The sequence below is a fragment of the Nannospalax galili genome, unplaced genomic scaffold (genome assembly GCF_000622305.1).
Source record: "Nannospalax galili isolate Female #2095 unplaced genomic scaffold, S.galili_v1.0 scaffold161, whole genome shotgun sequence".
Lineage (NCBI taxonomy): Eukaryota > Metazoa > Chordata > Mammalia > Rodentia > Spalacidae > Nannospalax > Nannospalax galili.
In genome coordinates this window covers 368,114-440,202 of record NW_008348586.1, presented here as the reverse complement: position 1 = coordinate 440,202, position 72,089 = coordinate 368,114, and the positions used below count along the sequence as shown (strand labels likewise).

Genomic DNA, 72,089 nt, shown 5'->3' with positions numbered 1-72,089 from the left:
AGGAAAAAGCATTGGCTCAGTGCTACATTGTGGTGGAGCAGAGCCAAGGTCTCCTGCTGAGCCCCCCTGATGACCCTGATCTGCCCCAGCCTCAGAAAGGGCACCCAATCTCCCCTTCCTGTGGCCCAAAACTAAACCCAGCAACCTGCTGAGGAGAAGGTTCAACTGTCAAAGCACATCTGTGGAAGTCGGAGGACAGCCTGTGGAAGTCAATTCTCTCCTTCCATCATGTGAGTCTAGGGGAATCAAACTCAAGTTGTCTGGTTTAGCAACCAGTGTCTTTTTTTCTCTGAGCCATCTTGTGCCCACCTTCCCCATGTTTTAGATGTGGTCTTAGTCTGAAACCCAGGCTGGCCTAGAACTCAATATATAGCCCAGGCTAGCCTCAATTTTGCAGGAATCTTCCTGCCTCAGCCTCTCATATACTAAGATTTCTAGGCATGAACCACTATACCCAGCTTTGAGAAAAAGATCTTGCCATGTAGCCTAAGCTGGTCTAGAACTTGTGATTGTTTTGCTTAGCTTCCCAAGTGCTAGGATTATGGGTGTCACCACACCTAGCTAAAAAAATCCAGTTTAAAATACAAGGAAAATATTTGAGTGGACAACTCACTAAATAAGATACATTAATAGCAAACAAGCACACAAAAGGTGTACAATATTATTAGCCAATGAGTGAAACCCAAGCTCACTTATAGAACAGCAGTATTCCAAAAGACTCACCAGATCCATATCATGTGTTGGTAAAGATGCAAAGTGACTAGAGCTTTCACACACTGCTCATCAAGATGTAAAATGTTGGACTGGGGATGTAGGTCAGTTCCTAGAGTGCTGGCTTAACACGAAAAAGGCCCAGCAGCACAAAACCACGCATGGTTGTGCACATCTGTACCCTAGCACTTGAGAGGTGGAAGCAGAAGGAACAGAAGTTAAAGGCTGTCCTTGGCTAAACAGTGAGTTTGTAGCCGGGCTGGGATGGTGTTTAAGAAAGAAAGGAAGGAAGGAAGAAAAATGTTACACAAAAAAAAGTCCAGCAGCTTCTTACGATGCAAGCACACATACCCCACATGATTCAGCCAGTCATTTCTAAATATTTACCCAAATTAAACAGAGTACATATCATCCAAAGACATCAAATACTTATAGCAGCTTCATTTTTAATTGCTAAATAACTGGAAACAAGCCGGGTGTTGTGGCACACGCCTTTAGTCCCAGCACTCGGGAGGCAGGGCAGGGGGATCTCTGTGAGTTTGAGGCCAGCCTGGTCTCCACAGTGAATCCAGGCTAGACGGGACTACAGGGAGACCCTGTCTCAAAAACTAGAAATAGTCCAATAACCATCAGTAGATGATTGGAAAAGACAATGTGGTAAATTCACATAGCGGAACACTTTTCAGCAATTAAAAATAAAATAAAAAAAAAAAACAAAAGCCAAAACAAAACAAAAAAAAAACTAGTGATTAATGCAGCATGTGTACGAGTGTATTGCCTGTGTGTATATATGTGCACCTGTGTTGTGCAGTGCCCATGGAAGTCAGAAGAGGGTGTTGGATTCCCCTGGAACTGGAATTACAGATGGTTGTTAGCTGCCATGTGGATGCTGGGAATTGAACTCGAGTCCTCAGCAAGAGTAGCCAATGCTGTTAACCACTGAGTCATCTCTCCATCCCCTCAATATTAAGGTTTTTGTTTGTTTGTTTGTTTTGATAGCAAGAGAAAGAATCTAGGCAAAGAGCACAAACTGCAGGATTCCATTTATGTAAGATCATAAAAATTGAAATGTATTATATATTACCAGAAAGTTCATAGGGTACGGCAGTGCATGTTTGTAATCCCCAGCACCTGTAAGACTGAGGCAGGCAGATCACATTAGTTCGAGGTTGGCCTGGACTGTGTAGTGAGGACCCTTGCCCCCAAAGAAAGAAAAGGTAGAGGAAGATGGGGAGCAATACACAGGTGCTGTCTGATCATACCTCGAGGGAGTACACTGAGGAAGATTGGGTGGCAACTACCGGAAGAGGTGGGTGATACCTGAACAGCTCTAGCTCTAATAGCAAATAAAATGGGGAACGTTACAAAGCAGGAGAGAAAGTCCAGAGTCACCTGGACTAACTGCTGAGCCATCTCTCCAGCCAGTAATAAAATGTTTTTTAAAAAGAATATAGCAAATAAAAAATCTAATCAATGAAATAACTCTAGATGAGTAAGTCTTAACATGGTAATATAAAACACATGAAAAAATCCAGTTCCACCGTAATGACTCCCAGTGAGAATGAATCAGATGAAATCCCAGATAAGGATGTAAAAGAGTGACTGTAAGAATGTTTCATGACATCAAAGAGGATACAAATTAACCCCTAAATTAATTCAAACAATATAGGTAAATGACTAGTTGATATAAGGAAGTCAACAAAAAGTATAAAATAAGAATTAAGTAGATATAAAAATACTGAAAAACTCAAATTCAAATTTTAGATATGAAAAATTCAGTAACCTAAAATTTAAAAACTCAGTAGAAAGCCTCACCAGTAGAATGGACCAGGTGGAAGACAGAATATCAGGGGTGGAAGATGAGATCATTAGAACATCTAGACATCAGAAAACATAAAATAATAAGAAAATAAGAAAAATAAGCCAATTCATTGAGATATCATTAAAGGATCATGTTTATAAATCATGGGGATAGAACAAGGAGAACTTCAGACTAAAAGCGCAAGCAATATATTCAATAGATGCATAGCAGAAAACTTCCCAAACCTAGAGAAAGAGATGACCATCCAGACTCGGGAGGCACACAGAGCACCAAACAAACAATAAAGACCCCTCCACATCAACCTATAGTTAAAACACTAAACAGAGAGAACAAAGGAAAAATGATAAAATAGGCAAGAGAGAAGCGCCAAGTCACATATAAAGGCAAACACTTTAGGATTATGGCAGATTTTGCAGCAGAAACCCCAAACGTGAGGCGAACACAGATGATGCATTCTAAATTCCAAAAGATAACAACTGTCTATGCCGATTACTATATCCAGGAAAATCATCTGTCATAATTGAAAGAGAAAGAACTTTCCCTAAAAACAAGCTGAAGGACTTCACGACCACTAACTAGCACTACAGAAAATACTTGAAGGAATCCTTGGCCTGAACAGGAAGATAAGCACATCCAAGAGGCTGCGGGGAAAATATACCACACGAGAGTAGTCAAGGAAGAAGGAGACACCAAGCACCACAGAAGTCAGCACACAGTAAGAATGAACACACCTTTCAATTATGACTTTGATTATGAGTAGACTAAATCCCCCAATCGAATGTAACAGACTAGCAGGTTGGATTGAAAAATAGGATCCATCTATTTGTTGCCTCCAAGAGACATACTTTGCCACCAAAGACAAGTGCCACCTTAGGGTGGAAGGAGGGAAGAAGATATTCAAAACAAATGGGATGAGAAAGCAAAAGTTGTCATTCTAATATCTGAAAAGATATTGGACTTCAAACCAAAATCAGTCAGAAGAGATAAAATCAAACTTCTAAAGCCAGTTTTCTTTCTTTTTAAAACTTAAATTAAATTAATTAATTTATTTTTTTGGTCTTTTTGAGACTGGGTCTCCCTGCAGCCCCAGCTGGCCTGGAACTCATTATGTAGACCAGGCTGGCCTTGAACTCACAGAGACCCACCTGCCTCTGCCTTCCGAGTGCTGGGACTATGGAAGCCCAAGAAACCCCAGATAGTAAAAGCAATCTTATGCAAAAAGAACAATGCTAGAAGTGTCATTATACCTGATTTCAAATTGTACTACAGAGATACAATAAAAACCAAACAAAACAGCATGGCATTAGCACAAAAACAGACATGTAGATCAGTGAACAGAACAGAAGGTGCAGATGTAAACCCACACACTTACAGTCACTTGATTTTTGCAAAGATGCCGGAAATGCTCATTGGAGAAAGGATGGTTTCTTCAACAAATGGTGATGTCAATACTGAATACCGATGTAGAAGAATGAAACCAGACCCTCACGTCTCACCCTGCATGAAAATCAACTCCAAATGGATCAAAGCTTTTAACGTAAGACCTAATCTCTAAAACTGTTAGAGGAAAATGCATGAAAAACATTTCAAGATATAGGCATAGGTAAGAACTTTCTAGACATCAGTTGCTCAGGAAATAAGGCCAACAATTGACAAATAGGACCTTATAAAATTGAAAACTTGTATAGCAAAGAAAGCAATCAAGTCAAGAGACAGCCTAGAGAATGGAAGAATGTCTTTGCTAGCTGTACATCTGACAGGGCATTAATATTTAGAACTCAATCAATAAATAACTTAATGAGATGGACAGATAGTTCTCAGAAAATGAAATACAGATGGCCAATAAAACAAAGCTAACCTCACAAGCCATCACAGAAATGAAACTCAAATACTACATTGAGATTCCATTTTACCCTACTCAGAATAGTAATTAAAGAAACAAATAATGGGGCTGGAGAAATGCCTCAGCCGTTAAGAGCAGTGGCTGCTCTTGCAGAGGACCCAGGTTTAACACCCACATGGCAACTAACAACCACTTGTAACACTAGTCCCAAAGGATCTGATGCCCTCTTCTGGCCTCTTCTGGAACTGCATGCACATGGAGTACACATATGTAAGCAAAACACATATAATAAAGTAAATACAAATAAATAAAAAGAAGTGGGGCATGGTGGCACACACCTTTAATCCCAGCACTGGGGAGACAGAGGCAAGTGGTTCTCTGATATCGAGGCCAGCCTGATTTATATAACAAGTTCCAGGCCAACAGGGGTTATAGGGAGACCCTATCTCAAAATACCAAAAAAATAATTTTTTAAAATGTAAAGATCTCAATTGCACAACAGTGGGTAATCTGTTGCTTAAAGGGCATTCTTGTCACCTAATAGCTTAAAATTATACATACTGGGGATGGAGAGATGACTCAGTAGGTAAGAGCATGTACTACTCTTGCAGATGAGTTTGGTTCCTAGCACCACATTGGGTGGCTCACAACAACATGTAACTCTAGCTCCAAAGGATCTGACTTCCTCTTCTGACCTCCTCGGGCATCTGCATTCACATACACAAACCCCCCCAAACACACACACACACACACACACACACACACACACACACACACACATACACATACACATAATTTTAAATAATAAAAATAATTTTTTTCCTTTTGGTCCTCTGCAAGAGTAGCCAGTGCTCTTAACTGCTGAGCCATCTCTCTAGCCCCTAAGAAAATCTCTAAAAAGATAATATATACTAGAAATAAACCAACATTATCTTCAAATGGCTAATGCAGATGAAGTAATTATTCACTTTGTGTGCAGTATAATCTCTTTGCGTTTGTCTAAGAGCATCTACGGGGAAAAACATAGTCACTGTATTCCCAGTTTTGTATTCAAGGACCACAGTTTCTGTCTAAATGAGAGACCAGGGAACAACTGATGAGGAAGGAAGGGCCAAGAGTGATGGGAAACACACCAGTGAGACACCTCACAGAGGCACATTCAGGGAACGTGGCAGGTAAACAATGAAGTTAGGCCTCAGAGAGGAAGCCGTGTGCAGCCACAGCTGAGGAGTAAGTTTATGATCACTCTTCCCTAGCAGCCAGCAGAGGCACTAGTATTGGGTGGGGAAAAAAAAAAAAGTGAGCTACCACACCTGGCTTAAGGTAGTTTTTAAGAGTGGTCTGGAACTCTGAGGACACCGGTTCCTCAGACAGCTCTTGGAATTCTCTGTGCCCTGGAACTGTGTCTGACACTGTGTCTGGAACTATGTCTTGAACTATGTCCTCAAGTCAGGCATCGCTCACAAATTTATTCAAACCAGTTTCCCCAGCTTCAGTTGGGGAAATAAATGTTTGGATTCCCCTTTATCTTAACAGTGAGCATTCTTTCTCATCCTTGCTTTTCACTTCTAGTTTTAAAATACCTCAGACACCATGCCAAGCTTCCTTCCCAACCTTCACCGTGTTCAACGAAGATGGGCGCTGTATTTCATCACTTTGATTTGTTAATTCTCAAGCATACCAACATTCATTCATTATCTTTTTGGGGGGTGGGGCACAAATGAAGGTTCTCAGGAAACAAGATCAGGTTCCCAGATCACAAGACACAAGCCCACATGGTCAGTGAGTTTGCCAAGGTTAACTACAAATCAGTCCAGATTATGTCTATTTTATAAGTCATTTCTACAAACTCAGATTGTCTAAGTGTTAAGGAGGGAATTCTGAGATGCAGTGTGTGTGTGTGTGTGTGTGTGTGTGTGTGTGTGTGTGTGTCTGGTGTTTAGAGGATGATATGGCACAAAGGGGGATCTCTGTTTTGGGATAGTACATCAAGATAGAGAGGACATAAGAAAACAAAGGATTTTCATCCACACTCACTCCAGCATTGGAAGAGATTATTCTCTGTTCAAAGCAGTTCAGTGCTGCTCTTTATCAGTCCACGCTGTTATTTCTCAGGACAATGAAATCCTTCAGAAAGGCAGAGGCAGGTTCATGGGGCTTAGAGAGTAAGACCATGACAATTTTTCTTTAGGATGTATCTTTCTGGAAGCAGATTTTTCTTACCAAGTAAAGGATCAGTCTGCAGTCCCCATTGCCTCCCATTTAAAATATATCTAGACTCGGGCATCTTAAAACAAATGACCATCCACTGTAAAGACCTGCAGTCTCATTAGGAGCCAAATTTTCCGGTTGGTTTTTCTTAATCTTTTCTGCAAGCCCCTGGTATTGATCAAGTCATTCTTTTGTGTGCTCCTGATGCTAGAATTTTCTCCAGGCTAAGAGACGTTCAGACCATAAGAGTTCATCTAAACTCACCATTATCTGGTTAGTCCAAAGTCACTGTTTTGAATAAGACTGTAGTCCCACGTCTATCTTTCTGTCCAGCTCCAGGATGACATTGTTCTCCATGTTAAGTTTAAACCATTCTACATCAGAAGAGCTTCTCTCCTGTTCAGTGCTGGGTTACCTTCTGCTGCACAAATCCTTGGTCCTTTTCTTGCACTTAGATGCTTCTGGTTTACCCTCTCAGACTCTGAGGGTTTCGTTCCATTCCAACAGCCTGGGAAACAGCAAACCAAGGGATTGCTCACATCGTCCTGTCTAGAACTTCTTCAGCTTCATTCAATATGTCTGTGGAGTCCAGTCTCCATAGGATATTGCTTTCAGGAGCACTCTGGGGTTTTTTGTTGTTTAATATTTTATTATTTTTTATTATTTTATGTATATGTGTATTGCCTGCATGTATGTAATTACACCCATGTTGTGCAATGCCCATGGAAGTCAGAAGAGGGCATTGGTTCTCCTGGAACTGGAGTTACAGATGGTTGTTAGATGCCATGTGGATGCTAGGATTTGAACTCAGATCCTCTGCAAGAACAGCCCCAGGAACACTCTGTTTGATTTTAAATTTATATTGTGGAAAGTTTGTTTTCTTCCTTTTTTTTTTTGTTTTTGTTTTCCTGTCTTTTTTGAGACAGGGTCTCCTTGTAGCCCCAGCTGTCCTGGAACTCACTATGTAGACCAGGCTGACCTCGAACTCACAAAGATCCGCCTGCCTCTGTCTCCCAAGTGCTGGGATCAAAGGCATGCTTTTTATTTCTTTTTTTTTTTTTTTTAAGATACAGTGGAGAGACTGATAATGAGCCCCATTCATTTGACTTCATCTCTTATGAGTTGTTGCCAATCATGTGTCCCCTATGCTCTCTGTGGCATTTTCAAAGATTTATATTTCTCTTAGTCTAAATCTTCCAAACACTACCATGGTTCAAAAATGGGAAGAAAAAGAGGAAAAGAGATATCCTGTCCTGTCTGTGAGATCTAGAGCTAGAAAGTAGAAAGAATGTTGGAGAACAGTGTATAGATATGATTGCCTTTGGAGGAAATATAGAACACAGATTAACCACAGAAGGTCTGTTATTCAAATATAGGTTTGAGTTTATTTCTGCCTAGCAGTAACTGGTTAGTAAACACAACAGAAATGGGTGGTTGGAATAGCCTGAGGAGAGGAATAGCTTGCTAACCAATTTTAGTTCCATTAGGTAATGAAAATAGAACTGAAGTGCCAAAGCCTGTCAGTTTTGCTGTCCTGAATGTTTCATTGGCTGTAGTATAGACTAATTCCTAGGGTGGCCAGGTACACCTTCTATATGAATTTTTATTGTATCACCGTGACATTGACTGACAGAAACAACTGAGGGAAGAAATATTTCCTTGGCTCACAGTTTCAGAGAATTTCAGTCTGTCATGACAGGGAAATCATGGCAGAACAGCTTGGTTCATGGTGGTGGGATCGTGTGGCAGGGACACTTCCTACATCATGGTAGACCAGGAAGTGGAGAACAGCACAGGAAGTGAGTACTGGGTATAGTCTTTAAAGTCCTGCCCCAAGTGACCCAATGCTATCAGCCAAACTTCACCTCCAAAAACCTCCTAAAAATACTATCAAAAGCTGGGGAATAAGAAGTCCAAACTTGAGCCTGTGTGAGGCATTTCAGGCAAACTGTCACACCCACCTTGTGGGTTTGCATCTACCAGTGCGAAGGTGAGCATGAATATTCTCAAGCCTAGGCTACAGAGACCTCAGTGACTGTGCCAGGAAACAGAACAAAATTCTCTGCTTCCGCAGTGACTCTGCAAGAAGCTGCGGTGATATGAGGCTTCCGGGGACAGTGCCTGGGCTGCCCGTCAGCAACTTTCCCTTAGAGACCAGGGACAGGGCAGAGAGCTGCTGGCTCTCTTCTGTCCTCATTTAAGTGCCAAGTGCTTTTCTGCAGCTCAGCTTTCTCAGCAGAGCTTGCCACAACACACACAGAAGGGCGGAAATGGGGACAAGGAAAGAGCCTGCGCTCTGTAAAATCTCCTGGACTACACATGATATGTCCCTTATGGGAAAAAAATGACTGTCCCTTGCAAATGTCAGATTTTCTTGAGAAGGAATTTATCTGAACTTGCTTTGCAGGGATCCATGGTGCACAGGTGCCTCAGGGATGATTCCTTGGTCTTTCCAATAATAATTTAGCAAGGGTTAGATTTTTGATAATGTGTATTTAATATAAAGGCTATCACTAAAATGGACATTCTCTCTCTTGCTCTCTCATCCTCTCTGTTTGCAGTGCTGAGGATTGAACTAAGACCTCGTGAATCCTAGGCAAGCACTATACTACTGAGCTGAATCTCTGGCTCCCTAATTTAAAAAACTATCATCCATCCATCATCTATCTATCTATCTATCTATCTATCTATCTATCTATCTATTGATCTATCGTCTATCTATTTTCTGTGTATCTATCTTCTGTGTATGTATGTATGTATCTACTTACCTACTTACATACATATCTATCATCTATCTATCATCTGTATGAACATGTGTGTGAGAGTGCATGTGCTTCTGTGCATCGAGGACAGAAGGCATTAAATACTCTCCTCTAATCATGCTCTATCTATTTTTTTGAAACAGGGTCTCTCCCTAAACCTGGGGCTCACATTTTCTTGGCTAGGGAGCCCCAGTGATCCTCTTGTCTCTGTCTTCCTCAGAGGATAGCCTGGAAACTGCTTGTAGCTTTGCCTGAAAGATGCCATTGTTTCTTTCTATGGTGTTACTAAGGACACTTCCTAGGATAATTTTGTAAAGAGTACTACAATGCTTCTTTGTCCCACAGGCATTTCATTATCATCTGAGAGCTCTGATTTATAGGGGCCACACTGCTGGGTAGGTAAGAGGTCCTGAGCATACTCTCTGCTCTGATCCACACAGACATGAACAACAAAGCCTCTTTTGCTCAGTGGCTGGCTCACCCACACATCTGAGCATCTGGCTTTGCTGAGATTTATGAGTCAGAAAGCTCTTCTGAGCCAGTGATGTTTCTAGAGGGTTTGCCAAGCTTTTCTGGTCTGATGTGTCATGGAGGCAGAGGAAAAGTGAATCTTAGAGCCATGGGAATGTGGCAGCCAGCTTTACTTGCTAGAGTCTAAGAAAGTCTATGACTGTAAGCATTTGGTCTGGAGGACTGCCCGAGTATAAGCAAGAGGTCACCTGTTCAGGGAAAGGAGAAAGGTCAGGGAACAGAAAAATCAGCAGGAGAAAAGGGAAAGATGGGGGGGTGTCAAAAATCAAGAGTGAGGATAGGAGAGATATGATAGGAGATTACTATCCTTTTCTTAGGTAGAAGTAGGTATAGGGTGGATGGTTGCAGAGCAAGAATGTGTAAGATACAATGAGCCTAGTTATCACTCAAATTCCAGGAGGAATGAGACTAATGAATGGATCTCCTAGCATCAAACTAGTTTCGTTATGACACCCAATAACTTACTTAGTAACTTCCAAATCCCCCGGCAATGTGTCCTCAGAACCCTCTCTTTGAAAAGTTATTTTTTATGAGGTGTTTACAGACAGTGCCCATCAAAGTCTCCATCTCCTGTCTACCTGTGATGGGAAGAACAGGCAACCCAGGTAATTCTTCCTGTCCTTCAAGTTTCTGTAGCATATACTCAGGGAAATATTCTCTGTGAAATATCTTCAAGTTTCAAAGAAGGATTATATGTCTACATATTTTTATGTTTGACCTAACTTTCCCTCAAATTCTCCAGTTGTAGATGTTTGGAATTACCACAGCCATCTTATTACTATGAAAGGTGTAATAATTAATAACCTGAGGAAGACCAAGCAGTGTTAGGAGAGAAGGTAAATGAGTAGCTCAAGGAAACCTTAAAACACTATGAATTACTGTGCTTACAATTCTGGATGCATTTTGCCTGAAGACTTCTTGCTGTATGAAATAATGAGGCTCCTTATCATTAAAAAAATATTTCCTCAGTAGAGACCCCTTTCCTAGTCACTAAATGCATCTCTTTTATCTCTCCTCAGCCTGTGCTATACTGAGGCACGGAGACCTTCTGTTGTGTTCTAGCATGGCCATGCTCACTGACTATCACCTGCGTAGAGTCAGGGCTGAGTCTGATGTTGGCAAATGCTTCCTATTATTTCACTTCCAACCTTGACCCCTTCCCTGCTTGGGCACCATTGCCTGCGTGCTCTCTCACCTGAGGATTTACCAGCTTTAGAAGCTTTATGGAAAAAAAAATGTTTTTCTTTACCTTTAGCAAAATATGAGCTGAAGATAATTAAGGGACTTCCTAAAAGGTTTTGTTGTATCTCTAGCTTTGGGAAAATACTTTGAATCTCAGGATACGTAAAAGACAGAGAGTTATATGTGATAAAAGTCCCGACTTTTAGACAACAGCAAGGTTGTGAAGCCTTGGAAAGGTAGGCACAGATCAAAGGCTCACTGGCTGCTTCTCCAGGAAGCACTGAAGGAGAAAAGAAATACAGGTGATTGAAGAGCCAGAATGCTCTGACTCCATTTTGGCTAGTTCCTTTAGACAAGCCCAGACAAGCTCAGGCATATTGTACATGTAAAAGCCTTATAAGGTATGAATAAAAACTTCTGACTCTAAAAGACATTAGTCAGCACATTCCAATGCCCTGAAAACAGCCCCTACCAATCAAGATTTTCCCCGTACACAGGATATGGGGACATCCAATTATTTTTAAAAATGCTTGGTGCGTGTGGGTTTCTGTGGAGTGCCCCAATAAAAGCTCCTGCCTGCTATTGTTCAGGGCCAGACTCCATCTTTGGCTCGTGAAGTCTGTGCCAGGCTAGCCGCTATTTGGTTGTCATCCTTTTTTACTTTAAATTCTTAAACTTTTTGTATAATCTTTTTGGGTATCTGTGGGAATTATTCTCAATTCTCTAACCCTAACAGTGATAGGAAAAAAACATAGGAAAATGGAATAGAAGAGAGAGAAGTCTACAGCTTATCATCATGAAGGAGAATTGCTTTGCAACACTTAAGCATTTTACAAGACTACTGTTAAGGAGTGGGCTAAGGTCATCATCTTCAACACATTGGTAGCATTATCCAGTAGTTAGTCACAGAGCATTAAATCTTGGTCCAGCTAGTTTATGAAACAGGAACCCAGATAACCTAAAACTCAGCCACTCTTGTGGCTTCCATCCCCGGTTCTTTTAATCCTGGCTAAGACAGCAGCCTTGGATACTTCCTTCTGGTCATAAGCCAGGCCGAGCGCGGCCATGCAGTCGATGAAGAACGTGGTGAAGTTGATGTGCCAGCGGTACTCACTGGCTGTCAAAGGGGGAAGGTGTGGTGGTAGTTGTGGAAGCCCTCGCCTGGAACAGAAGCAAGGGGAGCAGTTAGGGAGCTGGGTGGATGGCTGCTTCCTCCTCTCTGCACACCTCTTACCTAGTGGTACCTTAATAAACTTTGAAGAACCTTGCTGCTGAATGAATAGATGAATCCATTGTCTTGTATTGTGAAGCAAATAGATGCCCCCAGAGGCATCTTAGGCAAGGAGTTGACAGGTTCTGCTCACTCCTGCCTATCTGGGAGGCTTTGTCAGAGGAGTTTTCTAACAGAGGATCAGAGAGAACTTGAATCTGTCAGAAACAGATTTTACATTGGAAAATACCAGAGCTTCAAGAAATCACAATTAGCACATTAAATCTTGGTCCAACTGGTTTATGGTTTATGACACGTGGCTTCTACACATTCCAAGGGCCCAAGGGCTCACAGAGTCCATGCATAGGCATATGTATTCAGGAGGGGGGAGGAGGGGATGGTACAGAGGGCAAACCATGGCTGTACTTCTTTCTTAGATGACTATGTAACACACCTTTCCCCATGTACTTCTGTTCTCTGTAAGGGTGAAAGGTTCCAACAGGATGGACAACAGCAGCCAAAATTCACCAGAGAGGAGGCTGAACCAGAGACAGAAGTTCATTTAGCCACTCCTGGCTTATAGGGGGCTGCTCTGGCTGCTAATTCTCTGAGAAGTTTTGACTTTGGGTGGGGGAGGTACTAATAAAACAGATTTGAAAAAGCTTTATTTATTTATTTATTTTTAATGTGTATGAGTGTTTTGTCTGCATGTATGTGAATGCACCCATGTATGCAATGCCAGTGGAGTCCAATAGAGGGCATTAAATCCCCTGGAACTGGAGTTAACAGATGGTTGCTAGCCACCATGTGGGTTCTAGGAACCTAACCCAGGTCCTCTGCAATAGCAGCAGGTGTGCTCTTAACCACTGAGCCGTCTCTCCAGGCCCTAAAACGGAATTCTGAAAGTACTTAGACATTACGTCTAACACTTGAGATTCTGAGAACTCCTAGGATGAGCATTTTCCTAGGTGGAGGAAAACAGAAATTCTGAATTCATGGCCATTTCTATAATAAGTTTAGTGTTTCCTTATTCTTGACATGGCTCTTCTTTTGGAATTGATTCTAATAATATTGACCTGTTTCAGGTTGGAGTAAGGAACAGTTCATAAGAGAAGTCATTGAACCCTTGAAGATAAAAACACCCCCAGAGAAAAAACATCAAAAGAAGAGGTGAAAGGAATGGAAGAGCCAGAGGAAGCACGGGAGCTTGTGCAAGCTGAGTTCCAAGAATGACAGCTGCTGCAATCTTGGACTCATAGCAGCTATACTTTACCTGCCTAAGATCTGCACAGGATTGAGCTGGTCAGCATCCTGTCATGGAAAGGGGACGGGCTCATGGGGCCCCATCATCCCCTGGGGGTTTTATACACAGTTAGTGGTTGATAGAGGAAGGAGAAAACTTTTCTTCAGTGGTGTAGCCACTGGTAAGGTGCCCATGCGCCTATGAACAAACCTTCAATCTATATTCCTGTAAGTCATCCTAATGACACTCATTGGGTCACAAAGATATGAAAGTAGAGGGAAGATTAGTTGGGAAGAGGAAGGGGATTGATGGAAATAGGAGGGGAGAAGGGCAATGGAATGAATACGATTGAAATACATTATGTACATGCACAAAAATGTCATAATGAAACGTGTTATTATGTATAATTAATAGTACTCATAAAAACATCTTTAAATTTAAAAAACACCCCCAGAGATAGGAGGATATGGAAAACAATCAAGTGAAGGAATCCCTGCCAACCAAACCACCCCTACCAGAATTCTGGAGGGATGTATACCCTCTGTCCACTGGGTTGTGAATGATGTGAACTGAGAAGCAGGTGACATAAGGCCTGTGCTAAGGATGTTAACACAAGACATGCAAAACTTCCACACATGCCTTCCCAGTGAGGCTCTGAATAAACACCAGGCTGATTTGTCTGATACTGATTTTTTATTACATTTACTTTTTTTTTTGTGGTGTGGGTGTGGTTGTGCACATTCCACAGCGATGTGAAGGTCAGAGGACAACTGACCTTCACATTGGGAATCTGCTCTCTCCTTCCACTGTGTGAATCGTAGGGGTTGAATTCAGGCCGAGTGTCCTTGGCAGAAAGTGTCCTTACCCGTTGAGCCATCTGATCTTTGTCTGACATTTAAAATGGACGCCCCCGCCCCCACACACACAGAACAAGGAGAGAGAAGGGGCGATAGAGATGAGGGTTTAGGGGTGGTGTGATAGTTACTCTTGGTTGTTAACTTGCCTAGATCTGGAATTAACTAAAAAGAGGGAGACTTTCTTGATCAGATTATTTGAAGTGGGAAGACCCACCCTAAATGTGGCAGTCCACATAAAATGTCATGGCAGAAGGAAGCTTTGCTTTTTGCCTTCTTGCCTTCTCTTTACTGGTGGTTTCATCTTGTTGCTGTAGCATTCCTTCACTGATAGTAGAAACAATGTTTTTGGATTCCAACATAGACTAAAGACTAGCAGACTTCCTCCAGACCTTCAGCGCCAGATTGGGACTGCTGAGCCATCCAGCCTTGTGGGCTGAACAGCTATCAGATTCTTAGCCTCTCCAGTGTAGCACAGCCATTGCTGGACTACTCTGACTCTATCCTGCAAGCCAATCTAATATATCCCCATATATATGTTCTGTTCCTTTAGAGAACCCTGTCTGATACAGGTGGCAACTTGGGACAGCAAGAGACGGCCTAAGAAAGCTCTGGGTGATGGTCAGCTTTGTCAAAAAGAACACAAGTATACAAGTGTGGGGAAGGTAATTTAAAAAAAAAATATGAGGACAGCAGGAAAGAGTTGAAGGGCAGCCAAGAATGGGGTGAGAGGGACAGAAAAGAGTCTCTGGAGGAGACTAACAGCAAAGACAAAGTAAGAGACTAGCAGCCGCTTTGAACTCATAAGGACACTGGCCCTGAGGAAAGTCGCTATGTAGAAATCCCAGTACAGGACACATCTCAGCCTGTATGAAAGTCTCTGAATTTTATAGCATAGGTGATTTTTTTTCCAAACTTGGGCCAAAGTAAGAATATACACAATGGTGGAAAGTTCCTGAAAGCTGGAGAAAGATTAATAAATCTACATGAGGGAGATTTTAAAAAAAGAAACCCCAAAAATTCAGAGTTTACCAAACTAGATAATAGTCATTTTTACCTACATTTATGCAGCATGGTTACATATAAAACACTAAGCTTATTAGCCTCCTCATGGATCGTCCTATTCTTCCTCTTTTTTTGGTCTTTTTTGAGACAGGGTTTCCCTGCAGCCCCAGCTTTCCTGGAACTCGCTATGTAGACCAGGCTGGCCTTGAAATTTTATTATGCATCTGCTGCCCCAAGGGTGTTTCTGGCTTAGCCTAATACTCTAATCAACAAACCACCACATGTAGTCCTGCTAAACTGATGACTTACCAAAAGATGCCATTGAAACAAGAGGGTTCTCTCGGCGACCAATGTTCTTGTCATAAGGGCACTATCCATAGAGGTGGGGAGCACTGTTCACCAGCCAGGTAAAATTGAGCATAATGGCATATCGCAGGAAAGTAGCAATGTGTAAACTGTGTTGAAAAGTTTCACCCCAACAATACCAGGGTACCAGTGTGGGCAGGATAATACAAATCATCAGGACAGCTGGCTTATAGTACCTACATAGAGAGATCACATACTGAATTTGTAGAGTGAACACAGGTGAGCCTGAACTATCCGTACTCACTGAGCTGTATTTTCTCCTACAGTATGAATAAAGGAGTGAAGGGGAAGGAAATCTTTTGAGCACATGGTGTTATCTCACTCCTGCAGTGCAGATGCAGTAAATGACTTTTCTAGTATCACCACAAGGCACCAATAGAGGCATAAATTAGAACATAGGTCTTTTTGTTGTTGTTTTGTTGTTTTTTTGTGTGTGTGTGTGAGACAGGGTCTCCCTGTAGCCCCAGCTGGCCTGGAACTCACTATGTAGACCAGGCTGGCCTTGAACTCACAGAGATCCACCTGCCTCTGCCTCCCAAGTGCTGGGATTAAAGGTGTGCGCCACCATGTCCAGCAGAATATAGTCTCTTGACTAGAAACCCATTGTTCCTTTTCTCAGGAACATAAGGCCCTGTTGGCCAAACAAATCAAACCACAAACTTACCAGTGAAGTTTTCTGCCTGGGCTGTTGGCTATCTGCCTTTGGGCTCTTTTCCTGAGCCCAACACCATCTTCAGCACAACTGAGTGTGTGATAAGTGCTACCATCCCATAGTTCTTTGTTCTGCTTCCCCCCAGGAGGCATACTGAGTGTCCTTGACCATCTGCAATCTTTGTCCCTTTGGAGGCTTTGTCTTACTCTTCACTCCCGTGTAGACCAGGCCATTGACATTCCAAGGGCATTGATTGGCATCCATCCAGCAGTCTCGTCTTCAACTTGTCACTGACATCCCCTGCACCCAGCTTCTTCCCATTCCACTCTTGGCCCTGCTTCCCTAGCCCGGGTGTTCCTCTAACTTCTTTCCCTGACCCTCATCTCTCGACCAATGGTGCTTTCACCTGTCCTGCTAGTGGCGTCTCCAAAGCATGTCTCTGACTGTCTCGTGGTGCTTGGGAATCTATTAGCAGTTCTCTGTTTCTGACTGCAAGAACCCTAAGTCTGTGTCTAAGACATTTCATGCATGATATCAGTCTGGCTTTTTGATCCCTTTTCCTGTCACATCCTGTACTTCAAGAAGGATCATACTTCTAGAACACGTATAGGGCTTTAGCTTATTTTGCCTATTGTATTTTTACTGCCTCTGTCCACACGCAAATATGAAAATCACTGTTGGCTGTTTCTGAGGCTGTTTTTTTCAACAACTCTTCCCTTGAGCTCCTACTAAGCAGTCTTTGCCCCTTTTAATCTTTCATGGTATAGACAATATTGTGCCTTGCTTCATGGTTATTTACCTATCTGTCTAGGCTACAGATCCTTTGAAGAAAAAGGCTCAGCTACTTTTATTATTGTGTCCGTGACTATTCAAGGTCAGTGAACATTTGCTGCATTTGATTAATTTCATGAAAATAGCTCGGAGACAAAGGAACAAAGCAATATCTATGGTGTGGGCTTATGAGACACTAAAAATTCACGTTTTAGTGATTGTGAGCATGCAAACCCAGCAAATCCCTCATCTTTTGTTTAATGTGTTCTGTGAGAAAAAGTGGGGCCCCTGAAGCCCTGGTGCCCAGGGCTACATCTTCAGCTCCATCCTCCCTTCACTCACCTCCTCTGGAACATCACCAGTTTCTCGGCTTCTAGGTCAGACATGTCCAGTTTACCGCCCTTCTCTTTGACAGCTGGATGTTTGCGTACAAGCAGCCAACCCACGTGAGAGAAGAAAAAGCCACGACGGGAATTGTGAGGATCAGCGTGGGTTTCTGTGAACTTGTGATGGGTGCGGTGATCTCGGGCCCATTCATACACATCATTCTGGAAGGACAGAAGAGAGAAACCCAGTATTGAGAAGAGATTCCCCCCTGGGAGACTTCAGTGCCCAGATGTCTATAGGGGCCTGGGACTCTCAGTCCAATTCACAAAGTTCCCAGGACTCTGCTCCCAAGGATGGGGGTGTGGGGCTGCCTTCTTCTGCACACTTGTCCCTTTAGCTTTTGTGGAAGAGCAACTTAAAAGTCCAGACCCAGGAATAGCACTGTTGCTTCCTGGGGTGTGTGTGGAGGTAATGGGGAGCTAGGGATAGGGTTTCACAAGCTGAGAGAGTTTCATAGGCAAAGAACACTACAGTTCTTTAGAAAGGAATGTGAGATAGGGTCCTCATGGAGTATCTAACCCTTGGTCACAGAGAGCACGAAGCAGTATCTAACCCTTGGTCACCTAGGGTGCTCCTTTGTTGTAAAAGTATAGGGATAACCATCCTGATGCTTTTACAAGCAACAGGTTACCCAACCCAGTATCAAGGCCAGTGTGTAATTCATGGACCTGAGCACATTTCCAAAGGATATCTGACTTGTCTGTGACTCTTTCCATCCCTTCAAAAATGTACCATCATGCCTCTTCCCAATTTCACGTTCCCAGAACAGGATTTTTCAAGGAATAAATTGCTAGGGTAGAAATGATCAGGCACATGAGGTGAGTACTTCAACACAGGGGAAACTAATTTGGTTTCCCCTTACTGCAAATTAAGCCCCATACCACTAGCTCTCCTGCGCCGACTGCTGAAGCCTAACAGCTACAAGAGTCTTTATTTATTTATTTATTTATTTATTTATTTATTTAATTATTTATTTATTTATTTATTTTTTTGTCTTTATGAGACAGGGTTTCCCTGTAGCCGCAGCTGGCCTGAAACTTGTTATGTAGGCCAGGATAGCCTTGAACTCACAGAGACTGGCCTGCCTCTGCATCTTGAACGCTGGGATTAAAGGAGTGTGCCACCATATCTGGCTTATCCCCCTTATTTTTTCTATTATAACTTTGTGCCTCAGTAAATTTTAATAGTTGGCTTACCTGGCATATCAGTCCCACATAGGACCACAGTGTTTATCTACCCAAAACTCTTTTGTTGTTGCTGTTTGTTTGCTTTGTTTTGAGACATGGTCTCACTATGTATCCCCAGGTGGCCTGAAGTTCATTATGTAGACCAGGCTTACCTCAAACTCAGAGATCCACCTGCCCCTGCCTCTGGAGTATTGGGATTAAAGATAAGTGCCACCACGTGTGGCCTACCCAAAAGTCTTTAAATTTTTTTAAATTATTTTTATTTTATGTATATGAGTATATTGCCTGCATGTATGTAAGTGTACCTGTGTCGAGCAATGCCTGCACAGGTCAGAAGACAGTGTCGGATCCCCTAGAACTGGAGTTACAGATGGTTGTCAGCCAGCATGTGGGTGTTAGGAATTGAACCCGAACCTGGCTCCTCTGCAAGAGCAACCAGTGCTCTTAAGTGCTGAGCCATCTCTCCAGCCTTACCCAAAACTTAATGTCTGGGGCTGGAGAGGTGGCCAGCAGTTAAGAGCACTGGTTGTTCTTCCAGAAGACCTGGGTTCGATTCCTAGCACCCACATCGTGACTAACAACCATCCATAACTCCAGTTCCAGGGGATCTAACACCCACTTCTGGCTTCTGCAGGGCATTGCATGCATGTGGTACACTTACATACATGCGGGCAAAATACTCATACACATAAAATTAAAATAGTAAATAAAATATTTTTTAAAACTTGGGACTGGAGAGATGGCTCAGTGGTTAAGAGCACTGACTGCTCTTGCAGAGGACCTGGGTTGATTCTCCCATCCACATGATGGCCAACAACCATCTATAATTCCAGCTCCAGGGAATTCGACATCTACTTCTGACTTCTGAGGGCATTGCACTACACAGGTGTACTTACACACATGCAGGCAATACAGTCATACACATAAAATTAAAATAATAAATAAAATAGTTCAAAATGTATTTTAAAAAACAACTCTTAACTACTGAGTTTTCTCATCTGAAAAATGAAGACCAAGCTCCTCAGATATTGTGAGAATTCAATGAGTTCATCAGTGTTACAAATGCTTAGGGTACTGGCTGGCACATGCTGCCACAAACATGTTTGCTCTTCTCTGCAGAGGCTCCCTGGGCCTGGAATCTCACTGAGGTAGAATCCTGAGACAGATACCTTAAAACATACGTTTATTGTCCACTGAATGTCCAGGAAATCAAGGTCAGTGTGTGGCTGATGTGCCATGGCCCTTTAAGCTGAATAGCCACAGCAGAGCAGCCCATGCAGTATGATAACACAGAGACCCTATAGCTGAGGAGTCTTTCCTATTTACCTTCCATTTCCCTTTCCAGGGATTCTGAGGTGTCCCATGCTGTGTGGGCCTCAATGCTGAGCATGCACGTGAGGTGACCACAGGAGACTGTAAAGGACAATGACTATCCTGTTGGCACCTCTTAGGGTACTGGTTCCTTCCACACTTCCCTGAGCATCCGTAGAGACATGGAGCTGAGCATCAACAGCCTCTTACCTGGAATGCCATGGTGTTGGCAATGATGAGGAAGGGCCTCAGTGGCAGCCGAGCTTTGTAAGTTCGGTGGCTCCATAGGCGATGTGCCCTAGCTGTGATGCCCTGGGCACTGATTACATTGTACACTAATCCTGTCAGGAGTAGACAGCAGGGGGAGTCACCAGCCATTGTGAGTTCAGGGGAAGGGGAAGAGAGTGAGAACACTTTCCTGACTCCATAGTATTTGTCTTCTTTAGACTTTAGTGAGGATCTTCTTTCCCCCTTAACTCTGGGATTCCTTGGTTTCTGAGAACTTGTGGCTTTGAACACTTTAATGGTCCCATTATGTCCCAGCCTCTCCCAGGGATGGAGAAAACCTCTGGAGCTCCGAGAACTAAGCATACAGGAATCAGTACAGGGAGTCACTATTATACCAATTGTCACGGTCAGTCTGCAGGAGCGGTATCCCTGGGCCCCTTATCTATTCTAAGGTGCTCAGAATTACTCCCTCAGAATTTAAGACCTATCATCAAAGATATTTGAAAAATAGCAACTAGGGCAATTTGAGTACTGACCCATTACAAGAGCCCCAAATTTTAAGGGATGCTGAGACCACAGATCTGTGCCAAACTACCAGCTGGAACAACAACATTGCATTATGATGGCAGGCAGCATGCCCCAATCAGGGCACATCAGTCCTGCGAAAAGTTGTATTTGTTCAGTGGTCCAAGTTTTACTGAGGATGCTAATAGTTTTATACCTACTGCACACCTTGAAGGAGTAGGTGTGATTACTTCTGCATGTTAAAGAAACAGATCATAGGCAATGTTAAGGGTTTATCCAGAATCACAAGGTAAAAAACTGTAACCATGGCTTGAAGCACAGTTTTCTGTTAGAAAGCCATTGATTCAGCTCTACCACCCATCCCCCAAGATCTGTGCCCAGATCCCATGGGACTGGGACTTTGCCATGTCCATCTGTCAATCCAGACTATCACCTCAAACACTAATTGTAGACAGTGCTGGGAGATGCTCAAAGCTGGCAGCTGCTGGTGTCTGTATTAGGGCAAGTCAGCTCTGCACTATATTATACTTGAACAGTGGCCTAAGCACCAGAGGACCATCAGGATGATCCCCCTCACTATCATACTGCTTACAGGTTCAGGAGTACCACCCACAATTTTTTTTATAGGGAAAGATACAGGGTGTATCCATGAGGTCTTGGGGAAGACTTTTAACAGTGTTTCACTCTTAGGGGCAGCTGGAAACAATGGATTCTCAGAGGTCACAGAACATAATTGAGATTGAAGATACCGCCATACATTGTACAAATTATCTTGTACCCTGTAGCCAGATATGACAGTTTCCCAAACAGCATCCTCCCCAATGTCTTGTACTCCATCCTTCTCCTTCTATAATATTCTCACAAAAGCCATAGAACCAGGGCAAGTTCTGGCCACATTCCCTCTGAGCTTGGATGAGATCCAAGGTGACTTGCTACTTCTGGCCATGTTTAGATTCAGATCTTCCCATAGACCTTATCAGACTCTAAACCACAGGGGAGCCAGGGGTCTATATCACAGGATGAAAGAAAAGGCTTTGGGAAAAGCAGAAGCACCCATGTTAGTTTCATGCTGCTGATGTCTATGGTATGTTGACTTTGCAAGCACATGCAGTACCACCTTGACAAGGGAATTGGGACAACAACCCAAGTACTATGGAGTCTGTTCTTCCCTTGACCCTTGATTGCCAAGTAGATGGCTCCGTTCAAATATATTAATTCTCTGTCCTCCAGGGATGAACTGTCTGTATCTACACTGATGGCTAAGCAACATCTTGAAACATTTCCCTAAGAAGTGGGCTGGAGGGATTTTGTTCTCAACCCCCAGCATTAGCAGAAATGTCTTTTCAGCCCTGGGGGCTCTTGTAGAGTCTGCAAAAGAAGAGAAGGCTCTCAAAACAGTCAAATCAGGAGAAAGGCTGGGAAGACACAAAACTACTCTAGGGAACATGACCTTACTAATCCTGATAAAACAGTGTTGTCCCCATCTGGTACCTGGAAAAACTCGTCCTGAGAAAGGGGATTTTTTTTTTTTAAAGATCTGAGGCACCTGGAGACCCTCCAACAACTTCCAAGATGAAGCCCCAAGGGCCAGATCTCACCATCTAGAGGTCCTCAGAGGCCCAGGGCATGGGGAGCTAACACCTGACCAACCAGCTCGTCTATACCACTACCTTCTAAGAGAGAGCTACCAGAAAGTTCAAACACCCGACACTGCTCTGGAAAGTCTTCTGACTTCCAGAGAGAGACCATAGCTCACCATCCCTCAGAGGGCAGTGAAGGGTCCCAGGTCTGCAGACTTCCTGGTCCCCCTTCCTGATTCAGGAATCAGGAGTCAGAGATGAAAACCCATGTAAAGCACATGTGTGTCCAGGGTCAGCCCTGCCATAAGCCCACACCCATAGAACCCTGAGGAACTGAGCCAGGGCAGGTCAGAGAGACAGTGGCAGCTGTCTCCCTCATTACAGCAGCCTGAAGGCCAGGGGTTCTCAGGGCTCTATTCTCCATGCCTGACTGTTCTTGGCAAGGAAGTAGGGGTAGGGGACAGGGAGGACTGATGTTAGAAGGTTCTTGGTCCTTGGCAATACATGGTCTCCAGGAGCTGGCTGTCTGGGGAACAGAATGTAAAACATTTCTGCCATCTTATCTCATTTTAAGAACATTTTGCTGACTGGCATGTACTGTGCCCTGGAGACCTACCTGAAGTAGCGGAGCCATACCTCGTGCACTTGGGTTATACAGGAGCCTGCTTCCTTTCCCTCCAGGTCAAGTCAGCCTGATCTGACCAGAATTATGTGTACATATTTTTGGGGCTAACTACCTCTATTCCTTCCTCTCTAATGACCTCTCCTGAGCAATCTCCCCTTGCTCTGTCCCCTGACTCAGCAAATAGCCTATAGCTGATTAGGGACCCATGCCTCCCAAGTAGGGTCTTGATTCTCTTGTGGCAGGTAGGGCTGGGACAGGAAGCAATGGGAGGGACTCAAACAGAAAATCTCTTTCAGAAACTGTCATTTCCCTGGCATGAATCTGTCCCTCCAAGGCCACTGCTCATGGGTTCAGCATCCATGTTAAGAAACTCCCAGAACTGACACTCTCGCATCTCAATCCTACTAGGCTCTGCTCCCAGTTGAGTAAATCCATCAAAAACCAAAGAGAAAGTCTACACAAAAACTGAACATGGGGCTGGAGAGATGGTTCAGGTATTGCATAACACAGGTGCACTTACATACATGCAGGCAATATTTTCATACACATAAAATAAAAAACAATAAATAAAATATTTTAAAAACTAGATAGAGGCTACTTCCCTGGGCCAGACCTCACCTGGTTAAAAAGTAAGGTGAAACCTGAAGTACTAGCTCAGGACAAGGGGAGCTGCTCACCAAAGAGGCAGGTGTAGAACTTGCAGCTGGGAATCAGCGTGATCCCATACAGGGCTCCCATGTGCAGCAGGGACATGAGGATGATGTTTCTCCACACGTACTCCAGCTTGGGCGGGGGGCCCTTCGCATCCTGGTAGCTGGGGTCATGTATGTCTTCTTTCATTTCAGGACGGATGTCCTCTGAGTGGAGGGCTGTCTTCTCCACCTTCTCTTCTCCATTCTGCTGATCCCTGGGGTGAGGCTCTGTGACAGTGGTAGAGGCAGAGTAGCTAGAAATCTGGGAAGAAAAGGAGTGGAGAGCCGGGAGAATTGATACATGAAGGCAGCAAGGGGCATTTCCCTCTATAAAGCAGTCAAGGCATTAGAGGAACGGATCCTGCCCCAGTGCCTGGGTTACGTGAGAATAGGGTACTTCCCTAGATAAAACTGGAAAGTTTTTGGAAACTGCACAAATGGGTTGACAATAAAACCTCAAGACAAGGGGGCAGAAGGAGAGGGAGAAACATATTTTCACCTTAAACAACACACAAAGGAAAATGCGCATGTATGCAGCTGGATGGGACTTTAAAGCTTCAGAAATGAAAGAGAGTCAGCTGCCAAAATACACTCCACATCCCTCACCACATGAAGGCCATACAAATCCAAAAAGATGTCCAAGTTGTCTGTATAGCTCTCAGCTCTGGCAGCTACCAACCACTCAGCAGAATCCCACCTGGCGCCAAAGACCCTGTACTGTGGAGGTTATCAGTGAAAAGCTGACCTCTTGGGGCAACTGGGCCTCATCTTCGCTCTAGGAAGCCAGGATCCTGTTCTGAAGGCCGAGAATGCAGTTCAGGGTTCAAGACTGCAAGCACTGAGGGTGGATGGAACTTGAAGTCCACTTGTGTGCTGTGGGCCTGGCTTGCTGGATGGGTGTCACAACTTGAATCTGCTTTGTATAGATCTCTCTGGGCTTGGGATTTAAAGGGTAGATAGAGCTGGCAGTTGGTGACTGTGTGTGGTATGTGCTCAGATGTTAACACTACCAACAAGAGATAAAGTGCTCAGAGCTGGCTAGTGAAGGCAGCCCCACGTAGAAATGATGGCAAGAGAGGGGAGGGGACCAACAAGTGAGTCTGTACTAACCCAAGTTGAGGCCGGGGGATTCTGCACACACTAAGAGTGCACCACCTTTGTTCCAGTTCCTAGAGAAATGTTAATGAGGCTTCAGTAAACTCTGGTGTGTCTTTGACCAGGTAAGTTGTTGCTACCTTGTCTTCTTAGCTATTGGCATCCAGGAATCTGCTGCCCCTTTGGCAGACGGCCCTTCTCTCCCCTCTCCCCTTCTTTCCTTGGTTTCTGTTCCGTAAACCCTGGGCCTCTGTGGGCATCTTGGCTCTACGAAGCTGGGATCCAGTTCTCAAGCTTCAGACAGTGCACCAAAGCATTCTCAAAATCAGAGAGGACCTAGTCAGGCAATGAGACTGGGTCCAAGCCCAGGCACAGGCACAGGACAAATGTGTGCACATGGGGCAGTTGCACGGTGGGACACCTGGGGGGGTGCCCATTCCAATTCCATCTTCTCTTTCCATTCACCCATTCAGAGTGTGTTGTGGGGGGAAGGGACTGACCTCTACCTCCAGGTCTTGGGACAAAGGCAGGGGTGTACCCGACCTTCTTACTTATCACCAAAAGCCAATATGGCTTGTTTCTGCCCACCTGCTCCAGATGTTCACCAGCGATCCAGGAACCTCTGACTACATCTGCAGTCATATGCACAGCTGAGCACCTGCACTCACATACCAGGCTCAGTCACAGGACATGCTTCACAGTGGACAACCACCCCCACACATTAGCACTCAATCCCTTCCATATGCCCACACCTCCGAAACATCTGCATCTTCAGAGAGTTTTGAAGATTCTTCTGTCAAGTTGGAATTTGGAAGTCTTCTACAAGGAAAAAATAAAGGAAAAGAAAGACTTGAAAATATTTGCATATGGATTAAGAACAGCAGGCAGGGATTTGAATGATCCATACAAGCTAATTCAAAAGGCTTTGTTGAAGCCCCACTGTGACCTATGATTTCATTTTAAGGAGGAGGAAACTGAGATACAGAGTGATCAAATAACTTGCCCATAGTCTCAGGAGCTAGTGACTCCTAGAGCTAGAAACTTAGTGCTGTAATGTGACGCCAGGGCCCAAGCTCTTGAACCCTGCTCAAAACACTGCTGTCCTAGAATTCAGAGACACACTGACCTCAGAGCCCAGCTTCTCTGGTTCTGTGGGAGTTACAGCAGGGAACACAGCCAGCCAGGCTTTGCTTCCCCGAGTCCCTAGTCTCTTGAGACAGATGCATTTTTTTTTCCAGGCAAAGGAAATTGCACAGCTGCAATCATGTCTAGCTTCTTTCTCTGTGAAGCGTCTCTGATCTCCCTTTTCCTTCCCTCTCTCCTCTGTCAAATGGTGGGGGACTCTCCTGCTCCCTCTGCCTTCTCACACACTGTGCTTTGTACACAATTTCATTTTAACAGTTACATTGTAAAACTGTTTACAAAGCCTGCCTCATTGGTAGACCAGAAGCTTTCTGTATAGCAGAAATGTTGTCCTTTCCTTTGTTTCCCTAACATTGCAGAGTTTCTTACAGGCATTAACTAGTCAACAAATACTTCCAAGAGAAGAGAGATAAGGAATATGATGAGGGACCAGTGAGTATTACAATTTGCATGAAATCTGACCCATAAATGAGAGCTATAGGAACTTATTATACTAGTAGTGTGAAAAGTCGGTGTGATGGTACCCAGTGTTACTGAGGCAGTAGAGTAATGGAAACTGGTACACGCTGCTGATGAGACTGCAGCGATTTTGAAGGACAATTTATTAGCACTTAATAAAGCCATGTATGCTCATACTCTGTCTTCTGGAAATTCTACCTCCTGAGAAACTATTCTCTTTAATTACATCAATTTTTGTGTCTTTTGTTTTGCTTTTTACTGTACTAGGGATCAAACCCTATAAGTGCTCTATTGCTGAGCTACATTTCTCAGTCCTTTTTAAAAATATTTTATCTTTTATTCATTTTATTTTATTTTTTGGTCTTTTTGAGACAGGGTCTCACTGTAGCCCCAGCTGTCCTGGAACTCACTATGTAGACCAGGCTGGCTTTGAACTCACAGAGATCTACCTTTCTCTGCCTCCTGAGTGCTGAAATTAAAGGTGTGTGCCACCATACCTGGCCTTATTTATTATTTTTATTTTATGTGTATGAGTTTATTGCCTGCATGTATGTAAGTGCACCCATGTTGTGCAATTCCTGCAGAAGTCAGAAGAGGGCATCGGATTCCCCTGAAACTGGAGTTACTGATGATCGTTAGCTACCTTGTAGGTTCTGGGAATCGAACCTGGGTCCTCTGCAAAAGCAGCCAGTGCTCTTAACCACTGAGCCATCTCTCCAGCACCCTGCTCCCAGTCCTTAGTTTTTGAGACAGATTCTCAGTATGTAGCTCATGCTGGCTTTGAATACCCAGTCTTCCTGTTTCAGTTAGAGTAACTGGGATTTCATCACACAGGACTTTCATAGTATTTTTTTGTTCTAAGGGAAAAACTAGAAAGAAACGGTTAGACACTATAACAATACACAGTTGGGAGAGATTGTCACCAACCAGGTCAAATGATTACATCTCACTTAGTCATCAGTCATGGCAGGTCATCTTTAATCCTGGCAGTCAGGAGGTTGAGGCGTGATCATGAGTTTCAGTCCAGCCTGGGCTCTAAAACTAGACCCTGTTTTAAAAACAAAAATAAAAATTCCATTCAGGCTGGGTATGGTGGTGCTTACCTTTAAAATCCAAGCACTTAGGAGGCAGAGGCAGGTGGATCTTTGTGAGACTGAGAGGTCAGCATGGTCTACATAGTAAATTTCAGGCCAGCTGGGGCTATAGGGAGACCCTATATCAAAAGAGACTACCCCTCCAAAATACCATTTAGTACATTTGGACAAAGATCTAAACCAAAAATCCCCATATACTCCAGGATGTTTATCAGCTAAAAGAACCCTTCCAAACCACTCAAGTCTAGATCAGTCTGCAAAACTTAGCTGGTGGACCTGGGATCTGGCTACATATATTTTGGAAGATCTCTACAATTGCCATCATTCCTGATCAAGGAGCACTGAACTAAAGTGAACCAGGGCTCTATAATAAAAACAACCAGAATCTCCTATCCTGTTTTGAGTGTGACCACTACTGTCTACAGCCTAATGCAGTGCAGGTGTCATCTATGGAACACATACTCTGTGAGAATCTGTGAGCTGCTCAAGTAAAGAAACAGCAGGTAGGAGGCTAGAGAGGTAGCTCAGCGGCTAAGAACACTTACTCTTCTTCCAGAGGGCCTGGGCTCGATTTCCAGCACCCACATGGTGACTAACAACTGTTTGTAACTTCAGTTCCAGGGGTCCAATGCCCTCTTCTGACCTTTGAAGGCATTGCATAACACAGGTGCACTTACATACATGCAGGCAATACAGTCATACACATAAAAATATTAATAAATATAAATCGTTAAAGTGAAATGGGGCTGGAGAGATGGCTCAGCAGGTAAGGGTGCTTGCTACCAAGCCTGACGACCTGAATTCAATTCTCAGAACCCATATGGTAGAAGGGGAGAACCCTACAAGTTGCCCTCTGACCTCTACACACATGCTGTGTGCTCTAGTTTGCTTCTCTGTTGCTGTGACAAAACACTGACTAAAACCAACTTGGGGAGTGTTCTGGTTTGTTCTCTCCATTGCTGTAACAAAATACTCTGACCAATACCAACTTGGGGAGGAAAGAGTTTATTCAGCTTACATCTCCCAGGTCGCAGTTCATCAGGGAGCCCAAGGTAGGAACTCAGGGCAGGAACCTGGAGGCAGGAGCTGGAGCACAGGCCATGGAGGAACGCTGCTTAGTGACTTGCTCCCCTGGTCCCTGCTCAGCCTGCTTTCTTATGCAACACAGGCCCACCTGCCCAGGGGTGGCACCACCCACAGTGGGCTGGGCCTGCCCACATCACTCATCAAGAAGATGCCCCTCAGACATGGCCACAGGCCAGTCCAATAGAGGCAATTCCCCAACTGGGGCTCCCTCAACCCAGGTGTGTCAAGTTGACACTAAAGCTATCCAGTATAGGGAGGAAAGGATTTATTTCATTTTATAGCTTACAGTTCATCATCTAGGGAGACCAGGGCAGGAGCTCAAGACAGGAACCTGAAGGTAGGAGTTGAAGCAGAAACTGCGGAGGAATGTTTGCTTACCGCCTAGCTTTCAGGCTCACAGTCAGCTAGTTTTTTATGCAGACACACCATCAGCTGCACTTCTTATGCAGCCCAGGCCCACCTGCCTAGGGATAGATAACACAGCCCATAGTGGGCAGGGCCCTCCTATATTAATTAACAACCAAATGCTTCACAGACATGGCCACAGGCCAAGAAATTCAATTTCTTAAATTGAAGAAGTTCCTCAATTGAAGTTCTCTCTTCCCAAGTGTCTCTAGTTTGTGCCAAGTTGATAAAAACTAATCAGCACACTGTGTGGCACACATGCTCACACACATACACACACAAAACAAATAAATGATTGTGATAATAAAAATGTTTTAAAAGAAGGAAGAAAATGATAAGAAAACCCATGGAATGGAAGAAAGTATTTGCAAATTATAAGTTTGACTATGGTTTAATGTCTAAAATATGTAAAGAACACTTATAATTCCACAAAAAAGATAACCAAATAGTTCAGTTTCAATGAGCAAAATGTTGGAAGACACATCTCTTAACAGGGTACACAAACAGCCAATAAGCATGCCAAAAGCTCAATATCACTAGTCATTAGGGGATTACTAATCAGAAGCATAATGAAATACTACTTTACATGTACTGCACTTGTAATGGAAAGGACAGATGATGGTGTTGGTGAGAATGTGGAGAAGCTGGAGCCCCCTGCACAGCTTTGTAGAACTGTGAGCAGTCCTCCAAGCTTAAGAATAGACTAACATAAGATCAGGTAATTCTTCAGATATGTCTAAGAGAACTGGAAACATGTTCACACAAACATGGATGTTCACAGCAGCATTGTTCACAGTGCAGACTTTACACTAAGGGGAAGAACCTAGACACAAATGGCCACAAGTTTCTGTTTACATATCTACAATATGGAGATGGAGAGATGGCTCAGGGGTTAAAAGCTCTGGCTGCTCTTGCAGAAGACCCAGATTTGGTTCCCAGGCCCCACATGGTGGTTAACAATTGTCTGTAACTCCAGTTCCAAAGTATCTAACACCCTCTTCTGGCCACTGTGGGCATTGCACATGCAGGTGCACTTACATGAATGTAGGCAAAACACTCATACACACAAAATAAAAATTTAAAAAATCAAGCTGGGCACCTGGCACAGTGGTGCATACCTTTAGTCTGAACACTCAGGAGGCAGAGGCAGGCAAATTTCTGTGAGTTCAAAACCAGTCTGGTCTACAAATTCCAGGCCAGCTGGGGCTATAGGGAGACCCTGTCTCAAAAAGACCAAAAAAAATTTTTTTTGAACGAAAAAAAAATTTTAAAGAAATATCCAAAACAGGAAAGTGTATAAAACAACAAGAATAGTGATTGACTAGGGTTAGGGTGGTGGATTGTAGGCAGAAGTCAAGGAGTGACTGGCTGATCATAGGATTCTACATGGGATTATGAAAATTTCTGAGATTGTTATAATTGTTGCACAACCTTGTGGATATAGTAAATCCATCTATCTGAGTTAGCTTTAACTGTAACTTGACACAGCCTAGAGTCACCTGGGAAGGAAGTCTCAATTAAGGGATTTTACAGGTCAGATTAGCCTGTGGGCATGTCTGTAGGAGATTGTCTTATTAATTGATGTAAAAGGGTCAAGCCCATTGTGGGCAGCACCATTCCTTGGGAAAGTGATCCTGGGCACGGATCTGTGAGAGAGCCAGGAAGCAGCATTCCTCCATGGTTTCTGCTTCAAGTTCCTGCCTTGAGTTCATGCCCTGATCAATGATGAACTATAACCTGTAAGCTGAGATAAATCCTTTCCTCCCCTAAGTTGCTTTTGGTCAGAGTGTTTTTATCACAGAAACAGAAATCAACCAGAACACCACTGAACTTCACATTTAAATTGAGTGAATTTTATGATACATGGGTTTTTTTTGTCATTTTCTTTTCTTTTTCTTTTTTTGGTCTTTTTGAGACAGGGTCTCCCTGAAGCCCCAGCTGTCCTGGAACTCACTATGTAGACCAGGCTGGCCTTGAACTCACAGAGATCCACCTGCCTCTGCTTCCCAAGTGCTGGGATTAAAGTCATGTGCCACCATGCCCAGCTTTTATGTTTAATGTGTATGAAGTTGGTAAAAATTCATGCTACAAAAGAATTAAAATTTATGAAAATAATGAGAAATCGGAGCATTCTAAGACTATGCTTATATATCATATTCAGTCTACAATATAGGTTACACATGTAAACTTATTCCTAATAAGTAATGGCTAAATCAAAACCAGTTTTAAAATTGGTTACATATATTCAAGTGATCAGCGAACTTTGGAAGAGCTGCATTACATACCAAGCACAATGTTAGACAAAGAGACAGACACCAGTGAGGCCAGGGTTATAGGGGGAGCAGAAGTGATGCTTGTGAATCTGCTAATCAGGAAAGTCTATTTAGCTGGGTACTTGAGGCTGGAACACAGAAGAAAGGTTTGACCCGTAGCCATAAAGCTGAAATAACTGGATGCTGACTTTTAAGAGAAAGACTAAAAAGGACAAAACTATAACGGTTTCTTGTCTTTTCTTAGAATGACCTATAGAGACCAGAGTCCAAATGAAATTCAGGGTAGAACTTACACATTTTCCTTGAAAATAACCATATATAGGTTCTTAGGTCAGTTGACAACAGTCGGTTTTAAACCCAATGCAATAGAGCACAGTGACAAAAAGGTTCCATGTAACTGTTTTGTAAATGTTACAATGAGAAAGCTCTTAAAAATGTTTTTTTAAATTTCATGTGCATGAGTGTAATGCCTGAATATAGGCATGTGCACCTGTGTCATGCAATTCCTGAGGTGGTGAGAGAGGGTGAAGGGTCCTCTGGAACTGGAGTTATAGACGGTTGTTAGTTACCATGTAAGTGCTGGGAATTGAATCTGGGTCCTCTGCAAGAGCAGCCAATGCTCTTAACTGCTGAGTCATCTCTCCAGCCCTGATACATGAGTTTTATTTCAATAAAGTTACAAGAAAATATTGAGGATGCATAATAATCGTTGCTTGTGTGAGTTATGCTATGACTACTCCATATCAGGAATGAAAATGTTTTAACTATGTATTTATCAATTTGTTTTAAGATAACAAACCTGTTATATATTAATAACAAATTTTTGTGGACATAACTCTATTTTACAAAACAAAAAGATTTAGTGGGTAGAGTGCTTTTTTCACTGTTTTAGTAATCTCTTTAACATCAGAACTGAAGATTAATGTGTTCTCATTATGTATTACCATATATAATTTGTTTAAAGTCTATGAAGAAAGTCTAATCTCATACAGATATGTAGTGTTATGGTTAATCTTGATTGTGAACTAGATTGCATGTATGTCATCTACAATGACACAGAGGCCATAAGAGGACATCAGATCCTCCTGGAGCTAGAGTTATGGATACCCACAGAGGCCATAAGAGGACATCAGATCCTCCTGGAGCTAGAGTTATGGATACCCACAGAGGCCATAAGAGGACATCAGATCCTCCTGGAGCTAGAGTTATGGATACCCACAGAGGCCATAAGAGGACATCAGATCCTCCTGGAACTGGAGTTATAGGTGGTTGTGAGCCACCATGTGAGTGCCAGGAACTGAACTCTGGTCCTCTACTAGAGCAGCCAGTGCTCTTAACCACTGAGCTATCTCTCCAGCCCATTACATCTTCCTGAGCATTGTTCTCTTTATCATGTGGTGGCCTTCTTTATCTTTTCTAACTAATTTTGGTTTGAATTCTTCTTTATCAGATATCAAACTAGCTACATGAGTTTATTTTGGGTTTCCATTCAATTGATAGATTAATTTTCATTCTTTAACCTACCAGTCTGTGGCTATTTTTACTAGTGAGATGTGTTTCTGGGAGGCAACAGGTAACTGAATCTAGTTTTTAATTTAGTCAGCCAGTCTGCATCTCTTTAAGGCTGAGTTGAGGTGATTTACATATACATTTATTAAAAGAGATGTTTATGGGGGCTGGATAGATGGCTCAACTGCTTGTCCCTCCAGTTCCAGGGAATCTGATGCCTTCTGGCCTCCAGCATCTGCACACACGTGGTGCCCATAAACTTATACAGGTAAACACACTCATACATAAATAAAAATAATATATAAATCTTTAAATTAAAAAAGAGAAAGAGTTTTATGGGTTGGAGAGATGGCATTTGCTGCTCTTCCAGAGGAACCAGGTTTGGTTCCTCACACCATATTGGATGGCTTGCAGCCATTCATAACTCCAGTTCCATGGACTCTGATGCCTTCTTCTGGTCTCCACGGGAACTGAATGCATGTGGTGCACATTCATATACTTGGGTACACACACATACACATAGATAGATGATATAGATACATGATAGATAGATAGATAGATAGATAGATAGATAGATAGATACAGAATATTTTTTAAAAATGGGTGTTTACTATAATTTTATTGGTATTTTCCTTTTGGTTGTATTATTATCTGTTCTTTCCTTTTTTGTCTTTATTTATGACAGGATCTCACTATGTAGCCCTGGAACTCACTGTCTAGACCAGGCTGGCCTTGAACTCACAAAGATCCACCTGCCTCAGCCTCCTGAGTGCTTAAAGGTATGTGCTACCATACCCTGGCTGTTCTTTCCTTTATCCCCTGTCAGTGTTAGAGTTTGCTGGTTTACTCTGTTGGACACGATGGATTCTTTCCTAGTTTGCCTTTGTTCATCTGGTCTTCTAATTAAATGTATTGTTTCTTGTGTTCTCATTATTGAGGCTGTATTTCTTCTTCCTGTGTATATAGTATTCCTTTAAGTATCTTCTGCAGTGCTGGCTTGGTTATCATGAGCTGTCTTTATTTGTGCTTATTTCTCCATAAATTTTGAGAGAGGTTTGCTATATATAGCAGTCTTGGTTGGTAGTTATTTGCTTTCAGGGTTTAAATATATTATTCCGTGCTTTCTTAGTTTTTCAAGTTGTTGATGAAAAATCTGATGTTATGTTGATGTGTCTGCCTTTGTGAGTGATTTTTTATAGCTTTTAAAAAACTTTAATCTATTTTTATTTTATGTGTCTGAGTGTCCTGCCTGCATGTATATAAGTTACCTATGCCATTGTTGGTCTACTCAGCCCTATCCAGTAAGCCAATAAATAAATATATATATGTATATACATATATAATTATATACAATAAATTCAAATATCTCTCTATATAATTAGTTCTGTTCCTTTAGAGAACACTAAGACAACTATTAATTGTAAAGGGACAAAAGGATAGGGAAAAGGAGGGAAAAAACATTACCCAATAATTAAAAATTGCATAAACAAAATTAGATGGAGAAATGGCTTAGTGGTTAAGAGCACTGGCTGCTCTTGCAGAGGACTGAGATTCAATTCCCAGCACCCACATGGTGGCTAACAACCATCTGTAACTTCAGGGGATCCTACGCCCTCTTCTGACCTCTGGAGACATTGCATGACACCAGTCACATACATGCAGGCAATACGCTCATACCCATAAAATAAAAAATAATAAATAAGATGTTTTTTTAAAAAATTAGACGAATGTATGAAGGGAAATACAAAACAAAGTTTTTAGTAAGATAAAGTAAAAATATCAAAAAAAGTGTAGTAAAAAATAAAACAGGAAAGCACAGAAGAAGGCAATGGAGGAGGTGTTGAAGCAACTTTTTTTTTTCTGGTTTCTTGAAAACTGGAGACTGCTTGGGGCAGGGGTGTTCATTTAATTTGCGGAGTCTTCTCTTTCCTATGGTTTATGCTAGCGTTGAGCCTATATTGCACAGGTGCCAAATGTCCACTAGATTTCACTTCAGTAGTTTTCCTTTTTGCTTGACAATGGCCTCTGCTGGCCACAATTAGCTTTGCAGTCCATGGGCCAGGTAGGCTCTGTCATCCTTTTGACACTTCCCAGATCATACTCCTTGGGGTAACTAATGTTTTAGCTGGAGGATAGGGGTAGCTCCTAAGTGTATTGGGAGGTTGGAAACAACCATAGCAGTGAGTGAGTCTGTACAGGCAGAGAACCTGTCGATGTTTTCAAGGAAACCTTTAAGCATTAGTTACTCTGCTGGAGCAATGTGGTTGTGGATGTCAATCTGGGGGCTCTACAGCCCTGAGTAATAGATGGGCACTCCAGAGACTGATACACTTGCTGACATCGAACTCCAGGGTTATTCTCAGTTGATGTCTACCCTCAAGACAAAACCATGGCCTGCATGAGCCTCACTCAAAATACAGTTGTAGCTTTGGTGAGACAGTCCTCAGCCAAGTGGGTCGGTGGTGAAGGCAAAGCCCACTTTGTCACACTATATAAACTAGAGGGCGGTGGCCAGATGCCATCTTTACAGATCATTTACTTGAAACTGAGCTACCCTAGAGTCTTGAGATCAGGAAACAGCCACAGGTCAGGGAACCTCAATTTGGCCTGCCACAGGGAAGGGAAAGTCCCAGAGAGGCAGTTGTGGACAGCAAGAGGGCCAATGCTGACAAGCAGAAAGGTGTAGGTGTCTGGAGGCTCAGCTCAGGTTGGGAAGCACATGGGGAAAGCTGGGTAACTGGGAGCAGTTCTCAACAATTGAGAATAATCCTGGAGTTTAACAGCTCTGAGGCTGAAGCCAGCAGGTGGGTAAATCTCTGGAGTTATTGACTGCTACAGAGCTTGAAAGGTCTGAAGTTCCAGGAGTGTAGGTGATACCCACAGCTGCATCTCTCTAGCAGGGGACTAATACTGAGATGGTCTTGAAAGCACAAAGGCAGGCACTGATCTCAGTGCTGTGGTTGTTACCCACACTCCCAAGGCAGCAGGGAGATACCTCCTGGCTAAAATATTACTCAACCCCAGGGTTATGATCTGAGGAGTCTCAGAAGGGTGAAAAAATCCACCTAGTCCACATGCTTAAAAGGTAAGTGTGGCCAGCAGAGTGCCATGAAGGTAAGCTACCAAGATAAGATACCTGTAACAGAAAACAGACACTGACTCAGCAACAACATAAATCATAGAAATGACACGAGTCCACAAGTTCAACCGACACTCCTTTCCCTCAATTCATACAATTGGCAATCTTCCATTTTTAAGGTAAGAGCCGTTTTAATACCTCTTTTGTTTTTTAATTCTTTTTTTTTTTTTTTAATGTTTATGTGTTTTGCCTACATGTAAGTAAGTGTATTATGCATATGCCTGATGCCTGTGGAGGCCAGAAGAGGGCATCAGATACCCTGGAACCAGAGCTACAAATGGCTTTTGACTATGAAGTGGGTCCTCTGCAAAAGCAGCAAATGCTCTTAACTGCTGAGCCATCTCTCCAGCCACCAATCACCCCCTCCCACTGCGTGCGCGCGCGCGCGCACACACACACACACACACACACACACACACACTTTTTAAGAAAAATTCATCACTCTTTTCATTTTTACAATTTTAGTAGTATTTTAGTCTATTGTATTTTTTTATTTAAAAATTATTTTGTTTTTTTCCCCTCATATCTTTACCTAATTTTGCTTACATATCTTTTCACTATTTGGCGATATTTTTTCTTTTACCTTAGCTTTGGTTTTGTCCTTGTTCCCTCCTTCTGCCTCTACATTGACAGCAGTTTGACCTACTCATTTTTAACTCCCTTTTCTTACATTTATCTGCTTTTAAAAAACTTTTTCATTATTGGGAACATCTTTGAAAACTAATTCCCCCAATCATTTCTTCTTTGTAATCCTCCCCCAGCATCTGCCCCCTTTGTTTTATTTAAATTTGCTTTTCCTCTACCCTTTCTCTTTCTCTGTCCCTTTCCTTCCTCTCATTTGCTTACTATTTCTACATGTTCCCTAAATAATGTTTAACTTCATAACACATTCTAAAACACTTTTTGTCATTTTCAGTTCTATGGTCATTGGTGATGCATTATTAGTTGGCTATTAAAACATGGATAAATTCCTAAACAGACATGACTTACCAAAATTAAACCAAAAGGATATAAAAACTCAAAACAGATGCATAACAATCAACAAGATTGAGGCAGTAAACCAAAAATCTCCCAACAAAGAAAAATCTAGGACTGCATGGAGTCATTGCCGAATTCTATCAAACTTTTAAAGATGAACTAATGCCAATGCTTTTCAAGTCATATACATTCTACACAGTCATCACTACCTTGATGCCCAAATTGAATAAGGACACAACAAAAAAAAAACTCTAAACCAATTTTTCTGATGAATGTGGGCACAAAAATTCTCAATGAAGTTCTTGCAAACCAAATTGTCTCCAATGGATCAAGGACTTTAATATAAAATCTGAAACTTTGAAATTGCTAAAGAAAAACAAACATAGGTATAAGAGTTCAAGATGTAGAAAGGCAAGTACTTTCTAAAGAAGACTTCAGTAGCACAGGAAATAATCCCAAGAATTGACAAATGGGATTGCATGGAATTAAAAGACTTCTACACAGCAAAGAAAACAACCACCAGAGTGCAGAGACAACCTATAGAATGGGGGTGAGGGAGGGAAAATGTTTGCTTACTAAAAATCAGGTAGGAGATTAATATAGAGAATATATAAAAACTGAAAAATTGAAAACCAATCCCTTCCCTGAAATCATCCAGCCAACAAATGGGCTAATTAACGAGTAGACAGTCCTCAAAAGAAGAAATGCAAATGGCCATAAATACATGAAAAAGTGTTCAACATTGTAGTCACCTGGGAAATACAAATTGAAGCTGGTTTAAGATTCCACCTTAGTCAGAATGGCTATCATGAAGGAAGCAAATAGCAACAAAGGCTGGCAAGGGTATGTGGAAAGAGGCCCTTATTCATTGCTGATGGATATGTAAACTTGCACAGGCACTGTGGAATTCAGTATGGAGATTTCTCAAAAAATTAAAAATAGAACACTGATATGGTCTGGGTCTACTCCTGAAGGACTGTAGGTCTACATACCACAGCAGTACTTGGATAGCCGTGTTTATTGTTCTTTATTCTCAATAGCTGTCATGGTTGGAATAAGAATGTCCCCCATAGGCTCCAAGTATTTGGAGATTTTTGTCCCCAGTTGGTGGCATTGTTTTAGGAAGTCTTAGAAAAATAGGTGGAGTTGGAAATCATTATGTTAAGCAAAATTAGACTCAGAAAGACAAATAATGCATGTTTTCTATCATATACAGAACCTAGGTTTAAAATTACACATATATTTATGTATGTGTGTGTGCTGGATACCTTTAGTTATGAACTTGATACACCTGAGTAGAGAGAGCCTTAATTGGGGAATTGCCTCCACTGGACTGGCCTGTGGCCAAGTCTGTATTTTCTTGATTGTTGAGTGATGTGGGAGGGCCCAGTCCACTGTGAGTGTTGGCCACCCTGGGAAGGTTGTTCTGTATTGTATAAGAAAGCAGGCTGAGCATAGGCCAGGGGACCAAGCCAGTAAGCAGCATTCCTCCATGGCCTGTGTTCCAGCTCCTGCCTCCAGGTTCCTGCCCTGAATTTCTACCTTGAGCTCCCTGATGAACTATGAGCCGGGAGATGTAAGCCAGATAAACTCTTTCCTTCCCAAGTTGGTAGTGGTCAGAGTATTTTGTCACAGCAATTGAAGGAAAACTAGAACAGAAATTGTTACCAGGATCATGGAGTATTGTTGTTGCTGTGACAGACTTGACCTCTGTGTTCCGGGGAGGACTATGGAAGCATTTGGAACTTTAGGCTGAAAAAGCCATTAAGTGCTTAGAGTTTGTTGCTGTGGAGCTTGGAACTGTTATGCTGAGTTGTGGACAATGGAGGCTTGAGCCTCCATCTCAAGCTGGAAGCAGGACTTGGCAATGTGTAAGAGTCTCCTGCATGGTTCTGGTGTTGAAAGTGTGACGAGATCACAGACAGCAACTGAGCTTGGCATCTGAGAGGCCAGGAATGGCCATTGGTGAAGGTGCAGCCTCAGTTGAAGTGGAGACCCCAGTTTTTTTGAGATGCCAGGACCATGGGCCAACCACCAAGGGCAACAGCAAGCAGGTGTGGAATGGAGCTGGCCTGGGTCTGCAAGAAAAGCTGTGTGTGTTGTGAAAGGCAGAGTCAGAGAAATAGAGCTGCCCAAACCCTTTGGAGCCCAGAAGGTCATAAGTGAATCCCAGATGTTCAGCCTTCAGCTACTTTGATGGACTTAGGTCTTTCTTAGGTATGCCCAATTTTGAAGTAAGACAGTACTTGTTTTGGATTTTACAAGAGCCCACAGTTAAGAGACTTTTAAGCTGGGTATGGTGACACACCCCTTTAATTCCAGCACTTTCGAGTTAGAGACAGGAGGATCTCTGTGAGCTCAAGGCCAGCCTGGTCTACATAGTGAGTTCCAGGCCAGCTGGGGGTGGGGGTTGCAGACCTTGTCTCAAAAAGACCAAAAAAAAAAAAAAAAAAAGAGAGAGAGAGAGCAAGAGAGCGAGCGAGAGAGAGACTATGGACTTTTAAGGTGTTACTATCTTATGGATATTAACATCGTATCTTGGGGACAAGAAATGGAAAGGTTGTGGTTTAATAGTGATGTGTTTGTGTGTCAAGTTGACAAGGGGTCAATTGTGCTGGAGAGCGTTATCAACTTGACACACCTGGGTAAAGGGAGCCTCAATTAGGGAATTGCCTCCATCCAACTGGCCTGTGGTGACGTCTGTGGGGTATTTCCATGATATTTTTAGTGATGTGGGAGTGGCCAGCTGAGCCCACTGTGAGTGGTGCCACCCCTGGGCAAGCTGTTCTGTACTGTTCCCAAAAGCAGACTGAGCATGGGCCCAGGGGTGCAAGCCAGTAAGTAGCTCTCCTCAATGGTCCGTGCTTCAGCTCCTGCCTCCAAGTTCCTGCCCTGAGCACCATCATTGATGAACTCTGACCTGGATAAACCCTTTCCTTCCCAAGTTGGTACTGACCAGCAATGAAGAAACAAACTAGAACAGTGTGTATATATGTGTGCATACGTGCGTGTGCATGTGTGATGAAACTAGAAGGAGGATCATGAGACAATCTTAAGGGGAAAAGAGAACCATAGAATATGTGGTACGTGAAAGCAGAAAGGGGACTATCTGGGAGAAGAAAGGGAAGCAGGAGGGAGCAGGGAGTGCAGGAGAGAGCAATGGGAAAAAGAGGTGGATCTAGCCTTCCAGCCCATCTGGTCCCCTCTGCTCTGCTGGTGCCACCACAGTAACTTTCTCAAATACCGAGATTTCCCTGTCTTGCTTGAACAGTGACTCATTATCACCAAGATGCAATCTAAACTCACAGCACTGGCCTTCACAGGTGCGCCTGCACTTTTCCTTCCCACTCTCCTCTCTACACCCCTTCGTGCCAGGTGACATCAGCCTGGAATGTTCCTGAACACTTAGTTGCTGTGCTTTCCAGCTGGCTCTACGCCACCACCCAATCTGTACTCCGTTTTTGCTGACTCCTGGAGCTTTGCCACCTGCGCGATAAGCATTTGTACTATGTAGACAAAAATAAAATGCGCCCTGCTTAGCCAGATCCTGTGCATCTAGACGGCAACTGGGGACCAGAGCCAACACCCAAGGTCACCCCAACCCCAGGGGGAAGGGCTGACCATGCGGAGCCCACAGCTCCGCGTTTCGCCCCCGCAGAAAGGGAGACTTGTGCAGGAGGAGCCCTGCACTGCTAGGAAGCTCTCCATCAGGCCCATCTGGATTGCAGGGTGCTCCCCACTGCAAGGTGCACGCGCACTTCGAGATACCTCACATCGAGGAGCAGTGCAGGACGCCTGGAGTCAGGCTGGGAAGAAGGGCTGCGGGGCGCGGAGACAGGCTGTAGTGACCGGGCCTCCTAATTGGAGCCAACGCGGGCAGACCCGCGGCGCGCCTGCTGATTGGTTGCACGAGGTCAGGCTGTGGGCCTAGTGAACTCGAGTAACCCTGGGCCTCCGTCCCTCTCTGCAGCGAGAGGGCGTAGGGCCAGGACCCGAGGAAACGGGGTTGCGGATGTGAGTCCAGCCCCCACAGCTGGTGAGCTGACTGGAGGCCTCCTGTGCCTAGCTGCTTCCTCCTATCTCAGGCCATCAGCTCCTCTGTGTAGTTTACTGGGATTCTGTGTGTAGGAAGTGTTGGAGGTCAGTGGGACAGTAGTTTAAGGTGTTACAAGAATGACTGTTGCGGGGGGGGGGGGGGGGCCTTGGGGGGGGGGGGGGGGGGGGGGGGCTGCCTTAGTGACCAGGGAGGTGGCCTCATCGCCCGTCTTCATGGAAAAGACCAGGCAGAGGCTTTGCCTGATTAGTATCCTGCTATTAGAGGTGCAACTTCTCCCACTGTCCCCAAGGGGGACTGGTTTTCCTGGAAAGGGGAAGAAAGGACAAATATTCCAGTGAAGGATCAGGGCTGCCGCTCAGTCGTTCCTGGGAGGAATGTAAAGAGAATCTGTCACTGTTAACAGACATTTGTTGACCGCCACAAAAAGTTAAACACAATTATATGAGAAAGAAATTCCACTCCTAGCCATGAACAGAAGTTAGTTGGAAGCAGGTACTAAAATATCTGTTCCCAAAGTGCACAACAGCACAGTCACACTAGACGAAAGGTTACCCTTCATCACTGGAAGAATCAGAATGCCACTTGTGGTATAAAAATGCAATAAGTAGTAAGTAATCAATAATAAAGAGGAATGAAATACTGATTTATGCCACAGTGTGAAGAAATACCCAAAACATGCTGAAAGAAGGAAACAAGGCACGGGTGATATATTGTATGATCTGTTTCTCAGAAACATGCAGAACAGGTAAATCATAGAGATGGCATGTTGGTTGTTACCACAGTGGAGAAGTGAGGAGTCATATTGAGTGGGTGTAGGTAGGGATTAGGGTTGGGGGAGAGGGGCTGATGAAATTTTTTGAAACTAAGAGATAATATGAATAAACTACCACAAATTTGTTTCTGTAACAGTACATTTGTTCTAGGCATAGTGGGTTATACCTTTAATCCCAACACTTGGGAGGCAGAGGCAGAGGCAGGCATATTGCTGTGAGTTCAAGGTCAGCCTGGTCTACATAGCAAGTTCCAGGTGAGCTAGGTCTACATAGTGAGAGCCTGTCTCAAAATAATAATAGAACAATATATTTATATTTATTCCTTTTTTTTTCAGAGTTGGGAATGCAATCCAGGACATCCTGTATTCGTGATAAGAAGTCTACTGAGCTACATCATCAGCTCTTGAAAGAAAAAGAAACTGGCTGTAGAGATGGCCTATAGTTAAGAGCACATGCTGCTCTTGTAGAGGACCCATGTTCGATTCCCAGCACCCACATGGTAGCAGACAACCATCTGCAACTCCAGTTCCAGGGAATCTGAGACCCTCTTCTGAAGAGGGGATCTGGCCGCCCTCGTCTGGCCTCCTCAGGCATTGCACAAATGTGATATACTTACATACATGCAGGCAAAACACTCATACACGTAAAATAAAAATAAAATCTTAAAACAAAAGAAACAAACCCCCCCAAATTTCTACATTGGTGGAATGCTACTTCAATTAACTTGTGTAAGTAATACAAATAGAGGGGAATTATCTACACCCCCCCCCCATTTTTCTTTTAAAAAATTAGCGGTAAGCAGCTCAGGGCTGGCCATGCCTTTCATAATCACTTTCCTCATTTCCTCCCCTTGTTCAGAGTCTTTTACGGCCTGGCCCTGCCTACTCTTTGTTCCCTGTGGGAAATGGCCAAGATGCAGATGGATTCTTGATGCCCCCAGCACCCAAATCACCATGAGTCAGCACAGTACACACTGCCCTTTTGTGTGCTTTCTGTTGTTGCCTGGGTAGAGCAAGCTGGGGTGGACAGTGTGGGAGGGGCTTCAGTCGCCATAGGAATAGGGCTTTCTGCCTCCAGCAACCCCAGGATAGAATCTCAGCCCCTTGGGGTTTATGGCATTTTCCCAACAGTTATTGTCAAAAGTCAGTGCTTGCTTTGTGCCATAGAACATTAAGTACAGGTCAAAGACTAGGAATCCCACTTCATAAGACATTTAGCAATGAGTGCCATTGTTGAAGTGCAGGAAGACATTTGCAATAGAGGAAGCTGCCCTTGAGGTACTGAGAACTTTACAAGAGGGTGGATTGTAGTTGAGAAAAGTAGTGAGGAAATGTCAGGTCTATTTATATGGTATTCGAGGTAGGCTTAAAACTCACTTGGGTATGGTTGAATGCTGAAGTGGGTCACGGGGAGTGAGCTGGGTTCTTGCAGAATAAAGGAAGTTTGTGTAGGGTGACTGCCTGAGTTCAGCTCCCCTTTCTATTGCCAGTCAAGAAGGGTCTTGGAGTGTAACTGGGCATCACTAGCAGATGCATGTGCATAAGGGAGATTGGGGTCTGTTTCCTTTGTCCTGTGTTCTACAGCTGGGATAGTCAGGAAGAAAAGCCACAGTCCTGGAGTCAGACCACTACACTCTCACTGCTTCTAAGTGAACTCAGCTCCTGCAGAAGTCAAGCTGAGGTTGTAACACCATCTGCTTCTGACAGTGAGATGAAGCATCCTCCAGCTCTTTAGTTCAGTGCCTGGCCCCAGGAATGTTGTTACTGGTATTATCGTTGCATCTTCTAGCTGGGTGGACTCAGAACTAGAACTCCCTGCTTCAAAGGATGTTGGATTTGTGTTTTTGTTGGCACAATCCCTTTTCACTAATGAGATGGTATCTGGCTTTCCTCTATCTCTGTAATTTGGTTTTGCAAGATCATCATCTTAGACTCTACATTATAGTCTCTGCCTTTTGTCATGTGGCTAGTCTTTCTCTCTTTGAAGTCTCAGATTAGAAACCACATCACTATAGAATTAAACAGAATGTAGAGGATGTCTTTTAACCAAAGACTTGAATTTTACCCATGCTTCCCTATAAATTTGCATTTGAATCTCAGCTATGTCTAGTGACAGAAACAATAAAACACAAAGCTTTTTTTCATATAAATTTTTCTTAAGATATAGTCCTTGTACCATAAAATCATACTTCCCAGGTATGGTGGCACATGGTTTTAGCCTCATGGAGGCAGAGGCAGGTGGATACTGTGAATGAGATCCAGGCCAGCCTGGGATGGTCTACATAGGGAGTTCCAGGCCAGCAAGGGCTACATAGTGAGACCCTGTCTCAAAAAAAAAAAAAAAACACACACACACACACACAAATAACAAAACTCCCCACACTTTAAAAATTTATGATTAGCATGCATCTCAAAGGCTAAGAGTCTTCAGAACATTCTGTTAGTCTGGTATACAAAGCAGCAGACAAAGACCTATTCAAACAAGCTGAAAGCAAGGGCTGGCAACCAAAATTGTCCTCTGGCCTCTACATGCATGCCATGGCACACATGCACACACTCATACACATGAGCATATACATGCAAATACATACACACATTATACACATAGACAAACAAGAAAATTTTAAAGAAATCAGTTGAAAGGAGGCCTATAATTAAAAGCACATAATTTTGGAAAATAGCATTGATTGTAGAAAAAATAGTACAGTATGAAAATAGAGTGTGAAAACATTATCATGAGCTAACTTCGTTATACAGTTAACATTTATGAAATAAAAGAAACAGCTCTAAATTTTATCTAAAGTAATACACAGTCTATAAAATGTGAATTAGAAAAATCATCCTTTTATATGAACAGGTATATTTGTATAGATATGTTAATTTATGAAATGAAACAACTTTTAATTTTATATAAAGTAATACAGATTCTGTAAAATGTGAATCAGAAAATCATTTTTATAGAAACATAATTTGTAGATGTATATACGTGTGCACATTTGTGTATATGGATGTATAACTGAACTGAAACTGGCTTTTTTCCCTTTGAGAATTTATCCTATGAAAATGTTAAAATCATGAAGAAATGTGCAATGGGAGACAGTCTTTGCATCGATGTTTAACATAGCAACGAAGAACCACTGAGGGAAGATTCTCTGTCAAAATTATGATTAGCTGTTTTCAACAGATTTGCTGAGTTGTGCAACCATCACCATAGTGTAATTTTTTCATTACTTTCCACAAAGTAGTACTTGTTACCGTCATACCTCATTCTTCACCTCCAGCCCCTGACAACTTTCAATCTACTTTCTGACTGTAGATTTGTCAATTCTGGGCATTTCATATAAATAGAATCATATAGGATATGGTTTCTTGTGTCTGATCTCAGAAAAATGTTTTCAAGTTCCCTTTTAAATTTTGTACTTCATTCCTATGGCTAAATAACATTGCATTGTATGAATATATCACATTGTGTTTACATGTCTGATGGACATTCGGATTGTTTCTGCTTTTTTACTATTATGTAATGTAGGTGAACATCCATGAACAAGTTTTTGTATGGATACATCTTTTCACATTTCTTGGGTGGATACCTAAAGTAGGTGGGATATGGTACCTGTATGTTTTTAACCAATTGGATGGCCAATCTATTTTCCAAAGGAGATGTACCATCTCAGATTTCCATCAGCAGTGTATGAGTGTAACAATTTTTCCACATCTTTGATACTTTTTTCATTATAGCTATCCTAGTGAAGATGAAGTGATTATTTGTGTTGATTGAGGGCTACTAATGTTAAGTACCTTTTCCTGTACTTATTGACCATTTGTGTATCTTTTCATAAATGTCTATTCTAGTTTGCTTTCTGTTGTGTTGTGATAAATACCGTGACTGTGATGGTTTGAATGAAAATGCCCCTCATAGGCGCCAAGTATTTGGGCATTTTGTCCCCAGGTGGTGGCACTGTTTTGGGAGGTCTTAGAAGGTGTGGCTATCCTGGAGGAAGCACATCACTGGGCGTGTGCTTAGAGCATTCTTAAGCCTTGCTGGGATCTCTAGTTGCTCTCTTGCTTCCTGGGCCAGCTTGATGATGTGAGAGCTTAACTTCTGCTTCTCCAGCCACCTCCAACCACCATGCCTCCCTGCCATGATGGACTGTAATTCCCCTGGAACCGCAAGCTCAAATAAACTCTTCCTTTTATAAACTCCTTTGGTCAGTGTTTCTATCACAGCAACAGAAAGGTGACTAATATAATGACCAAAAGCAAACTTGGGGAGGAAAGGGTTTATTTGGTGTGGAAGTCCGGTTCACAGTCCATCACTGAGGGAAACTAGAGCAGGAAATCAAGCAGGAGCAGCAGCAGGAGGGAAGCTTCCCATGGAGGAAGTAGCTGGCTTGCTCGGCTACTTTTCTTATATAGCCCATACCACCTGCCTAGGAATGGTACCGCCCACTGTGGGCTGTATCCTCCTACAGCAATTAGCAATCAAGAAAATGCCCCATAGACATGCCCACAGGCCAGTCTGGTGGAGGAAATTCTTCAGCTGAGGGACCCTCTTCTCAGGTGTCTCTGAGCTTGTGTCAGGTCGACAGCTAAACTTAACTATGACAGATACCTTATTTTTAATATCAGATATTTGTTTTGTTGTTGTTGACCTTTGATACAGGGCTGAGTTCTAGCTCCATGGCACAGCACTTGCTTTGCATGCAGGAGGATGGGGTTCAATCCTTGTAACAGCAAAATAATTAAGTCCTTGTTATACTCTCAAGTACTTACTAGGCCCTCATCAGACCTGATTTTCAAGCGTGTTCTCTTAATCTGTGGGTTGCCTTTTCAATTTCTTGACACTATCTTTTGAAGCACAAAAATTCCCAGTTTTAATGAAGTCTAAATTATATACTTAAAAGTTTTGCTATGTTTTCTTCTGTTTTATCCAAGAAATTATTGCACTGCCTGATTCCATGTGATGGGAGATACACATACATGGATTCTCCTAAGGCATTTTGACCCTCACCTGATACATTCTGTGTTAATAGTTGTATATGAGATGAGGTCATGGGCCAACATTCCTTTATATGTGAATGTCCACCTGTTTAGCTTTGTTGTAAGATTATCATTCCATATGGAATTATCTGGGCACTTGTCAAAACCAAATGATCTTAAATGTATGGTTTATTGCTGAATTCTCCATTCTACTCCACTCAATTTATGGTTGATTTTATGCCAGTGCTGCCCTACATTTTAATTAATGACCTTTTGAAGTTTGAAATAAGGAAGAAAATTTCCTTTGTGGGTTTTCTCCCCCTTCCCCTCCTCCCCAATTCTGGGTCTTTTGAATTTCCTTATGAATGTTATGATCAATTTATTCATTTGCCTAAAAAAAGTTGGAACTTGGTGGGGATTACTTTGAATTTGTAGGCCAATTCTGGGAGCATTACCATCTTAACAATATTAAGGTGTTCAATCCATAACCATGGCAATTCTGATTTTCCTTGTTGAGGTTGCCTCTAATTTTTCAATAGTATTTTGTACTTTTCCATATAGCACTCATGAGCACTTCTTGACCTTGGTATTAATCCTTTTTGATCTTGTAATAAACAGAATTAATTTCAATGTCACTTTTAGAGATCTTATTACTAGCTTATGGAGGTAAAATTGCTTTGCGCATATTATTTCTGGCATGTTAATACCCTCCAGTGCTTACATGTGTGCTTTTTTTTAGGACACTGTGTATAGTCATGTCACCTACAAATCATTTTATCTCTTCCTTCCTTTTCCTGGCCTGGTAGGCATTTGAGGATATTCCTTGTGTTTCCTATACAGAAGAAAACTGGTGGCTACTGGGCATTAAGTATTTCATTTTTACACTCTTATTAACTATTTCTTCTATTTCTGTGACATGGTTTAATGGTGATAGGACCTTAACCTCCTTACAGCTTCTCATGCAAAAGACAGAATTTATTATTCTGCCTTGTGGGTATGCTTAGTCTACAAAACTCCATGTAAGGAGAAGGTGGCAACAATTAACCAAGTTCTTAAGGACTTGGAAAGTTTTAGTTTTTGATTGTGACTATTCAGAACTATTGAATCTAATCATTGAGGTGCTGAGGATTGAACCTTCATGCTATATCATACCCAGGCCTCTTTACTTTTTTTGCATTTTGAGGCAGGGTCTCACTAAATTGCCCAGGCAGGCCTTAAACTTTGAGATCCTCTTAAGTACCCTCCTAAGTAGCTGGGATTATAGGCCTTTGCCAAGGCCCTCTGAAGGTCATGCTTACCTAAGGTGAAAGTAAACTTAAAAAGTGAGGTGAACTGGAGCAATGATTCTGGGAGTTCTTGGAAGCCCATTTGGTTGGGAAGCTTCTGCTGGAAAACAGCTTCCACAATCTGTAAAGTCTCCAGTCCTTTTGTTCTACAACAGTAGTCGCAGATAAAGTAGAATGAGCTAAAGGAAAAAACAAAACACAGGAAAACAAACCCTCCCTTTTCCATCTTGTGATCGTGAAGCCCTCTCTACTCCAAGAACCACAAACCTCCCTGGGAGGGTTCTTTCCTTCCAGCTGTTATTGTGCATCAGCACGCCCAGGAAGCCATTTGTCCCCTGCAGACAGGACATTCCTGAGACAAAAAAGAATGAGCTGGATGGACTGCCAGCCTGGGCTGCAAGGTAAGATCTGCTTGCTCTATGTTGGGCCCATTTGGCCATAAGACACTCAGAGACTTGGTTCTTTCAAGTCAAGGTGCCATCTTGGTACTGTTTTTTATTTGATACCAGCTGACTACTGGTTTCCTATTGCCAGAATTTAACCTCAAATTACCTTTGGAAGGGCAGGGCAGGTACTAGATATGACTTAAACCTTGCAGTTTCCACATGGGTAGGGTGTCAACCAGAGAAACCAGGAAACTATATCACAACCAAAACACTATGAGACATATTGCAGTCAGATTCATTTCATTTTATTATGAACAAACACAATCTCAGATGAGTAGAAATACTTTCTGAGTTGATATTAATGAAAATTATTTCAAAATTATTAGATTACAAATAACTACCGTTGCACATAACAAAGGAAAAATCCCACCCAAGGAAGGAAACGGAGTCCTGCATGTTTTCATAGCAATGAGTATACATTAAGGAATGCATCCATTCAATCTGAAAAGAACAATGTAGGTCAACAATGTCTTCTGGGACACAGGCACATGTCAAGTCCATGGTGGACACAGCTACTATAAAAATGTGCAGGACTTGAGAATTCCTCTGCTGAAGATGCCAAAATGTTTTATAAAGAGCATTAGCCATACTCCAACCTACCCAACCGAGGTACGTTAGGATTATTATCCCATTTTCACAGAAGTAATACTGAGTCACATTGTTAAGTGACATGTCCAGTGCTTCAGTGCTATGGTTTGAATCTGTCCCACAATTTATGGGTTAGGAACTTAACCCCCCAATGCAACAGAGTTGACAGTTGGGACCCTTAAGAGCTGATTAGATTAGGAGGGCTCTACCCTCATTAACATCCTTATTTGAGGAGTAGCGTTACTGTCAAAGTGGGACTGTTACAAAAGCGAGAGTGGTGGGTGGCCCAGGCCTTCGCCACCAGCACATGACCATCCTGCTTTCTTACATTCCTACTAACCTATTTCAACTAAAGAGAAGACATTCAGGATACTAGCAAACCATGAAGAAAAGCTTTCACTTAAAATGCTAACTATCTTTTAATCTTAAAACAAAAACTATAAATCACACACGTTCAGATTACTTCCACCATCCACCAAATATGGGCACTTCATTAAAACAGCCCTAAGTTTCCAAAACTAGGCCCCAAAGGGAATACTGCAAATTGATGTAGTTAATCCTCCAGCCAGTCAGTTTTTATTATACCTGCCACATTTACCGATTCTCGGGTTCTAAGGAACTCCTCAGAGGAAGTGAGTACAGGCCCACATGCAACACTGATTAGAAGAGGTAAGGCACCCAAATAAGGTCTTAGCATGCCCACAAGGCAAGGACTGTTAGGAATTCACTCAACCGGATCTTAGTTTCTTATTAATGTGTCACTTGTACTGAACTTTAAAATCTTTAAAGTACTATTCTTTAGTGAGCTGGTACGCTTTCATCTACAGACATATATACTGGGGTCCTCAGCCATGGCGTGGTTCCGATCCGTGAAACAGGATTAGAAGTTTATTGTTCATATATAGAACAGGCATCTGATGACCTGTGGAACTAATATAATTCGAAAGGCATTTCTAAGGACTAGGACACAGGCCAGCAAATATACTGTAATCTTAAGATTTCTGTTTTCATTAACAGTTCAAAGATAAGGCTGCTTTCATGTGGGCTGGTCTCTGTAGCCTCTATTCTTCTGCATTTCTGACTGAGCTACAGGGACAGATGTTCATTGTCTTCAAAACTCTAACATTGTATCTTTCTGAACTTCTGTTGTCTACACTAGGCTGTGTGATATGGAATGCCAATTAGTTTGCTGAACAAAATCTTTTATGCAAAGTCCATGGCATCTCTGATCTCCTATCTTAGCCAAGGCTTTCAGCAGACCCTCCATCAAACTGAGGCACTTGGGAACATGCCCTTGCTTCTTGTGCTTCCCAGTTAGGCAACATGTCCTCCCTTCTATAAGCATTGCAGTGCCACCCAGGAGTACTGATCAGCCCAAGTTGCTCTGCTAAACATTCAGTGAGCACTGAGCATGCCCTCTGCCCTGACTCATACTGGAGGTTAAAAAGGAACTGTTTTGCTCTGTGGCTGGTTCATGGGCACAATAGGAGCATCTGTCTTGGAATGACTCATGAGACAAAGAGCCTCTCTGAGTCAGGGATGTTGAATGGTTTGCCAAACTTTTTCTTTATAAAGTTTTCAGAATGTCAGAAACCAAGAGATGGAGGTGGAGAGAATCTGAAAGCCACAGGAAAAGGATAGTCAGCTCTACTTGCTAAAGAAACACATCAGTACAGTGCTCCCAAGCGTTATCTGTGTGAAGCTACTGAGACTGCCCATCTTTACTGCCCTGTAAACACACAGGAAGTTGCTGTCTAGAGCAAGACTAAACGTCAAAAAAAGGGGGGGAGGGGAGAGAAGAGGCAGATGTGGTACAGCTTAAGAGATTCCCACCACCTATCCCAGGCAGTCCTGTATGTAGGCTAAATGGTCACAGAGCCAGGCGTGAGCTCATGGGTGTAACACTTTAGGGAAAAGCCTTAATGTAAAGAGAATTAGAATGAAGAGAGCTCATATCTAACCTGTTTCACTAGAATGCCCCAAAATGTATTCAGTAACTTCAAAATCCCCTGACAGTGTTTTCTTAGAAGACTTCTTTTGGAAAGTTATTAGGAGCTGCCTACAGTGTCCCTCAACTTCTCCATCTGCTTCCCAACAGTGGGAGGAACAGACCACTCATGTTCTAGTTCAAATTTTATGTCTATATTTCTAATTGTGATCCAAGTTCATCTTTTAAAAAAAAATCTTCCCATGGTTAGATATTTGGAAACGCCACTGCCATTCTTTATGGGAGCAATTAGTATCTTGACAGAAGAGCAAGAAAATGGACTTGCAGCTCACACAATGTTCAAAACCACCCATGAGTGACTGAACTTACCAATTCCAAACTTGCCTCACTTTGAAGATTTTTATTCTATTCATCCTTGTTATTAAAAGAAGATCAAATCCTGTTTTAATAGAGCCTGCCTTTCCTATCAACTGCTTCTTAAAGAAAATCCTCAGCCTAAACTATACCGAGATGTGTTATTGGATTCTAGCACCACCAAGCCCCATGGCCATCGAACCAGGAGGCAGATGCTATATGCAGAAGCTCCACACCCCTGCTAGACAAGCAGCTGAGCCCGGTCACAAGCATTTTTCCTTTCCTACTTTTGCATCTTCGATGAATCACAGCCTACATGCTGAATCTGGCTCTTATTAATTTATCTGCTTTACAAGCTCTCTGTCAAATAAAAGTATTTTTCCATTCCATCTGGTAAAGCCTGTGTTAAAAAATAATTAACAGGAGAAATCTTGGGGGATTTTCTTGTATCTCTAGCTCAGAACAGCTCAAGAAAAGAGAGTTGTTTGGGGGTAAACACCTTTACTTTTAGACCCTTGGAAGGTTGGTAAGCTTTAGAAGGTGAACACTGACCTATAGCTGATCAGCTGCTAGCTTGGGAGGCAGTGAGAAATGAAGGTGACAAGGACAAAGCAAAGCAAGGGACAATGGGAATAGAAAAGAAAAATTTCAGCTTAGTGTCAAAAGAGAGTTGTCTTTCAATACTTGTCCGTTTTACAATACTGTACCAGAATGGGTTAACTTCGTCATTTTTAGCTTCCAGGTAGCAATACTCAGTAGTTAATTAACAGAACATTAAACCTCTGCCAAGCTGGCTTTTGGAATAGGAACCCAGATGACCCAAAACTCAGCCACTCTTGTAGCTTCCATCCCCGGTTCTTTTAATCCTGGCTAAGACAGCGGCCTTGGATACTTTCTTCCGGTCATAAGCCAGACCGAGCGCGGCCATGCAGTCGATGAAGAACGTGGTGAAGTTGATGTGCCAGCGGTACTCACTGGCTGAGTAGTCAAAGGGGAAGGAGTGGTGGTAGTTGTGGAAGCCCTCGCCTGGAACAGAAGCAAGGGGAGCAGTTAGGGAGTTCGGTGCACACCTCTTACCTGATGGGTACCTTGAACTTTGGAGAACCCTGCTGCTGGTGAATGAGTGGGTGAACCCAGTATCTACTACTCTGAGCAAACAGGGACCCTGAAAGGCATCATAGTTCCACATACAATGTAGAATTCACTCATTTCAGTCCAAATGATTCCATTTCTTTGAAAAATCTCAGTACTGTACAGTACAGGCAATTTATTTCAAACACAAAAAACCATGAACAATGGTAGGTCTTTCAAAAGAGGACTATATGTATCATAAAGAGGAAAACATTTTTTAGATGTTTAATATTTATTAGTGTTTGTATGGGCATGTGCACACGTGTGCTACAGCATGCATGTGGAGATCAGAGGACAACTTGCAGGAGTCCATTTTCTCCTATCATGTGGGTTCTATGGATCAAACTCAGGTTGTTAGGCTTGAATAGAAGTGCCTAACACTGAGCCATCTTGCTGATCCAGAAAATCTTTCTAATAATGGTCAGCACAGCCTGAATTAATCAAAGTCATACAAAGATGAGCATCCATCTGAATGGTGTCATTGGATGATCAATAGCTCTGATCACTGATGAAAGAAGCTATAGGTCCTCTTTTCACAGAGAAAACAACTTGAGAACTTAAAAGTCAGTTCTTGGGAAGAATAGGAAAATGTGGGTACAGATAATGGAACCATGTTTTCATTGTCTGACAACCGGGACTGGGTTTGTATATTAGATCAGCAATTACAATCAAATGACCTGGAAGATTCGCAAAGGCTGTGGGAAGGGGAGTTCCTAGCATAAAACAGAAGAAGCTAGAAAAATAAAGGACAAGTGGAAAGAGGGCAGTAGGGAGTGAGGAAGGGCTGCCAATGGGTACTGCTGGCCTCCTTACAGGCATCACTAATGGTAAGCCATGTCCAAATAACAGTGTAGAGATAAAAATATCAGTGTGGCATACTCAAAGTTTACTGAACTAGATTATCATTTTTTTAATATATAGCATGATTAAATAGAAAACACAAGGCTTACAGTCATGCAGATGACCAGACTTACGACTCTCCTGCCCTGAGTTAGACTACAGTAACCTGCCAGAGGTGACAAAACTTGTTTACAAACTTAAGCATAATTGTTTTTCATCCTTTCTGTTTCACACAGAAGTTATGGCCTCGCAAAGGTCTCCTCCTTAAATTGCTCCCTAGTTTAGGTGCTCCTGCTGGGGACTACTGACTTACCTACAGCTCCCATTGAAACCAGGATATTCTCCCGAGAGCTAATGTTCTTGTCGTATGGACGATATCCGTAGAGGTGGGCGGCACTGTTCACCAGCCAGGTGGCATTGAGCACCACAGCGTATCGCAGGAAAGTGCTAACACACAAGCTGTTTAGAAAAGTTTCACCCCAGCAATACCAGGGCACAAGTGTGGGCAGAATAAAGCACATCAACAGGAGACCGGGCTTGTAGTACCTATGGTGAGAGATGACACATAGGGCCCATGGAGAGAGGACTCTCACACCTACCTGGACTGTCTACTCACAGTGAGTGGGCTAAGCCATTTTTCTTCCTACACTATGAGTAAAGGATAGCAGGAACCAGCACTAGGAAATGTAGAAAACTTTAGAGCATATATGGGTATCTCGGTGTTTACATGAGGCAATGTGGCTTTATTAGGATCCAGCCAATGGGAAGTCTTTGGGAAGGCTCTTAACTAGAAATCTACTGTTCTTTTTCATGAAACCATAGGACATGTTGGTCCAAAAGGTCAAATCAAATCAGAGTTGTTTCCTGGGTTGTTGTCCACCTGCCTTTGTATTCCTTTTTCCTTATTCTTAGCTCTAATAGCTCACCCCTGACCAATTGTGGGCCTCTGACCCTATGGTGCCAGAGACTCCAAGGGACCGAATGTCTACATCCCTTCAGCAGCCACATCTTCCACTTTCACATCACTGAAAGTCTCTGCATTCAACTCCTTTCTGTTCCTTAGCTTGGGTCCTTTACTATCTAACTTGTACATCTCACCTCTCCTAAGAGTAGCCTACCTGAAGCACACTTCTGACCCTGCCTTGTGCTGCTAGAGAATCCTTTAGTAATTCCCCATTACCAATTTAACTAATCCCTAGTCTGCATCTAGTTTCCACAGAAACATTATCAGCAATCTATCTTGCAGTCTTTTTCCTCCTTTTTCCTGTCATACCTTGTATTTCTAACTAAAGGGCTTCATATCTGGAATATTCTTGAGGCTTGAGCTCACCCTGCTCTGTTTGCATAGTCCCTCTCCACAGCACTCATGAAAGTCTTTACCCAGCTATGGATTCCAATGCTACTTTATCTAAAGCCCTTCCCCACACTTCTTTAATGATCAATCTTCCTACTCTATATCTGTAAGGCATAGAAAATATTCTGGCTTGTGTGATGGTAATCAGGGTACTTACCCTTCCCTCCCCCAGCAGGGTCCCTACTCCTTCAAGGTAAGCTCTCCATTACACTCATCTTTCTGGCTTTGATTTTTCTAGGGCAATAAACAAATTTTTTTGCAACTGGTGCCAGTCAGATAAATCATACAAAGAAAGTATTAGTTTACCTCTGTGCCCTATGGGACATTAAATCACAGTGTTTATAATTCCTAAGAGAACAGGTAGGGAACCTAAACCCCAGCCCCAATTCCATTTCTTTCACTTACTTCCTCTGGAACATCACCAGTTTCTCGGCTTTTAAGTCAGACATGTCCAGTTTACCACCCTTCTCTTTGACAGCTGGGTGTTTGCGCACAAGCAGCCAACCCACGTGAGAGAAGAAAAAGCCACGACGGGAATTATGAGGATCAGCGTGGGTTTCTGAGAACTTATGATGGGCGCGGTGATCTCGGGCCCATTCATATACATCATTCTGGAAGGACAGAAGAGAGAAACCCAGTATTGAGAAGAGATGCCCTCCTGGGAGACTTTAGTGCAAGGGTGTCTGCAGGGGCCCAGGACTCTCAGCCCAACCTCACAAAGTCCCCAGGACTCTGACTCAAGAAGATGTCAGGTTTGCACAGTATGCACCTTTGATGGCCCACATGGTAGTTTTTCAAACAATGTAAATGGGATACTTATGGAGTGTCTTCTGACTCATGGAATATGATGCCAGTGGTCTTAGGTCCTAGGGTGCTGCTCTGTGGTGTCAGAGTGAGGAGCTCCATCCTAACATTACTTCACAAGTGACCAGTCTCCCTGTCCAGTATCAAGGCTGATAAGTAACTGATGAACATGAGCACATCTCTGAAGGATCTCTGGGCTTGCCTGGGTCCTGTCAGACTTTCAAAAAGGCACCAACGCATTCCTTCCTTCCTTTTGTCCTCCAAGAACACAAGGAGCCTTTGGAGACAAAGTTGCTTACTTTCTCTGACCAGAGACAGTTATGCAAATGTGGTGAGCACTTCAAATCTTGACAAGACAGAGGAGACTAATTTGGTTTTGTTTTCCTCTTGCTGCAAATTAAACCCACATTCCTTGCTATCCTGTTTCCACTGATAAAGCTTAGTACCCATGAAAGTCCCCTTCCGAATTCCCTTTATTCTTTCTCTGCTATAAACGTTGCTTTAACAGTCCTTAAGATTTTTGGTTTGTTACCATAGCCTATTATATAGGCCTGGAATGTCGGGCAACCTCTTGGTGCTTCCTTTTCTGTAAAAGAATGATAATAACAATATCTACTACCTCAAATGGCTGTGAGGATTTAAGAAATTAATCTAGGGTTTGGAGAAATAGCTCAGTGGTTAAAGAGCATTGGCTGCTCTTGCAGAAGACGTGGGTTCAATTCCCGGCACCCATATGAGAGCTACCAACCGTCTGTAACTCCAGTTCCAGGGGAATCTATGGCCTCTTCTGACCTCTGCACAACACGGGTGGACTTACAAAGATGCAGGCAATACACTCAAACACACACAGAAATAAAAATAATAAAGTATTAAAAAAGAATTACTCTATGGCAAGTGCTTAGTATTCACTTTATCTAAAACAACAGGGTTCCAGACACATCACCTTCAATTCCATTGTGGTGTAGTCTAAGAAAGTTACCTTCTTGTATGAGTTTAATGTTAACTTGCAGTCTAGGAAACAAGGCTCTTGTGCCACCACCAGACTGAAGGCCTATAACAGCCATGTTATGTGATACCACAGGGACCTTGAAATGAAAACTGACCCCATAGCTGGGGAGCTTTTCTTGTTTGGCTCCCCTTTCTCTTCCCAGTGACTCTGAGGTATCTTACACTATGTGGACCTCAGCACCAAACCTGCATTTAAAGTGACGCAAGAGACCAGAAAAGGCAATGGCTGTTCTGACAACTGCTCTTTGGGCACTGATCCCCCTGTACTCCACCATGGATCATTGATGAGGTGGAGACAAAAGAGCTGAGAAGCACCAGGTTCTTACCTGGAAAGCCATAGTGTTGGCAATGATGAGGAAGAGCCTCAGAGGCAGCCTCGCCTTGTAAGTTCGGTGACTCCACAGGCGATGAGCCCCAGCTGTGATGCCCAGAGCACTGATTAAATAGTACAAATATGCTGCAAGACAAGAACATGGGGGAGTCACCAACAGGCCAGCTCTATCAGGGGAAACATGTCAAAGACATTCTCCTAATACCTATCTGCTGCTTGTTTAGCCTTTGGACAAGGAACTGGTTTCCTCTGAAAGCCTTGGATGCCTTAGTCTGTGAAACCTCTACTATCACCATCTAGCCTCCCCACCTAGGAATGGAAATAAACTGAGTCCCAGGAACTAAGGAGGCAGAAAAGGAGGTCAAGAAATAGGCTCACACAGCACTGTGCCACTGGTCATTGTGAGTTCACAGGGTCATTATCTTTTGACCTCTAGCTGACATTTTCTACGATATTCTAGTCAGCAAACCACCTTCCAACCTAGAATCTCTAACTGAGGGTATTATCAAAGCAGAAACCAAAACAATCTGGGCAATGGCCAGTTAGAGGAACCCCAAGTGGTGAGACATTGATGGCTCTAGACACGTGGCTTTCACTAGCAGGTACCAATGCATCTCAGCTGCTATTAATACCATATACTTCTGTGGAAGAAGAAATCCTGAAAAGGTTATTTATTCCATGAGAACCATGGTTTGAAGGAAGGGTTTCTGTCAACAAAGCCTCCAAGATCTGAGTGCCTAGTTCCAATGTCTCTCCTTGGCCATGCTCCTGGCAATTCAAATTCACTCTCACCCTCAATTACTCTAGACAATGCAGGAAGATGCTCAATGTTGGCAGATGAGTGCTGCCTCACTATCTTTGAGGCATGCAGGCTCAGGAAGTGCCAGTCATGATCCTTAACAGGGAAGGAGGGGAGCAGTACACCATCTGTTCCTTTGATTAGCAGCACTAGAAGGCCTTGGTAGGAATGGTTAGCAATGCTTCACTCTGAGGGAATAGCAGGAAACAATGGAACCTCAGAGGCTACAGAACTTAGTTGCTACTGGAGATACCATACATTGTAAAAACTGCCCTATGTCCTTCTACAGCCAGATAACAAGTTTCCTAAGGACCCTCTCTCCTTCTCTCTCTCCCTCCTGCACCCCATCCTGTTCCTCCTATGGGATTCCCCAGGAGAGAAATAGCACACCAAGGAAAGTTCTGGCTGTGGGATAAAAGACCTTTATCCCAGTATCTAACCATACCCACTACACCTGGAAAAATCCCAGAAGAATGATAGCTCTGCAATCACCAGAGGAAAGAAATGGCTTTGAGCAAAGCAGAAGCTGTTAGCTGAATCCCAAGGAAGCACCTGGACTTGGTTCATGAGGCAGATAGATGGTTCCTGACACTGCTCCAGAAAACCTCCTACTGTCTTCTAAAAAACCCCCTTGCTCACAGCCCTTCAGAGTAGCATGTAGCCCTGGTCTGCATGGTTCTGGCACACTTCCCTCTTCAGGTCTCACAGGTGAAACCACCTGCAAAGCACATGTGTGTGTCCAGGGGGCAGCACAGCCTTCAACCCATACCCATGGATCCCTGCGGAGATGAGCTAGGGCAGGTCAGGGACACAGAAGCAACTTATTTCCAACAATACAACAGCCTGAAGGCTGGGCTGCTCAAAGGCTCTATTCCCTGCCAAGTAGGTATGTGTTAGGGCCAGAGAAGACTGGTTTTAGAACGTGCAAGTTCCATAGCAGTACAGGGCCACAGGAGATGAACAGCAGCCTGCAGGCAATGGAATGTGAAACACTCTGCAACTTTATTTTAAGAACATCTCGTTGACTGGCATGTGCTGCATCCTGGAGATCTGCCTCCAGTAGTAAAGCTTTTGCACTCGGTTCTACAGAAGCCTGCTTATCTTCTTCCAGAGCAAACTAGTAGAAAGGCCGAACACTTGTGCTGATTGATAACCCCTTCTGTTCTCTCCTGTGCACTTTCCCTTGGTTAAGCAAGTGATTCATACAGAAAAGCTTGTGCAGGGCCAGCAGACTCTCTGCCTTGGGTCCCTCCTTCCAAGGCCCCTCATGGGCTCAGCATCCATGTTGGAGATTTTCAGAGCTGACACTCCTGCACCTTAATCCCACTAGGCTATGTTTCCAGTCAGTTCACCAGGAACCAAAGTGAAAAGGCTGGGGAAACCTGGACAGAACTGTCTGGTGCCGTGGGTCAGAGCCCACCTCATTAAAGATCGGGGAGAAACCTGGGGAGCTGCTCACCAAAGAGGCAGGTGTAGAACTTGCAGCTGGGAACCAGTGTGATCCCATACAGGGCTCCCACGTGCAGCAGGGCCATGAGGATGATGTTTCTCCACACGTACTCCAGTTTGGGCGGGGGGCCCTCCGCATCCTGGTAGGTGGGGTCATATAGATCATCTTTTATTTCAGGGCGAACCTCTGCTCCCCAGTGGTGGGAATTCTTTTCAAACCTCTCGCCTCCATTTTGCTGCCCCCCAGCGGGAGGCGTTGTGATTGTGGTGGTGGTTGAGTAAGAGCTGGAGATCTGCAAGGAGAGGTCGAGAATTAGGACAGCAGACGCGTGGGGGCAGCAGGGGGGCACTTCTCCCTCTAATGTAACTGGGGAGGGGGAGGGGGTGTGCAATACAGGCTATACCCTAGTGCCCAAGTTATAAGCGGGTGGAGTGCACCGTGAGACGGAATAAGGGGAAGTTTCCTGACCCTGTGAGGATCACAGTGATAAACCTCATGTCGAAGCGGAGGGAGAGATATGTTTCACTTGTACCCTTACCAACTCACAAAGAAAACCCGCAAGTATTGGAATTTAAAGATTAAGAAACACAAGTTGAGGGGTCGACTGCCCTGGTTAAAAAAGAAAAAAAAAAAATTCACTCATCACCTGATAAAGGACCAATCAACCAAGGGCAGAGCAACTCGGAAATGATGGTCCCAGCTGCTCTGAACCCTCTCCAACCCCCTACCAACCACCCACCTAGAAACCCAATTCGCACCCGCCACCCGCCAACCTGCGAGGGAGGGGCCATTTCTGGGGAGCTCACCTCTTGCAGTATGTGGGCCGGCATCTTGGCTTTCGAATGCTGGGATCACGTTCCCAGAAATGAAAATGTGCAGCGAATTTCAGACCAGGGATTAAGTTTCCGCAGCCGGAGGGCGTGCAGCACTCGGAATCCTGCGTGCCCTGCACTAGCCCTGGGCTAGAGCTGGCAGCGGGGTGTCCTATATTTCCTTAGATGTGTTTTCTCAATCAACAAAATCAAAAGCTTGCTGGCCAAGGCAGCCACGCGCGCGGGTAGAGATCGGAAATGAGAGGACGCTACAATTCCAGCTTGCAGTCTCCAGCGTCCAGAAGTCAGAATACTGCAGACACCGACACTGCATTGTCCCACTGCCAGCCAGGCGGAGGTGGGGGGGGGGTGCTAATGAGGCCTTCGTAAACTCTGGTTATTCATTGGCCAACGGGAATTTGGTACCACCTCGTTCTGCTGCTCCCATTGGCTCTGCACAATCTGCTGTTCCCTCTGCCTCCAGCTCCTCCCCCACTCTTTTTCTGTTTCTTGACTTCTCACCCATCCCCCGCTGGTCCTCCACCCAGCTCCCCCAACCCTCCTCCATCCTGCAACCGGGGCGCTGGAGAGCTCTCCCAGGAGAGAAGACCCAATCCAGCAGTGGGGGTTGGGTCCCAGGCCTGGAAGGCCCCGGGAGGCACTGAGAGGTTGCGCAGTTGGGGAAGTCACATTATCCTAGACCACTCACAACTCCATCCCATTTTTGCATTTCCACAGGAGGGTGGGAGGGGGGAAATGGCTACCACCGACAGAGAGAAACGCTGTAAGGACGCCTGCAGCCCGCTGTAAGGACGCCTGCAGCCCGCCTCCGTCCCAGACTAGAACCATCAGAGACCCGGTTGGAACAATGGTTCAGCTCTGCCCGCCGGCTCCTGGATGCTAAGGGGAGACCAAGCTGAGCTCTGGTGCCATAACCAGGAGTTTTCACAGATCTGTGGCGTGCCCTTGCACACTAGGTTCGGTCACTGCGCACACTCTAGGGAACAGCCATGGTCAGTACTCAAGCTCATCCCATGCTCAGGCCTTCAGAATGCACTCGCCTTCTGGAGATTTCTTCTGTCAGGTTGGACTTTTGCAGTGTTCTACATGGAAAAGGCCAGGAAGCAGCAGGCCAGAGGACTTGTATGTGGAATAAAAATAGAGAGCAGGAATTGACTGATTGCTGCAAGTCTCACTGTGACTGAGCAGTGGGTATTCCATCCTTCCACTTTAAAGAGGAAAATGGAGAGATCAGCTTGCCCATGGCCACACCAGCTAGTAAGAGGTAGAGCTCAGAGTTGAGCACAGACATGTGCCCAAACTCTCAACCTCCTCAGAGCCCTATGGCCTTGGACCCTGATGTGCTCTGTCCTCACAGACCTTTCTCCCCCATGACCCCATCTTCTCTGTTTTGACTCTACCAAGTGAGCTTGGGGCCAGGCAGACTATGCACTCACCAGGTCGGCTTCCCATTATTGCCCATCTCCTCTGGGAAGAGGAGATAATAGAGATTGGAGCAGTGACTAGCTTCTCAGGAAGACAGGTACCTGGCATTTCCCCAGGACCAAGCAGAATTCTCCCTTCTGATCTTAGGGGCTTGTCAACTCTCTAGCAGGTGACTAGACCCCTCCATTCCAGGCCAGGCTCCCTGGACAGTGCCAAGAATGCTGAAGGAAACCAGGTGGCCTCAGCAAAGGGCAGTTGAGCTGGTGTGGCTCAGAAGGGCTGTACGTAGAAGACAGGTCTACAAGTCTCCTGTGTGATGTCTAATTTGCTTAGTTCTTTTACCAATTGTGGGTTTATTCTTTGTCCTGGTCCATTCAGGCTGCTAACACATACTGCCTTAGACTGTGAGACTTTTAAAACAGAAATAGATATCTCAACAGTTCCAGAATCTGGATGTCTACATCAAAGCTCTGGTGTCGGCTGAGAATGGGGCCTCTGGTTCTTAGGTGGCTGTCATCTTTTCTCTGTCTTCACATGGGGAAGCCGTGAGCTTTGGCTTGGCTTTTGCAAGGGTACTGATGTCATTCATGAGGGCAAAGTCTCACCTTCAGAAACCCTACTCCAAATACTATCACATAAGAGATTAGGTTTTACCATATGAATTCAGAATTCAAGGTATTGCACTCTTTCAGGAAGAAGAGTCAGGATTTCTTTTGGTATACCCTTAATTGTGAACAAAGACAGTTCTTCATTTGAGATAAACCTGCCCTTGCTCTTAGTCTCCAGACCACAGTGCTGCTGCTATCATCACCTAGGGCTGGCGGGCCATGCTGCTTAAGCCAGCTGCCATGGCTTTCCATTTGCTAACAGTAAAAGCAAGGGAAAGCCTGCCAAGACAACAATGTAGAACAGGACTCCTATATTCCTCTCCAAAGATAGGCTGCAGCCCTGGGGAGAAAGTTTTGACAGCCCAGAAATGGACTGGACTAAGGAGAGTGAGTTCCAGGAAGAAGGCCAGAGACATCATTGTTGATAAGATAGGCAGAGGCCTGGTTCATCTCATGCATGGCAAACTTGAGGAGCTCCCAAAAGTGCATAAAATAAGGCTGCATGGTAGGAATAATATTATAGGAAAAGCATGAGACAGTATCAATACGTATTAGGTGACTGATAAATTAGAAGTTGTAAGTAAATATATGATCATATTTGTTTACAGTAGAATTTACAGTGAAGCAGGTCTTAGCCATTTTAGTATAGCAAATTACAATGCATGCTTGAATGATGGAGATTGGAACTATAAGTATTCCTGTATGAAAAAGGACACAAGTTATTATGGCAGTTCTTCATTTTTTAATATATTTTATTTATTATTTTTATTTTATGTGTATGAGTGTATTGCTTACATGTAGGTAAGTGCACCCACATCGTGCAATGCCTGGGGAGGACAGAAGAGGCCGACGGATCCTCTAGAACTGGAGTTAAGGACAGTTGTTAGCTGCCATGTGGGTGCTGGGATTCGAACCCCAATCTTCTGTAAGAACAACCAGTGTTCTTAACCGCTGAGCCATCTCTCCAGCCCCAAGCAATTCTTAATTTTGATCTGATGACTCGAGAGAGTAAGAATAAAATAGGCCCCACTTAACCATCTTAAGTGAATAAGAAGTCAGCTGAAAGATGTTTCTGTTGACCTTGGAATGAAGCCTGTGCTTCTTTGACTTTGGAGGCCCTCTGGAACCTGGCCTTCCCTGCTATCTCTGGCCTTCTTTCCTTATCTCTGGCTACTTCTCCTCGTTTCCCTTTATTCCCTTCAGTTTTATATGCTTCAGCCTGCAAATATTTTTTCTTCTGCCTAGAGCAATCTGATGCCTCCAACCTTTTCCCACTAGTGACTTAGCCTGGTAGTGGTTGTTGTTTGTTTTAAATCCCTAAAAGTTTTACTAGGCTTGCTCCCCATGTCATATCCTTCCCAAGTTCCTTGTGATTTCTGCTTTTGTGATGTTCATCCTATTTGTACTGGGATTTACCAAGAGGCTAGGGCCATGTCTACCTAGTTCACTGCTACTTCCTCTGGTAGTACCTGTAGCAAGATGGGTGTTATAAAGGTATTTGCACACTGAACTTGTTACATAAATCATAAATAGAAGACACATAAATCACAAATAGGAGATATTTGAAAACTGATCTCTTTAAGGACCATAGTCTTTTAAGCAATAGATGTGCATTATAATAAATGCTTTTGGAAAGCTGTACCCTTGACTTATGTGCATTGTTTCTTTACTCCCCAACCTGAGTGAAAAGTCATAGGAATTTCAATGTATGCAGAAGTGAGGGAGTTAAGATCAGGCAGACTAATGGAGCATATTTTGTCTAGCAGGTATTTAGGACCTTGAAGCCTCAAATGACACTGTGGAGATCTATTTCTGCCTCTTATTTCCAAGCCAAACACAGGAGCTAGCCAGGCAAAGCGAGTAGAAAGGAGACCGCCACATACCTGACCCTGCACTTGCTTCATCCCAACTCAGCATATCACTCACTATATGACCTAGAGAAATGCCTTTCTCAGTTTTTCCATGTTAAATAAATATTACAGTGTTAGGGTTAGAGAGATGGTTCGGTGGTTAAGAGCCCTGGCTGTTCTTGCAGAGGATCCAGGTTCTGTTCCCGGCACCCACATGATGGCTAACAACTGTCCATAATTCCAGTTCCAGGGGATCTGACGCTCTTCTGACATCCAAGGGCATTGCATAACATGGGTGCACTTACATACACGTAGGCAATACACTCATACACATAAAGATATTTTTAAAACACCACAGTATAAACTTACCTTCCCAATGAGGAAAATGGAAAAAAAAATTACTGCAAGCAGTTATTCCTTGTCATATTCAAATACAAAATAAGTATTTTTGATGTGGAATTAGGTCAGACTATTCCCATATCGTTCATAAGGAAAGTAAGTTAATATTGTTCTTTTTGTTTCCCTCCTCTACCTGTTTCACGCCTCCTTCCTTTCCTTCTTCCCTCTCCCCTTTATTTCCCTTGTCTCCCTTTCCTTCAAGAACAAATCCAATCTGAATGACACCTAGCAAACAAGGTGCTCTTACTCACAACTATCTCAGTACGCAAGAGGCTGATGAAGGAAGAATTTGAATTCAAAACCAGCCTAAGCTACATAGTGAAACTCTACCTAAAATAAATAAATAGCCCTCTGTTTCACCACATCATTATAAACTGCTGTTATGTATTTCATAAACCCATTTGGCACAGGGATAATTCAGCTATAGGAATAACAACATGTGCCAAGCAGTCATTTTAGAGCCACATATCATGAGTGGAGACAGCCAGACCTGGTTACTGTGACAAGTCCCTTTCACATTTTGGGGCAGACATGTGGCTGTTTCAGCCTTTCCATGGGACTCACTTTGTGCTACTAAAAAATAAAAAATAAAAAAAAAATTCAGGTATCAAATTTACAAGTTCATATTTTCTTTTTTAAAATTTCATTTATTTTTATTTTATGTGTATGTGTGTATCGCCTGCATATAGGTAAGTGCACCTGTGTTGTGCAGTGCCCTCGGAGGACAGAAGGGGCTGTCAAATCCCTTGGAACTGAAGTTATGGACAGTTGTTAGCTGCCATGTAGATGCTGGGATTCGAACCTGGGTCTTCTGCAAGAACAGCCAGTGTTCTTAACCGCTGAGCCATCTCTCCAGATCCCAAGTTCATATTTTCAAACTGTCCAAAGTTTATATTTTTCAGAAGCCACTCTGATTCTCTTTCTTCCCTTCCTCTCTTCCTCCTTCTCTCCTTCCATTTTTTTGATATTTTATTTATTATTTTTATGGGTATGAGTGTATTGCCTGCATGTATGTGAGTGCACCAGTGTCATGCAATGCCACAGAGGTCCGAAGAGGGCTTCAGATAGGGCACATAAACAGCTGTTCTCAGATAAAGGAAGTTAGTGAGAATTTGGTTTTGGCAAATAAAGAAATGTGTTATAGGGAAAAGTTGACTAACACATGCGCTCAGAATCCAACACTTTTGCTTGTCAAATCTATCTCTAAGAGGACCTTGGGACATGTTCTTCAACAAGTTTAAATTAAAAAAAAAATCAAAATAAGAGAGGAAAGAATTTTTATTTTACTTTTTGAAGCAAAGTTGGAGTTTATTAAGAGAAAGTTTTAGTAGATTTAAGCACGAGGTGGGGGGTGGCAGATAGGAAGCTGGAAATGCCACTTTCAACATCACCATTGTGATGACCACCATACACTCAGCCATTCACACAGGAAGCTCCACACTTCATTTCCCCCATCTTGGCAATACATGTGTGTCACAATTTTAGTTTTATTAGTAGTTAGTGTTTGTACTACTATGACTATGTAAATATTGCTCACATGGTGGCCATGCTAGTCACTTATCATTTCACTCTTGCACAATCTTCTTTGTTCTGGACCAGATAACTGCTTTTTTTTTTCCCTGCTGTTTTTCTATGAGTTCATCACTAACATCACTCCATCACTCACTCGCCCCCTGTTGTCTACATCTCTTCAAGATACATTGGCCACATCAGGGATTCTGTCAGTTGCAGTGTCCTGGCCTCTATGTAGCCTCTCTGTAGCCCAGCTCTGGCCTAGACAGGTCCTTTCTGAACCTACTGCATAGAGCTTGTCACCTGGACATGCAGCCAGTGTCCTTCTAGTGTGATTCTATTTTTCTTTCTTCTGCTGGATCTCTATTCCAGGGTTTTTTGTATTCTTCCTAATTCATTTATTCCACTGTTTTGGAGAAGCATATTTCCTATTAGTTACATGAGTCTTTTTAAGATACTCTGTTTTCAGTTTTTGCAAATTTCATGATGTATTATCAGCAGCACTCATTTGACTCTTCTTATCCAGAAAGGCTTGTTCTATAGTTCTGAGGATTTTAAAAATTGAATCATTGATTTCCTCCTCATCTGTTATTTATTTTTTTAACATTCAGAGGTGGTATTTTCTTTTTTAAATATTTATTTATGCCGAGCATGGTGGCACACACCTTTAATCCCAGCACTGGGGAGGCAGAGACACAGGGATCACAGTGAGTTCAAGGCCAGCCTGGTCTACATAGTGAGTTCCAGGCCAGCTGGGGCTACAGGGAGACATTGTCTCAAAAAGACCAAAAGGAAAAAAAAAAAAAAACCACTAAAAACCAATTATTTATTTATTTATTTATTTACTTAGTGTGCAGAGAGGAGACAGAACTCTTCCTACCCAGAAAGGCTTGTTCTGCAATTAACATTTATTTATTTATTAATTTATTTTGTGTGTGTGTGTGTGTGTGTGTGTGTGTGTGTGTGTGTGTGTATACAAGCCTATACAAGTCCATGCTACAGCTCAGTGTGAAGTTAAAGGACAACTTGTGGGAGTTGCTTGTCTCCTTCTATCATATAGATTCTGGGCATCAAACTCAAGCTTGGCAGCAAGTGCCTTTACCTGCTGAACCATCTGACCAGACTGTGTTTTTTAAAATTCTGGAGGCTCTCTTGAGATGCCCACTTACACTCATTATCTTGGGTGTGTATTAATGTTCTTTTTGCCTATCTCTCCCTCTTTTTTTTTCTGTTTCTCTTTGCTCTCTTGCCTTCTTCCTCTACGGTGGGATTCACAGTTGCCAAGTCTAACACTTGGGTAACAGGCTCCTATCCTTTCACCTCACCATGCTTTCTTCCTGGGGATACCAGGAACAACTGGTTATTCTCATAATAGAATCTTACCATTTCTCTACCAGATTTTTGAAAAGTTTCCTTTTTTTCTTCACCAGCTACTCTACTGACTTTGTCAAGCTGACTCATGACATAAATGTAGAGGAAAAAAAGGTGAAAGGTGAAAGCAAAAATCCTCTCACTTTTAACAATCAGACCCTGACTACTTGGAACGTGACTCAGTGACTTATGCTATCTTATTTTTGTTTGTTTTATTTTTATGTGTATGAGTGTTTTGCTGCATGAATGTAAGTGTACCAGAAAAAGGTGTCAGATCCCCTTGAACTGGGAGTTAAGGAAGGTTATTAGCTGCCATGAGGGTGTTGGGAACCAAACTCAAATTCTCTGCAAGAGCAGGCACTGCTCTTAACTACTGAGCCATCTCTCTAGCCCTGACTTATATCTTTAAATTTTTTAAATTTTATGTGTATGAGCGTATTGCCTGTATGCATATAAGTCCACCTGCGTTGTGCAATGACCCAGGTCAGAGGAGGTCAGAAGAGGTCATTGGAAGAGGACATCAGATCCTCTGAAACTGGAGTTATGGACGGTTGTTAGAGGCCATGTGGATGCTGGAACTAGAACCTGGGTCCTCTGCAAGAGCCGCCAGTGCTCTTAACTGCTGAACCATCTCTCCAGCCCAATTTATGGTATCTTAACAAACGTTTACACTACAGCCTAACTTCTAATGACCCACAAAGCCTAACCCCAAATGACTAGTCTACTGCTTAAACCTGGTGTGGTGGTGCAGGCCTCCCAAGTGATCCCAGCACTTGGAACGCCCAGCCAGGCAGATCTCTTGTGAGTTCAAGGCCAGCCTGATCTACATAGTGAGTTCCAGGCCATATGTTAATAGAAAAATGATGTTAAGCCTGGGCATAAGTGTCCCATGCTTTAATCCCAGCACTTGGAGGGGGCGTAGCAAGGTGGGCAGGGGGAAGGGGGATTGCTCTGAGATCCAGGCCAGTATGAAAAAAAAAAAAAAAGGAAACAAAGAAAGAAAACCAAAAACCAAGTTACATGGAAAAAAAGTTAATTCAATTCACCGGCGCTGCTTGCAGTCACCTTTTCCATGGTGGTCCAACGCCCCTCACAGAAGTTGTAATAAAGCCTGGATCTAAAATAAACTTCCAGCCCTGCCCTTCTAGTCCCCTCTGCTCTGCTGTTGCCAGCAGGGCACCTTTCGGAACAGATTTTCCTGTCCTATTTGAACACATCTCATGACTCCTTATCACTATAAACAATCTAGACTCTGCCTTGCTGGCATTTACAGCCTGCCTAGCAATTTTCCCTCCCACTCTCCCCTCCACACTCTTTTGTGCCCGATGACATCGGCCTGGACACTTCCTAACACTTTGTTGCTATGCTTTCTGTAATATCTTCCCCGTCAAAAAGTACAATTAACTCGGTCTTTCTTTGAGCTAACCTTCTGCCTCCTAAGTGAGAGACGTCTACATAAAGCAGAGGAAGAGTAAGCGCGCTTCCTGCTTGGCCAGGTGCCCCCGTCTAGAAGGCAACTGGGGTCCAGGGCGCAGACCCCGACGGGGAGGGGACGGCTGTGCGGAGCCCACAGCTCTGTGTTTCTCTCCGCAGAGAGGGAGGGCTGTGAGTCCTGCTAGATACTGGAAGTTCCCCATCAGGACCACCTGATCTGGTTTGCATAGGGCGCGCGACTGCAAGGTGCACGCGCACTTCCCGATCCCGCGCACCCCAGAGCAGGAAAGGATGCCTGGCGTCAGGCTGGGAAGAAGGGACGCAGGGGGCGGGGCCAGCTGCAGGGGCGGGGCCTCCTGATTGGAGCGGGGGCGGGCAGACCCGCGGCGTGGCTGCTTATTGGCTCCGCGGGGTCAGGCGCTGTGGGCCGAGTGACCGCGAGTAACCCTGGGGGTGGGTGCTGACCGAGGGTAACCCCGAGGAAGGGCCCTCCCCGGGTCTGGCTGGGCGTCTGCTGCAGCTGTCCCTCCTAGGACCGCCCAATGCGGAGGAACGGAGCCGGAGGAGGCGAAGGGTTGGGTTGAGAGTGCCTCTCCTGAGAGCCCTGCAGCCTCCGCTGGCGCTGGCAAACCGAGCTAACTACCTCCTGCCCCAGCCTCCTTTATGTGGGAATTAATGTGACCGAGGTGTTTGAAGACAGTAGGACTGTAGTTTATGGAGTCACAGGAGTGACTGGTGGGTGTACCTTAATGGCCCCAGGAAGTGACGGCCTGCCCTCCCAGGCCTGCTCACATTGCCCTGTAGTGTAGAAAAGGCAAGACTGGAACTATTTAGAGTCCTGCTAATAGAAGTACAACTTCCTTAACCTTGTGCCCCAGGAGCTAGTGGGGAGGGGGAAGCAATGACCCTCAGTCATTGCTGGTGGGACTATAAAATGTTGCAGCCACTGTGGAAGACTGTTTGGTGACATCATAAAAAGTAAAACAGAATTACAGTATGAGCAATGAAATTCACGCCTGGTTATGTACCAAATCAATTAAAAACAGATTCTCAAATATTTGTACAGAAATATTTATAGTAACACGGTTCACCCTTGCCAAAAGATAGACACAGCTCATCTGTGTTATCCAGGGAGGATGCACTAGTTGTGCCACACACATGCAATCAGATATTGATCAACAAAAGGGAGTGAAAGTATTGATAGATACCAGTGTGAATGAATGCCCCAAAACTCATGCTGAGAGACAAAATCCACAGTCATACACTGTAGGATTCCATTTCTGTGAAACATCACCAATAGGTAAATCCCAAACACAGAAAACATGTTCATTTTTGCAAGGCATGTGGAGCTGGGTGGGGATAGGTTTGGGGAGAAGGGTGAGGGATCACTGTTGAATAGGTTTTCTTTAGAATGATGAAAATGTTTTAGAACTAGAGGTGGTGTTATTGTAGAGTATTACAAATGTACTTAATGTCACAGCAGTGTTTAGCATAGCTGATTTTATGCTGTGAAAATCCACTTCAATTTACATGTATGCACTGGAAATCGCAAACTACAAGGGGACAGTATCTTCCAGAATTCTCTAAAAAAGGAAAATACAGAGCCCTTAGTAATTCTGGGTGCTTTGCTGCCTTCCACCTTCCTTTCCCTCATTTCCTCTCCTTGTTCACAGGTCCTAAGCCTGGCCTTGGCTACTATTTACAGTTCTTTGGGCAAAGTGGGCAAGAAATTGAGAGGATTCTTACCTGGCCCTAAACCTCTGTGAGTTAACACAGTATACCCTGCCTTTGTTTTTTGTTGTTTGGTGGTGGTGGGTATTGAACAGAAGGCCTTGTGCATGCTAGGCAAACACTCTACCACTGAGCGATGTATCACCCAGCAACTGCTTCTTGGTGAATTCTGTATAGCCTGGGTGTAGAAACCTGAGGACAGTGATGCAGGAGCAGACACAAGTATCTTGAGGAGAGGGACTTGGGATATTTGTTGTTTATTTCTGTATCCAGGATAATCCTAGTGTCATGCAGCCTCTGATCACTAACTGACATGTTTGCCCCAGTGTACAGAATAACTAACTGCCTATGTCAGAAATTTAACTGCAGTCATAGAATGCCCCCACTTCCTGTGACATTTCCTACAGTTTGTAGCACAAACAGAACTTAAAACACATGAAATTGTCCCATGATTTCATTTCACTGTCTTGGTACAGGGAGACATTTCTAAAAGAGAAATCTTGGGCTAGGAGATGGAACTCAGTGGTAGAGCTCTTGTCTAGCATGTCAGTTATTGATGAGTGAATGCCTCTGTTGCTATTTCCATTGTCCATGAACATCATGTAACAGTGGAACTGGAGCCTTAGAGAAATAATGCAAATGCAGTTATATAAGGTCAGCTAAGGGTGATTTTGAAATCTTTGGTTAGGTTAAGTGGTCATTTTGACAACATGGTTTCTTTTTTGATATGTTTATAATTTAACGGGTTGATTTTTAAAATTTTATTATTTTATGTGTATGCGTGTATTGCCTGCATGTATGTAAGTGCACTTATGTCATGTAATGCCTACAGAGGTCAGAAGAAGGCATCGGATCCCCTGGAACTGGAGTTAGGACAGTTGTTAGCTGCCATGTGAGTGCTGGGAATTGAACCCCTGTCCTCTGCAAGAGCAGCCAATGCTCTTAACTGCTGAGCTATCTCTCCAGCTCCCTGAATGGGTTAATTTTTAATATAAAAATTAGAAAAAGTCTGTTTCAAAAGCCAGGCCTTAAATGATATAGTGTCACCATCAAATTAAGTCTCAGTGAGCATAACCTTTAATTTGAGATATTCAGAATTACCAAGTGCCTCCTTTAGAATGACTCCAAGTCATGATTTCATCCAAAAGGAGCAAGCCTTAGATTAGAGTAAAATGAACTTACCAAGCTCGTTCTAAGAACTCTTAGATCCCAAGATGCTGGTCAAGAGACTGGAATATGGAACTCCCACAAATTGTAAAGTCTACCTTGCTCTTTCCCAAATGTGGATCCTCAGACCAAGCAGACAAAACAAAAACTTTCAAACAAAACAAAGCAAAGCAAATGCCCCCTTCTCCTCCTGTGGCCATGAAACCCTCTCTATTCCAGGAACTTGCAGACCTTCCCTGGACTGTCCCTTTCTCCTGCTGTTTGCTGTGCATCAGCAATCTCAGGAGCTATTTGTTCTTTGGAGGAAGTTCCAGAGCAGGAATTGACTGCCCAGCCTACAAGATAAGAACTGTTCTGAGCAGGCCTTCTGCTGCTCCCAAGATTTCTATCTTGAGCCTTTGTGACCAAATAATTCTCGGAGTCTTAGCATTTCCCCTGGCAATGGTGTCAGCTTGTGATGTGTTTGATTTAATGCCAGTACACTCCTTGTTTCCTGCGGCCCATTTAACCTCAAATTACCCTTAGAAAGGGCAGGGCAGGTTATTAGTGTATGACTCAGGCTTTGCAGATTCTACTTCTTTTTGATATTAAAGATGAAGGACATGGATAGGGTGTTAGATCAGACAGGTCCCAGGAGAGTATTTCATAGCCCCAAAGCTCCCTTCTCCCTGGCCCTCCCTCTCTCCTTTCATCCTTACTTCCACCTTGCACCTTACAGTGCAGTCAAATTCA

At 43.4% G+C, this 72,089-nt stretch overlaps 2 protein-coding genes across 2 annotated transcripts; both read right to left on the bottom strand.

Annotated features, from left to right (window-relative positions):
* Positions 1–12,027: 12,027 nt before the first annotated feature.
* LOC103744066 (acyl-CoA desaturase 1-like) lies at positions 12,028–25,435 on the bottom strand. The gene is given in 7 exon segments (XM_017801216.1): positions 12,028–12,188; positions 12,191–12,223; positions 15,684–15,916; positions 17,506–17,711; positions 20,259–20,389; positions 23,684–23,960; positions 25,382–25,435. Coding segments are annotated over 7 exon segments (1,095 nt in total).
* A 23,208-nt stretch (positions 25,436–48,643) lies between these two features.
* Positions 48,644–60,191, bottom strand: LOC103743979 (acyl-CoA desaturase 2). The gene is made up of 6 exons (XM_008845552.3): positions 59,834–60,191; positions 59,037–59,319; positions 56,774–56,904; positions 55,041–55,246; positions 53,595–53,827; positions 48,644–52,336 (listed from the first exon to the last, which is right to left on the bottom strand). Exons 1-6 carry the CDS (start codon positions 59,855–59,857, stop codon positions 52,137–52,139), a joined length of 1,077 nt encoding a protein of 358 aa, XP_008843774.1. The 5' UTR covers positions 59,858–60,191; the 3' UTR covers positions 48,644–52,136.
* Positions 60,192–72,089: the final 11,898 nt, after the last annotated feature.

Excerpts from the sequence above, each read along its gene's own strand:
- LOC103743979 (XM_008845552.3), bottom strand. The coding sequence starts at position 59,857 with ATGCCGGCCCACATACTGCAAGAG. Across the intron at positions 59,320-59,833 it reads CGGCCCACATACTGCAAGAG|ATCTCCAGCTCTTACTCAAC; the intron begins GTGAGCTCCCCA and ends CTCTCCTTGCAG. Across the intron at positions 55,247-56,773 it reads CCAACACTATGGCTTTCCAG|AATGATGTATATGAATGGGC; the intron begins GTAAGAACCTGG and ends CTGTCCTTCCAG.